This window comes from Larus michahellis, chromosome 5, assembly GCF_964199755.1.
Source record: "Larus michahellis chromosome 5, bLarMic1.1, whole genome shotgun sequence".
NCBI lineage: Eukaryota > Metazoa > Chordata > Aves > Charadriiformes > Laridae > Larus > Larus michahellis.
Window position 1 is genome coordinate 30,401,156 of NC_133900.1, and position 72,089 is coordinate 30,473,244.

At 40.6% G+C, this 72,089-nt stretch overlaps 1 protein-coding gene across 2 annotated transcripts; it reads left to right on the plus strand.

Moving 5' to 3' along the window:
• The first annotated feature begins 9,684 nt into the window (after positions 1 to 9,684).
• Positions 9,685 to 55,406, plus strand: DKK2 (dickkopf WNT signaling pathway inhibitor 2). 2 transcript variants are annotated; one of them, XM_074589404.1, is made up of 5 exons: positions 9,685 to 10,470; positions 49,348 to 49,498; positions 50,127 to 50,276; positions 50,810 to 51,085; positions 52,056 to 55,406. In XM_074589404.1, exons 1-4 carry the CDS (start codon positions 10,213 to 10,215, stop codon positions 51,058 to 51,060), a joined length of 810 nt encoding a protein of 269 aa, XP_074445505.1. In that variant the 5' UTR covers positions 9,685 to 10,212; the 3' UTR covers positions 51,061 to 51,085; positions 52,056 to 55,406. The 2 variants fall into 2 exon arrangements, with proteins under 2 accessions (XP_074445505.1, XP_074445504.1); XM_074589403.1 differs by having other exon boundaries at positions 50,810 to 55,406.
• The last annotated feature ends 16,683 nt before the right edge of the window (positions 55,407 to 72,089 follow it).

A 72,089-nucleotide genomic window follows, 5' to 3' on the forward strand; every position in this document is an offset into this window, starting at 1 on the left:
GAATTACCAGAGGCCACAGTGGGACTGAGTTACCAAACACCATAATGGGAGTAAATTTAGATGCTTCCTGGGGTATTTGTGTTTCAAGCAGTCAAGCAGGCTCCCTTCTCTCTATCACGCTGGCTGCACACCAAAGAGAAGTGGCTCCCCTTTCTTCCCCTTCTGATCATTTTTGTCTTCTCCTTATGCTGAGAGAAAAATGGGGAAACGACTGCAACCAGGGAACAGAGCGTAAACATACATGCACAAGAGGAAAACTGTAACTATTGAGCTTCGTAGTTGCTCTCCCTCACCTGTGCAAGTAGCCAGGAATGCAGCCTGTATAGTCCATTGAATGGCTATCCTAATTTTACCCTCTTCCAGGTTTTTTAGGGGGAAAATAGTCCCATAATTCTGGATTTTGCTGCTACTTTATTTAGCAGCCATATAGGCAGTGTCTTTAGAACAACCCCATACAGTGCTGCAGGCCTGGGGAAGAGTGGCTGGAAAGCTGCCCGGAAAATGGCCTCAAGTTGCGCCAAGGGAGGTTTAGGATGAATATTAGGAAAAATGTCTTCTCTGAAAGGGCTATCAAACATCGGAAGAGGCTGCCCAGGGAAGTGGTGGAGTCACCATCCCTGGAAGTATTTCAAAGACAGGCAGACGTGGTGCTGAGGGACATGGGTTAGTGGTGGTTTTGTCAGCGTTAGGTTGATGGTTGGACTTGATGATTTTAAAGGTCCCTTAACAACCTAAATGATTCTGTGATTCTAATATGGGTGGAACCTCCTTTTTTCTGTCTACTTTCAACAACAGATGGAGCAAAGAGATGGGGTATCTTTGGTGCTAGCTTGAGGTTCTCTTTCTCTGCTATGCAAGAGTGGGATACTAATTTGTTCTTTTCACTTTTTTGAAAATTGCATATGGCATGTTATTTTTCTTCTTTCACAACAAAGGTCATGTCTCCCCACAAAGCACACTTTGTAGGCGGTCAGGAAGCAGTCATTAAGTTGGCGTCTCAATGGAAAAACTGTTTCAATTGAAACAAATCAGAATTTTAAAAAATCCCAGAAATACAATTCATTTGCAAAACAAAATGTTCCAATTTTTTTTCCCAAAAATTATTTTTTATTTAGACATTTACTTTATTTATATATTGCTAATTATTGCAAGCGCATTGGAATGAAAGGACTAAGTTGATCAGGAATGTCATTTGAAGCGTTTTTTCATCAAGAAGAGAAATGAGATGTCCGTTATTTAGGACAATTATTTATAAAGCCCACATTTTTTTTAAATACAACCCAATTGGAGAGGCAGCTCATAAGTGATCAATACCAGATCCTTATTTTATCAAATGCAGTCATATTGGCCTTTTAGTAGGACAGATTTTGACTCTAATGAACTCACCATTCATCATAAATTCTTATTTTGGATAAGGAATTTTTGCCATGTCACATTATCTCCTGATTCTACAGCAATAGACTTGAGATAAGAAAAAAGTGGCATGGGAATTCGTGTTCTAGAAGACTTATTTCTTTATCTTTTGGGTATTTTCTTAAACAAAGACAGAGAGTAAAATTGAGCATCACACAGAGAAGGAAGCAACCTCCCTAACACCCTGTTTTGCAAAGCAGAGACTCTGCTCTTTCTCTGTGAGTGGGATGTTTATTACAGTCTGTAGATGCACCATCCTAGCTCCAAAAGCATTTGTTTAAGGTAAGTTTGCAAGCCAAAGCAAATGACTGAAAATATTTTTACATTTGCTATTTTATACAGTCTTCAGATGTGACTGTGTTTATCAGAAAACACAAGATAGATGTAATAAACATCAATCAGCTTTTTCAGTGCTTATTATAGCTAAGGTTGCACAATGGTTTCCATTCTAACTCCCTTTTCAGCCTCATAATTTTCTGCTGCTTTCATTCCTGAGAAGGGAATTTTCCTTACGGTTATTTTTCTTCGGAAAGTTTGAGTAACTTGGCTCCAATATTGCCAAGAATATTGCAAAGAAAATGGGTGTATGTAGACTTGCTAATTATAAGTGTTTTTATTGTTTAAACAACTCTTCAACATATGCAGATGGGGGAGGGAGGCTGAAATTTCAGCTATTTCCATATCAAGTCAGACGTCTTTCTGGGTTACCGCGAACTCGTGTTTTGGTTTGTGCGTTGTGATCCTCTGGAGAGCTACGTGCTGTGCGTCCCCAGACGTAGCTCACATGCCTCTTCTTGCGGCGCTTCATGCCGGGGAGCGCTCCGGTGGGGCCAGCAGCAGTCCTGCATGTGGACATGGGAGGAGGAAGAGGAGGAGGAGAAAATACTGCCCAACCATTGCTGCTGCTCCTCTCACTCTGCGCTTGTGGTTCGCTCCTGTTAGGGCGACCAGAGGGTTTACCTTGTGGCCTCCGGGGTATGAGACCCACACCTTTGCTGTGTTTTGCTGAAACCTTTCCTCTTGGAAAGTACTTCTTTCTCTGAATGCTGAAATGTGTACCGCTTTGGGAGCGCACAGTCAGGCTGAGTTTGGTTCAGTGACACAGTGAAGATGTGTGGGAGGAAATAATGAAGTGGCTTCAAATAGTTTAAATTGACTGGTTACTACGTTCGGCTTTTGAAGCAGTGTTTGTTGACGGTTATTAATTTTCGTGGGCTGGGAGTGTTCCCTTTCCTTTGTTTGTCCTCCTGAGAAATTGGTGATTCCCACTCTGAAGGGTTAATGGTTGTCAGAGGGGCTGATTAAAATCCTGAACTGTGAGCAACCAAGCCAGTCGCAGCACACTGTGTCGTTAATTAACTGTGACACCATCCTGGACTGTTTTAATCAGGAAAATGAGTTATTTATGAGGAATAACAGTAACATTCAGTACTTGTCTCTTTGAAAAAAAAAATAAAAAATCAACAGGCGAAAAATCAGAAATATGGATTCCAAAACAGTTTTATTGCATCATTTGCCTTCCTGCTCATGAGGAGCATGACATTAGGAATTAGACCCAAAAATACAGAAATCAAAGGATGTGATATTTCTTCTCCTGTTTCCGTGACCGGGGTTGCATGCTGGGAGCCTGCCTCTCTCTGGGCTGTGGTTGTGCCTGCCTGTGGCGGCTCAGCCGGGCCAGGCAGCAATCACTGCAGCGGCTGTGCTTGCTGACAGTTCTGAGGAGATGGGTAACCTTTAGAGGGAGAGGTGAGCTGGGACCTCTTGATGTGGCTGGGCTCGGCGGGCACGACGTCAGTGCGGGGATGCTCGCTCTGCAGCTGGCTTCAAAGCCCTGCCAGGGATTGTTTGTGGCGGCAGCCCAGCGAGCGCAGCGCTGGCTTGGTGGAGTTGCTGGGTATGCCAGCAGTCCCCAGGAGCAACGCTGAGCCTCTGCTGCCAGCACCTCGCTACGCCATCCCTACGCTGTGCTGGCGGTGTGTTCCACAGCACAGAGCCATCAGGGATGAAGGCTGAGGAGGAGGAAGGGCTTTACCCACCTCGCATCTGGTCCCGATGGGTGCAGGAGTGGGTCCCTGGCACTTCTGGGTTGCAGGGGTAGGGCTGCGGCTTTCACATGTCCTCTGTCAAGAGGGAAAGAAGAGGAGGAGCAGGCCAGCTTTTGGGGCAGCGGTCACACCTGTGGACTTCAATGCTGGTAGAAATAAGCTCTAATGGGTAGCTTCCCTGATGCTAATATAGAAATATTGCCTGCGGAGAAGAGTTTTGTGGTGGCCGTAGACTGTGTTAGTATGGATTTCTGGAGCTGACACCCACCTGATATGCTTTTGGCTATTGCACGCCCCAACCTGTCCTCTGGGACCTTTGCTGGGGCCACAGTCCCAGGACATAAAGTGTTTGGTGGAAATACTGGAGTGAGGGGATTGCCTTGCCCTTTGTCCCCATCCTACAACCAGTGCCCTTGTACTCTTGCCCTCGTACTGCCGTGCAAAGCCTTTTCTGTGGTGGTGGTGAGAAATTGGTTGAGGGGGTTTGGGTTGTAAACTGAAAAAAATGGTGAAAAAGGAAAGAAACAAACGCAAAATGTGTCCCCATAGAGAGCTGGAGGACAGAGGGGAGGAAGGAATGCCTTAAATGTGCTTTTTTTTTAAAAGAAAATGTTGTGTTGTTGAGCTGCAGCCATAGTACAACTAGGTATTGCTTGATGGTCCTGATTGAATTTTTTAGTCAGAAATTAAATAAAAGACAGAGTAGGCCCCAGGGGCAGTGCTAGGGGAGATTTGGCCATATTCAAGTTGTGAGAGTTGCTGTAAGGGGCAATGGAAATTCAGTGCAGCTGGGGAACTTAAAAAATAATAACAAAAAACAATACACCTCTATGTTATAGAATGTCTTTCATACAACAAGTATCCCAATATGCTTTATATAGAATTAAAAACAGATTTAATTTGAAGAACAGGTAATTTTGTTTATTTAAGGGAAAGAAAAACATAGGACATTAGACTGAACTAAAGCTGGTATAAATCAAAACCGGTTCAACTGAAGTCAAGTGGCTTACAATATAGATGATGTAAAATACACAGGATTATAATCTGGCCCATAATATTTTGTATTTACAGCGTCTAATTTTGGCCCTTTGGAGGAGGTCAGGTAAAGGATCTCCCCATTTTCAATGTATTTCCTTTTTGTCCTTAAATTGAACATATTCATTTCTTGTTTTCCTTTATTTCTTGCTTTGGTCTAGGTTTCTGCTGGACTCTGGCTTTCCCAAATGCTTTCTCTTTAAAAAAACAGGTGCAGAGACAAAAGGGGAAAAAAATCAAGAGGGGAAAAAAAAGAAAAAAAGGTTACTCTTCCATGCCTTTTCTGCCTCCATAAAATTCCCTCTGCTCCAAGAAAAATGAAAAAAAGGCTCCAATTAATCTAATGGAACTCCCTGGCAAAGAATATAATGAGGGAGTTCATACAGAAAAACAAAGAGATAGTAGAAAAGAAATTGAAATGTTGATATTTTTCAATGAAAATCCTAACAAATTGAAATTTTTATTTCGGCAAGGATAAGTAGTAAAACTGGAAAAATTCTATAAGAACTTTTGTTTGTTTAAGGCCACACTTTTTTTTCCCATTAAATTTATAAACAAGTGTAATTAAAAGAAACACCAAAGCATCTGTAAAACAGAAATATGTGTTTGGAACATTTAAACCTCCAACGTTTATACAGGGTATGAATACCTGATTTAGAAATAAATACAAGCTTTACTGAGTTATGCGTCTTCTCTTTCTGGGTGCAAATAAAACAGAAGAAAAACTACTTTTCTTACAAAAGGCACACTAATTTAGACCCAAAGAGATACAAATGCATATTTCTGTATTGAAAGATAAACATTTCGAACATTAAATGGGAACTGAGTACTTGTGGCTCACTGATGCAGTTCTCAGTGTTGCAGCTGGAGGTCTCACTGGTGTTTAATGAACGTTTGCCCTCTTGACTCTTGAGCTTTGTGTGCATGGGTTGTCACCAGCACAGCCTCTCCTTCTGCCTCCTGGAAATCTGCAGGAGGGATTAGCACTTAAAGCTGAGCATGGGGGTCTTCAAACAATCTGCCTCCCGATTTAGGGCGTAAGTGCCACCTCTGGAGGATCCCAGGATGATTTTTGGTTATGGACACAATGGTCAGGAGCAGGTTGGGTCACTGCATTATGGTACTTGATGAGAAATTTCTAGTGACCATCCCACATGTTACGCAGCATTTGCCACCATTATGCTGTATGCTGCAAAAGGCTGCATTGCTCTGAGGTGTTTGGCTAACCCCATACACACACAGAGAACGTGGGCCTTAGCTTCTCCAAACTGGGCACCCAAACTTAGCGGTGAACTAACTATGTCATTCAAGGACATGAGTTACTGCAACGAGGAGTGCAGGTAATCCACACCTAGGTTTGGAAGTCTGTATTTGATCAGTTTGAAGTACACAAGGTGTGGGCTGAATGCTAGTTAAAAGTGGAAAAACAACCCCAAAATACCAAATAGCTTCTTTCTCTACAGGTACACAGGTTTAGTGTTCTGTCCATTTACTTCTGATTTCTTTGGTTTTGAGCAGCATGTTGGTCTGGCAGCAGTTGCCCGGCAGTGAAACAGGTTGTTGCTTCCTCTGGAGGGAACCATCCATCAGGGTAGCAAAGCAAAACGTGTTTCCGTTTCCTCAGAGATGCTGCAAACTGTCTTGTCTTCAGAGCAGTGAGTTACAAGATAGGTCTTGCCCTGTTGGAAAGATACCCACTTCCATTCCCACTAAATTTAAATTGATGTCTGGAAACTTAGTTGAATCCAGCTGACTGATGAACTTCATACTTAGCTGATTTGAAAAAATGAGTTTGGGCACTCGTTCTTAAATATCTGAAAAGCTTTGAGCATTCCTCCCTGGTTTTCTTCAAATTTCTCAAGGTTATGAATATACGTGGACTTTGTTATTTACATCAGAGGACTTGGAATGTGTCTTGCTTTTTACATTTATTAATTTAAGTAATAATTTTAATAATATAGTCATATTTAATTAATTTGGACAGTCTACTTACACTCTGGTCCTTTAGGTCCTGCATGCCTCTCTTCAGTACCACACATGTCCATTTATTTCAAGAAGAATTGAATGGCACTCGCATGAGGTCATCACATTGTGGTTTTTTATTGTCATGGATTCTCTTTGCGTGTCTCATCAGTTTATTTTGTTCTCTTTGTAATCCTCCCTTATTCAAAGCAACTCTGGTGGAGAATACTCTACCAATAACTTAGAAATTTCTGTTGCTTCCTGTGCAAGAGAAACACAGGTGGATATTTTTTTTCTGTTTCTTTTTTGAAAAAGAGTATCTGTCACAGCCGAATATTAACACAATACACCATCTTATAGCCTTCAGTGAAGCAAAAGACAAGCAGGTAGAGGTATTTCTTGAGTGCACACAAGAGAGAACATCCAAAAAAAGTTATAATTTGAGGGGGGTTGCTATTGCTGTCTCCAAAGTTAACAAAAAAGTCAGTTAATAGATTCAGAGGCCAGTTAAACATAGCATAAATTCTGAATTGTATAAAGCATTTTGGAGAATGGGGGGGGTTTGCAGTGTGTACTAACACAGCCTCCAATATATTTTGATCAATAGTCCTGACCCATCTATAATTATATCAAATGACTTAGGGGTGAGAAAAATTACATTTTGCTTGTCCAGTTTTTGTGGTAATCTTGCAAAACCTGCTGACTTGTTTGGTTTTTTGTTTTTTTTTTTTTTTTCTTTTTCACAAATTCAGTGCCATCCATGAAGCAGGGCTAAGGCTCCGTGGTGGCATATATGGAGAATACCAGGAAGTGGGGTGTGAATTGTAATTTAGGTGATCTGCACAGTGTATTTATCCCCAGCAAGAAAACAAAATGTGACTAGGGCAGCCCATGGTAATAGGAAGAGGAAATGCAGGATTGACTTGTTATTAGAAATCAGGGAGCTGTTGCCAGTTTGTGTTTCTCCATCTCAGCTTGATCCTGCGCGAGGCTGCCTAAGCACGTGTGTATATGCACTGCATAAGTACGTCTGAGCAGATTGCGTGTTTCTCTGTGGCTGTGATTTTACCCGTTGTGTGTGTGTGGTATTTTTATGGCTCTCTGCCAGCTTTCTATGAAACTATCTGTTAGAGCTTTTCCTGTGGCCCTGATAGCTGTTTGCTTTTGGCTTTGGGAGGGGTGAAACACCAGGAGGGCTGGGTGTCCAAAACAACGAAAAAGGACTGGCTTTTATCAGTTTCTTGTGAAATCACAGATTGCTTTCTGATCTTTTAGAAACATTTCCTTACAAATGTCTTCAGGAATTATCAGGGATGAAGAATTTATTTAAGGCTGCGTAAAAATGGAAAAAGGAAATGCTGTGAAGAAGGCAAACATTGGTTTTTTTAGTTTTGGGGTTTTTTTTTCTTAACCTAGTTTTCTGAAATCAAGTGCTAACAAAACTGCTTCCAACTTCAAAACCAGTAAACGTGAGCTCATCTGAAGCCTGAGTCAGAGCAAATGCCGTGCTATGTAGAATAGTTTAAAATCTAGTCTTGGGGGTCGATATGTCATTTCAGCTATTACTCTAAAAAAACCCCCACAGTCTTCCCTGTGAGATGGGATCAAATCCTCACAAGCAATTCTAAGGTATGAGCTGTGTCAATCTACTTTTTACAAGATGCTCTGTGTGGTACAGTACAAGCCCTAACATTAAGACACGCTGCTGGCAGTCCCGTGTCAATAGACAGTATTTAAAAAACATTACCCGAGATGGTGTGGCTCACGGAGTACTGCCCACAGAGAGCTCCTGTGCCCCAGGAGAGCTTCTGCTCACTGGGAGCAAGAGCATCGGGGGCCAAAAGAGTGCCCCACTCCTCCCTGTTATTTCTTGCCTTAGAATTTAGGTAATTTAGAAGAAATGAATTTTCATGTGTGCATTTCTTCACCCCTTCTGCTGTGTAAAGAGCTAGAGTAACCGGAAAGGATTGATAGGTTAGAGGAGGGACCCCTCAGGAGAGGGGAAAACATGAAAATTCTCTGTATCGTTCCCAGCTGAGGTCGTGTTCATACATGAACATGTGGGACAGCGAGGCGGCTGCTCCCCTCACCTTCTTTTGTTCCCCCCACCCCACTTCACATGTCCAGGGGAAGGACAAGGGCTTGTAGCTGCTCCACGGCAGTACACAAGTGCTCCATGGTGATCTCTGCACTAAATCTTTTGCAGGTAACAGGGGAAAGAAAAGAGCTGGGTTTATGCTAGTTCTCCTAATTTTGTGCTCTGTGTCCATTTACCTTCCTTTTCCTGAAACGCGGTGTTTTGGTGCTGCGGCAGGGAGGTGCAAGTGCCTTGGAGCGTGTGGGTGTAGTTAGTAGCACCTGGATGTTTCACAGCAGTTGGATGTGTGCTCATGCCAAGGAAAGTGAGAAGATAAATACAGAATAAGTCTCAGGGTGCTAGTGGCACTGTGGCACTGAGGAGTGTCACGTTTAGGAGTAGTGCAGTGCAGCATTAGCTGGACATGTTCTGTACCCCGTCAGTGGACTTTGCATGCTTGGGCATAAGATTTGGCAGAATTTGTGTGCCAGCCTCACGCTTTCCCAGCACTGCAGGACTAATGTGCTTGGCACTTATACGCATTTTGGGGAGCTGGGGCACCTCAACACAGGCTTCAGCTTGGCAGTGCGCTTTGGGGGAGCCCGTGTGGAAAGCCTTCAGTGAGACTTCACCTCTACCTCCGGGCTGGACACCAGGGTGGTAGTGAGGTGCAGCCAGGAGTGTGGCACTTGTGTCCAGGGTTGTGCGTGGCCGTGAGCCCCGGGCAGAGCCCAGCCAGAGAAGGGGGGAACCCACCAGGCTGGGGAGAGGGCGGCCTCTGGGGAGGTGGGAGCTGGCTGGGGGGATGGAGGGGGCGAGAGTGGCTGCGCTAGGCTGGGGGCGGAGGGAAGGGACACCCGCTGCCAGCGGCTGTAGTAACAAGGGGGAGCAGCGAGAGGCTGCTGTAGACCCCCGAGTGTGAGGGGGAGCCGCACAGGGAGCCCACTGCGGGGTCTGACCCTCTGTCTCCTGGGCTGCCCCCACCCCACCGCCGGGTGCCCAGAGCCCCTCGCCCTGCACTGGCCAGGCTGGAGGAGGAGGAGAAGGAGGAGGAAACCGGGCGCTCTCACTCCTGCTGGCTGCAGAGGCTGAGGCGAAAGACAGAAAAAGGAGGAGGGGAATAAAAAGTAAAGAGAGGGGGAGAGAGAGAGAGTGAAAGAAAACTAAGCCCAGCTTTTGCCGGTGCTGCTTGGATTGGATCTGGTTTGAGTTTCCTCTCTGCTGGCTTGTGCAGCAAGAGAGGAGGAGTGGGGGGAAGTAACTCGCTCACTCACTCTTCCTCTGGAGCTTAAGCAAACGTGCTGGTGACTGCACTGGTGGGGAGCTGCCCTGGGTGCAGTTGCCTCGTAGCTTATTGCTCTCGGTCACTTAAGAATTGCCTGGACTTCTCAAGGACCTGGAGGAAAAAGCCGTCGCTTCACAGACCTGATAGTTGCTCAGTGCCTATAGACTTGACACGTTTTTTTACCTAGGGGATTCTTTTTTTAATTCTTTTTCTCCCGTGTCTCTCAGATCAGCAGTTGCTTGAGTGTGTGGCATTGAAATCCATTGCTTTGTTAACAACTTTGGGAGATATTTTTAAAAACTTTTTTTTCCCTCTCTTTTGTTTTCTTTGCTTAAAAAAAAAAAAAAGAAAAAAGAAAGAAAAAAAAGATAATCCTTTTGGGGGGAGGGGAGATGATCGTGCTGATGTGGAATAAGTGCTCCTGCTGTCTCCTCTTACTAGCCGCGGTCCTGATCGTGGAGAGCTCCCAGCTAGACAGCTCCAGCTCCAAGGTGAACTCCATCAAGTCCACCCTGATGGGGGAGGCTCCAACTCAGGCAACCAACAGATCTGCAGGCATCCACCAGGGACTGACGCTTGCTAGCAGTAAGAAGGGCAAAATGCTAGAGCAGATGGGAAAACCTCCCAAGCATTATCACCGGCAAGGAGAGGTAGGACGTTGCTTCGTTTCTTGAGTGTCTGTCTGTCTGCGTGCTATATGTGAATAATTGCTAGTCCTCCCCTCACATTGTTTTCAAAGCTTTACTGTGTTAAATTAATTAATTTGCTTCATCGGGGTTGTCTGGGACAACATCATCTTATAATTGGTGTTAAGAACTGTGCAAGTGGGAGTTGGAAGGTTTTAAACCTTTCATTTTTCTCTGTAGGATTAATAACTAATAGAAGAAGGAGTAATCTAAAAAAATATATCCTCTTCAGCATTTCTTTGTTTGACTCCTTCAACAGGCTGCTAGAAGGAAAGGAAGAAATTTCTTGTTAACTCTCAGATACTAAATGAATTGAATTTGAATTGAATAAGTGAGGAAAATTTGAGCGTGAAGTGAATCACACCTAGCAACTTGATCTCTGATATCTTTCTCCATCGTGAGAATAAAAAAGCATGCTATCCCAGTGATATTGTTTAGGGCACATTCAATTGCTTAATATGACAGAAAATTAATTCTGTGTTTCTTGTCCAGAATATACTCCAGTGGTTGTGGAAGTTTTGTTTGGTTATGTGCAGTTGAGATAAGCAGGGAGTAACAACCCTGAATATGAAGTTTGAGCGTAAGGGAGAAAGAAAAGGTTATAGAAAGTTTATGAAAAAAAGACCCTGACTTGCTTATGCAGTCTTCTTTCCTCTCTGAGCTGCTTGGAAACTTGGAAGTCTGATAGAAAATTATCTTCATTCAACTATCTCTGTGGTAAACTATAAAGGAGCGTTTTAAGCCATCAGTACTCTACTTCCCTATCAAGTCTCAGCTTGGATGGTATGAATGTTGCGCATTATGGTGTTGAAGGAGGTAGACTCCTTCAGAAAATACAGATTTTGTACTACTGGGTATTATTAGTATCTCCAAATATAGCTGCTTTTCATAAGCAGCAAACAGTGTAGCAACAAGGGAGCTGCCAACATTCAGCACTAAAAAGGCAAAATACTCAATGCCTGAAGGGTTTGTATCTTGCCTACATTTTCCTTAAAGCAGCAGAGTATCTGCAAATTCAAGGAATCCACTGAATTTGCTAAAGTGTTTCACATCAGCTTCCTGATAATCGAATATTATCATTAGGTTTTGTGTGCAGGCATAGTAACAGTAGTGGTAGTTTTAGTTTTTGCGTGTGAGAAATTTGATTTTAAACTCCTCCAAGCTTGCCTTCCCTGGCCACAAAATTGTTTTATAATTTACCCAGGTTGCCTCTCTTTACCTCTGAGCAAAGTTTAGTAACAGATGCTGTGCTGAAGTTTTATATTACTAAAGTACTGTGCTCTTTCCTAGTGCACATTGTAATAATTACTATGTTAAATCACCTTGAGGAAATACAGGAGCATGATATGCTTTCTTAAGTGTTCTCCTTGGGTTTTCTTTTGTTTTCTGTGTATTCACAAAAAGCCAGTATGTAGGATCTATTTTCCCACTGAATGTTATCTCAGTCTCACGAGTTTCAGTGCAAGTACTTGTGAAGCTGCCCCGTACAGCCCCAAACACAATATATAATTTTTGCCTTTTGGGGAAGTCTTGACACCTTTCCCTATGTACAACGTCATTACCACTTCAATGTGTGTTCAGTGCAATGTTGAGAATGATTGATTATAGTTCACCCAGTTCCTGGAAAACAAGTTGAACCGCCCACCAGATGCATTTGCAAGACTTGGCCCTTACTTGCCAACCTGGATTGTGCGCTGGGGACTTCTAGTTACTGGCATGAGCTCCCAAGGTACACTTCAAATCATAGACAACACCGTAAGTATCTGTAGCGGTAGAAGAGGTGGCAGGCATGTTAAGATGTCCTGTGTGTAGCACAAGCAAAGATGCCGGGAGAATCAGTGACTTTGGCCCCCAGGAGCAAAGCCTGACCCCCCCGTCAAGGGCTGTCCGTGCTGATTTCACCCTCTCTCCCTGGGACTCTGTCCCCGGCTCCTGCACGGTCTCACACTGATGTAGTCTATGAAAATGACTCAGATTTGCTACCAATAATTGTAGATGTTACTTTTGGCCATCTGCAGGAAGCAACACAATTAGCACAGAATTGCTGTAAAAAGAAAAAAGAAAAAAAGGTACTTTTGTGATAATGCTTTATCTTTGGCAATACTTCCAGTTGCAGGGTTGGTAAGCCGCTGCGTTTTTTAACAGTGGTGTCACACATCTCAACCTATTAAGACATGGCATTTTCATAATTTTTTTTTTAGTACTCTCTCATTAGTTTAGTGCTTGATTTATTTAGATTATGGGACTTTGTGCTGAAGTTTTGCATGCCATTTACTAAAAGAACAGGCCTATGCTTTTCTTCCTAAAACAATCTGTTGACTTGGTGGAATTTATAATGTGTCAAAAGTAGGAGTAACTTTTATGTGTTGGCAATATTAAATGGCAAGTTGAGTGTCTTGTTTACAACTAGGAAACAGTTTTTGTAAGGACCAACAATATGCAGCTTAAAGGAAAACTGATAGAATTTTGCCGTTGCAGTTGTGACAGCTCTGAGCTGTGTATTCAACTCTCTGCAGATACACATAGTGGAAATCAGAGAACTCTTGCTAAAACTGATGAAAGGACCATCAGCCAGCAACCTATTTACTTATTCAGCTTGGTAGACTAATGCACTTTCAGAACGTTACTTTAGTATGTTAATACAGCATTTTCAATTATGTTAATTCTCAGGACTAGGAGCAACTTGGGAGTCTTTAATCGGCAGTAAATCAACGGATACAATAGTTCATGGCTTATCTGGAGTGTTGATGTATTTCAGCTGGTAGTTAGTGCTTCTGCCCAGAAAGGGAAGATCCAGCGCTCCTTTGTCAGGCAAAGTTCCAGTTCAAATTAATGAAAATACTCACATGAACAAAGCAAGCTGATCCCGCTTGCTGGAGGGACTGGCGGGGCAAATGTGGATTTTAGTAAGACTTACATTTTTATGTCTTTCTGAGGAATATTATTTATTTTCTGTTCTTATTCCCTTTACTGCCTTGGATCAGCAGAGAATGAGAAGCACTGACGTGCTAAATCAGTGAGATTTCACTGTCTTCACTGTTCTTCAGTGTCACTCCTGTTTTCCCCTTTCTGCAAACTGTTAATGTTTTTCCAGTTTCACAGAGAATCGGAAAGTATCTACAGCATTTGCACAAGGGAAAAACATGCGCAGAAATAGGAACATACAGTGCCTGTTGGACTACATTACTTTTTTGGGGGTCAGTACAACACACTGTCTGCCATCAATTTCCTTTCAAAACTTGATTCAGAGAAGTGGCTTCTAGGGACAGTAGCCTCTCTAGCAAATTGTTCTGGACATATCATCTCTCTAAATAAATACAGTACAGTGAATAGAGTCCTAAATGAAAAGGGCCAAATTAGCAACGATGGTGGTTTAATTTTTCTGCATGTTAGATACAGCTTCCACTGTGTTAGGGCAAGCTTTTCTCTGTGACTGCTCTCGCTCAACTATAGGGATTCAACTTGAAAGGGAAAATCCCATGTATCGCAGCTGTGATTGAAAGGCATAGCCATTCCATGGATTCCTTGATGATGGTACTGTAGCCTTTTTAATTCACTTTTTGACTTCTTGTCTCTGGATTGTAGTCTCCGCTCTCTTATGAGGCTTGTCCCTTATGTCAAGTGCTGGGGTTTGCACTCCTTCCCAATTAACTGCCTTTAATAATCTGGTAGGCTGAGACCTACCAAACTTTATTTCCAGGCATTTTCCTTCTTTAATCTGTGGGCGCTATATCTTCTGCCCTTTCCAAGTCCTGGCCACAAGCCATTATTTCAGCACTTTCCCCAGCAAGTCGTGTCTCTCGTTCCCTTTGCTGCTGCGTAGCTGGTTGGGTTTGTGCTTCCCACTGGGACCGTCCCTCCCACTTCCCCCACGCACACGATGGGAGCAGCAGCAACGATGGGAAGAACTGGGACAACCAAGAGGGGGACCCGCACAACTGTGGGGCTGAATAAGAGATAATGAGGTCTGGAAAAGGGAGAGCGGACTGAAAAGCTGGGACAAGTTTTAACACTGCTGAGGCACGATAGACAGATATCAGCTAAGCTTTGTATTCCAAATGTACTCAGCTTAATTTTAAAAATGTAATTTTTTTTTAAAATATCACAGCTTGGGCTAAGAGATTTGAGACCACAGAAGCCGAACCAAAATATCATTAATCCAAATGGCTAAGTTGACACTGATCTCATACCTATCTGTGCATGGACACACATGTGTTTCTTGAGCAGGACATAGTTACCCACAAGGACTTGCTGGAAAATGCTTGGATGATGCTTTGTAGCAAGTAAAACAGCATGAGATGTAGTAATTGACTGCAGTGCCCTGAGAATGTTACAATAAAATGTACCAAAGACACCAAAAATGCAACCACAATATCTTGAATAGCTAGCAACCAAGACAGTATAAATTATTTCTACATGGGATTAAAAATAAATTAATTGCAATACCTACAAATCACATCCAGCAACGGCTTCTTTTTTTTTTTTTTTAATAAAAAAATAAATACAGAATTAGAACTGCTAAATCTGCAGAGGTCACCAGAGAATGTATTCTTTGCGCTTGCTGTTTGCTGTTAGGAATCTGGGAGGCATACTGGTTTACTGGCAGCATTCTTGCTACATAGCTGAACGGCTTGTCTCTTGGTTGCAAAAATGGGATGCAGAGAATTATCTCCTTCCTGGGTCATGCTTGGTGTCCCCTTCAATTTGTTATTATTATTTGACTTCTTAATATAGAGAAAAAGCTCCTATATAGTGGCTTTACTACAACTATTTCCCATTAATGCTTCAACAATGCCTAGAAAATTTCCGGGACGCTGACGTGCTATCGAGTGTGCAAATACTTAGGAAGAGTTAGTTTCTGCCTGGAAAATCTGTCAGAGTCTAAGGACAACACAAGAGATGATGAAGCATGATTACATTTTGCTCTCAGAAAAATGAGTCTGATTAACTCATTATGTTTGATTAACTGATGCTTTGCAGATGCAAATATAGCACAAGTTTAATTTTGATTTTAATTATCTCAACACCGGATGTATCTTGCAAGCACTTCATATCTCATGGTTTGTCAGTTGAGCCTTTGGTCCTTTTACAGTTGTACTTACAAATGCCTCACCCTGGAAATGTCGTTCAGGAGGAATTTAACTCCGCAAAGGAGGAGTCCCATAAAGCTCCTGCTTCTGTTTGCTTTTCAAGCGTTGCTTTCCTCTTTGGGTTTTGTGTATCCGAGAATTTTTCTAAGTGTATCCAAAAAAATTTTATATATATGTAAAAATGTTAATTTGGAGAACAGTTTCAAATCCAGAGACCTTCCCTTCCCACTTGGGCTTGCACAAGTCCCTGCCAAGCTCATGCTACCCCCACATGCACACATTGGTTGTGGCTGGCAAGACCAAGGGTGCAATGGGCCAGACTTGGAGCTGGCAGCCCCCACTTGGCCCATCGTTGGCGGATGGTTTGTCACGACGTCCCGCCACGGTGCTGGGGAACTTTGGGTCGGCCCTGAGGTCATTAGATATTTATGGCAGATCTGAGGACTTGAAGTTTGTATGACACTGCAGAAATGGGGAGAAAAACAGAAGCTGCCTCTCTGCTTTTCCTGGATCGATAAAACTCCGATGTATTTAGATTTTTTTTATTTATTTATTTTAGAGAACTGAAGATAATGCTTTGGAAATCTTTCTCTTTCCGTGCTATGTCCTTGGCTATGTTTCAGGTACCTTTAGGTTGAAACCAGCTTCTATAAGCTTCAGATCCACAGATATGAAAGTTCCACACAAAAGCCAAGAAGATCAGAAGGTTTTTTACTTTTTTAAAATTAATTTTGCCTGCAAAAATATTTATTTTTATTAGAGAACATGGACATTCATCTCTTCTTTTTGATCCAGTCTAGGATGTGCAATGACCATATGTGTCCCCAAACCATCACTTCAGTATAATTTTTCCCTTTTTGATTGAAGGGCAGATTTGTTTTAATGGAAAATTTCATGAACACAAAGCAATTTTCAAACTGCAATGAAATGTGAAAATAGGTGAATTTGTGATACTTCTGAGCTCATTGCAGAATCCTTTGCTCTAGAATGAGCTGCAGAAAGTAGCGTTAGAGAGAGGGAGGTTGTATAAAAGGGTATATATGGTCATAATAAATGAACCAAGCACAGCAGTTTTCAAATAAAATAATGAGTTTTGTTCATCTTAGTTGCAGTTTTCTTGGGATTGTCCCTGAATCCATCTATGATTTATACATTTGTGTTTACACAAACAGAACTTGAGTTATGAATATGAATGTATATAAACACACAGTGGGAATGTGGAGTTCACTCATTAAGCAGCTATTTTGTTCTTACTAAAGGAAAGACTGGGGCAGTGCTACAAAAGGAGAAAAAAAGTTTAAGAGTTGTTGGTTTTTTTCCCCCTCAAAGCACATAAGCACACAGTTCAGCCCCTTGGGACTTTCTTAAAGCTAAGCTTTGATATGATTGAATTTTCATATGCACAGTAATGAATCTTGGAGACATGCATGTTGCACATGTGTAGTGCAAATGGCACTGGTTTCGCATTTTTAGCAGTAAGCGAAGGTGGACTGTTCTGCACATGCTCGGGAATGAGGTGTTGCTTCACTCTGCAAGCCCTCGGCCTCATTCTCTGAGCATCATGTAAGTGTGAACCAGGGTGTGCATGCTTTTAAAAGCATACTTATCGGTCCAGTGAACGAGAGGACAGGGTTCAGTTTTACGTGTTCTGGCAGCTTGCGTTGAGTGAAGCAGTGACTTGCTGTCACTGTGATCTCTTCCCTGCAATGCATAAAGCGGAGGTCTCTTGAAAGGCATTGCAAGTAGAATATGTTTATGTTGCAGAAGAAAACTCTTATTCTTGGAGTCTCATTCTTAACCTGAACAACATCAGGGAAAGTAATGCATCTGATGGGGGGAAAGCTCCTTTGTTTTTCCTTTTGCACAGAGCAGGATAGTTTCCAGAATTGTTCCTTTTGCAACGTGTTTGTACAGAAAATGGGGCACCTAGTCTTGACAGCCTGCAAAGGTACTAAAGCTGGGCATTTTGCTGTAAAACCAGATCGCTGGAAGAGGGGGAGAGACCTGTATGTAAAACCACTGAGAGACATGCCAAATGCTAAGCCCAACTGATCTAGTTGGTGTTAATTTAGTTCATTTCGTTTTCAGATGTATCAGAAAGATTTAGGCTTTGGGGGGGAAAAAAAAAGAAAGAGATACTGACAGATGCGCTACCATCTTGGCTTCAGCCTTTTTGCTTTCATAGGACTTTCTCCCCTCCTTTTAGTATTTTTTTGTTGTTGTTTTACAACAATACTCTAGTGTTTCATGAAGAAGAGCCATGGTACTTTGGATGGCCAATGTCAAATATTCATGTCAACTCAAAAACTGCCATAGAAATCTAGGCCCTGTGTTTAACTGGTGCTTGGGTCTCATCTCAAAGAGCTTATGTTGTTTTCTGAAGTCACTACGGAAAATAGATTTTTGACTTCCCAATCTTGCAAGTTCTAAGGAAGACTCCACCTGCCACCTGCTCTTACGGCCAGATTTACTGGTGTGCCTGAGCGCTTTCCCTTATTTTCTTACCATGGGTATCTCCATGTGGAGTGTGACACAGAGGTACTTCCACTTATATGGTCTCTGTTCAGGGGGAGTTTTTCTAGAGCATGGGTTTAGAAGGAGAAAAGCCTCTGTCCAAGATGACAAAGAGCTGCAAGCAAGAGATGGTGTTAGGGAGCCCTGAGCTTGGCAGACAGTTTGTCTTCGCAGTGTATCTTCAGCAGCAGCTGAGTGAAAAATGGCCAAACGAAGCTTCTGTTGGCTAGATCTGGCAGGGATAGTACAGACTGCAGAATTTGACACATTTCTTTGTTTCTTCTCTTTTGGCTTGAAAACGAGAGAGCAGAGCCTGCCTCCCATCCATTTCATTGTGAATTTCCTGGGAGACTCAGGATCCTGTTTTCTATCTTAAAAAAAAAAAGAAAAGTTTTTGTTTCTCTCTATCTTGTGGGGCATTAGCTTGTTCAGGACATGGAGACTGAGCTGTGAGTCTCCTACTTCTCTTCTTTGGTAGGAGGAGTACTGGGCAGATGCTTACCTTCTTTTTCAAAAATCATCTCCCCTGTCAGTCTTCAGGCGGGAGGGAAGGAGAGAGGAGATGTCAAATGGCCGTTTCCTCTTTTAGAGGTAGACAGAACAATGGCATTCCTTACCAAAGAAAGAGTTACAAATTGTGATTAAATAGTTAACATATAGCTTTCACATAGAGAGAGACCATATGGTGAGTAACATGAAGGGGTAATAATAATGGAAGAAGCAGAAGGGAAGAAAAAGCTGGCTACTATCCTGTGTTTGCATCAGGGAAGAGGGTGACCGTTTGGCAGGCTAGAGAAGGTGGCATGGCTGGTGTGTGATCTGATGATAAATTCATGAGCGTTTATGGAGATAAACAGTGTGGCATCGTTATTCTTCTCTTTGTGGGGGGATTATTTCATTAACTCCCTGGGATGCTGGGAGCCATCACGTAAATGTGAACACTGTTTTGTGTATTTAGCTTAGCCTGAAAGTTTTACCAGACGTGTCATTCTTAAATTTTGTATATCATCCACTCAGGTAGTAATAATGATATCATCTGACCCACATTACCAACCACATGCCATAACGTGTGAGCTGAACACTATAGGGCTGCCCAACGAGACTGGAAGTCGTTCTTCCAGACCCTCTGAGTTCCTCTTACTCCCAACAAATCTAAATTTGCAATGTATGTTATTATTAATAATAAGTAAAGTATATTATTCATAATCACCTCCTGTGGTGGGGAGAGAGAGTGGGTGTGGGTCAGAACTGAAGAATGGAAGTCCTGGGAGCCATGGGAGGACCAGGAAATCAGTAGGTTGCCATCTTCTCTCCATACCTGCTCCAGGGTGGAGCCAAGTGTTGACGCTGCCTCATGTGTCGTCTTAAGAGCAATGAGGAAAACTGCCTATCACAAGTTGGGCTTGAAAGTCTACTTTATATTTTGGTGGAGGGCCTAAACTGCTTAGCTGTATAAAATGTTTTTGTAATTGTTTGAATAAATACAGGGTTTTAAAAATGCTCTTCAGGAATGCTTGTAAACTTCTGTGCTTGGTTTTGTCCCGGTTGCTATCTTCCAGACATCCCACTCCTGGCCAAGGAAATGGCTTTTTAACAAGAAGAATCCTCTGGAAATTACTTTCTGAGGGGGTCCTTGCCACAGCAGCTGCAACAAATTGCAACTGAACTTCAGTCCCAATTGGTTTTTATTGCTAAAAGGATAAGTGACCAAGTGAATACTTGTATTATAGCTTTGCGACAATTTATTAAGTATCAAATTGTAGCGTGTGGTGTTGTCTAACCAGAAGATTAAGGTTTTCTCTGTGGAGGGAAATTTCTCTCAGACTTTGCACCAGTGCTCAAGCTGAAAGAGGCTGGGAAAGACTCGTCGATCCCAAACTGTCTTGTGGTTAGGCCAACTTAGGCTTTTCCTTTCACTGAGACCTCGGCGTCGGGGCCAGGGTCTGGCCTGCGGTGTCAGTGCCAGCAGAGTACAACCAGCACAAGGCAGGCGAAAAGAGAAGTCACGGCATGGCAGCCTAATGCGTGCTGATCCGCTCCCCGCTGTGTAAACAAGTCTCCGGGGGACATTTTCTGAGCAAGTTGTTTTTGAGTAGCAGCATAGCTTTAGCATAGCTCAGATTATGCTAACTGTGAAGCATTTTTGGCATGATTTTCCAAATAAGCAACATGGAGTCCAGGGAGGTCAAGGAAGGATGGAGCAAAAACTTGAGATGGTACAGGCTCTTTCGTTGTGTCTTTGAGCAGGGTTTGCTGGCTGGAAAGGAGTCGCAGGTCTGCTTGCCTTTCCCTCAGCTTCTCTGCTCCACCTTGAGGCCAGCAGGGAGGATAAGGAAAACTCTGTCCCTTCATTTCTCTAGAGGAGTGACTAGAATGGGAAAGAGGATGCACCTTATATTACATGGGAAATAGGAGGTTCTAAGCTTTAGTATTGCACAAATACATAAATCATGCTAGATAGCGCAAAATTTTCTAAGGATTTCAGAGGTAGGAACTCAGGCTTTCTTTGCCTATGTGTTTGTCTATATGCATATTAAAATCTTGCTTTAAGTATTATCTATACAATATAGTGTTAGACATAAATTAAAATGCAATATTATTTTTATTATTGTTATTACTGAAATGCAAGAGCTTTTTTTATCTCTGGATTTCACTGGAAGTGTAGAAGAAACAACTGTTTGGAGCGCTGAATTGTGACGGTTGTTGGGTGGTTGGAAGAATGAATATGAAAGTCAAAGTTTCATGTTTAGCTTTTCCCCACTTGCTTTCCTAATTTGTGAAACTGGGAAGCACATACTTGGCCCTGTGCTTGACAGGGATTTTGGATGGCTTTGTTAAAAGAATTTGTTTCAAAAAAATTTGTTAAACATTTGTTGTTAAAAAAAAATGTTTAAAGACCTTCATGCATGGAGATGCCTGATAGGCAGAAGTTGTTCATTTGAAATGCAATGTCTGTTATTGGTGCACTTCAATGAACTCGGGTTGTGGAGGGTTTAAATACAGGACAGCAAAACTGCAGACACCCCTCAGTCCCTGGGAAAGCAGATTTCTAATGAACTTCATGGGTCAGGTTCCCTCCTTCCCCAGGCACGCTCGCCTTACTGTCACTGCTGTAGGTTTGGGATTTGGATTTGGTTTTGTTCATTGTGATCTCAAGGATGGTGCCTTTTCTTAAACACTGTCCTCTTAAGTTATCAGTGAAGGATAGATAAGAGAGTCTTTATTACAGGCACACATGTGCACCGCAGGTGCGAAGAGAACTCTTAAACTGTTTATGGGCGCACAAAGCCCCACGAACAAAGAGGGCAGAAAAGAATGTTGTCATTTTAAGGAAAAATATGTTTTAAGGCCCTGTTAAAAATAAAGCCAAAAAGGAATAGCAAATGGGCTGCAGATTGTCTGTGTAACGGGGATTAGCACTGTGAAAATCTTTCATTTTTCTAAGCAGGCATGTACCACAGACAGGCCCAGCTAGCCGAGATACCATTCAACACTCAAGGGGGTATCCACTTTTAGGCTCATGCCTCAGTGAGTTACCCACAAAATCGCCCTCCAGTAGGAAAAAACAGATAAAGAGTAGGATAGCGCTGGCTTAACTCTGTTTTAGAGGTTTTAGATTAATAGAAGCCAGTACATAACATTGTACGAACAGGTATGGTGGTGGTGTATGAGTTCCAGGTCTGGGGTGCAGTTGTCACTCTTGAATTTAGTGGGACTGAAGTTTATTTTACAGCTAAAGGGTCAGAACAGTAGGGTCAAGGATGGAGAAAATGAAAGGAAAACCTATTATCTTCTATAACAGCCACATGATGATATCTTCACTTGTTCAGGAACAGCTTTCAGGTCCATCAAGGAATATATCTGTAATAGTGGTGACAATTCAGTACCCAAAGAAATGATGTAACTCACTCCCCTCCAGCACTGTTTCCCAGCAGATGCACCAAAAAAATGTGGCCACAGACATCAGTTCATGCTGCCCAGAAATGCCACGCTTTGGCTCCTTACTCTGCAAAATGTGCTGCCCATCTTACCCAAGGGGTGCCACATGCTTTTGCGCAGAAACCCATCTTGAAGGTTGGGCCCTGTTTATGGACAGAATGAATCTGAAGGGCATTTATGTACCTAACTCCCTGCATGTTTCCAGTGGGAATTAGGTTCTGCATGGCTTTAGGGAGCAGGATCATGGCCTTTTCCATGCAGGAGAGAAATTCAGCTCAGAGGAAATCATCCAGCTGAGACTCCCTCACTGGAAAGCAAGCTCAGGGAGAAGGAGCTCTCTTGTCTTTTATCACCTATGTAAGATAGCCTGAATTTGGTCATCAGAATAATTTATTATAATTATTATTACAGAAAAAGTTAAATCGGAATAATTTATGCTGTTCCCTCAACAGTGAAATAATAATATGACTGGTGACAGATCTGTATCTAATGTACCAGACACAGTTCCTCTGGCCCTTCTCTATGGATTTCAGTCTCCATCCAGAGTAACCCTTTTCTTAAAGCAGGGTAATTTTTTTTTTCAGTGTAAAACTGGACAAAGATGCAGAGATGTTGCAAGCAGAGCTGTAGCGTTTCTCTTTAATGAGCCTCTTCCTGACCCACCCTATGTAAAGCAGTTGACACATCATGTGTTGTGCAGCTGGGATGGCTACCCTGGCACATGTATCTGACACAGGAACATATTGACTTCGGCCTTTTGGAAGCACCGGACCCATGCTGTTCTCCAGAGATGTGTCTAAGTCATTTCCCAGATACCGTGGATATAGCAGCGGTAGGAGCAAAAGCTGAAGTGGAATTCACTAATTAAGATTTAGCTGATTCTGTGAAAACTGATTGCACAACAGAGACTGACACTCAGTTTCTGGATTTTATTTCCTCTCTCTTTCCCTGGTTTGACCTCCAGTGCTCCTTCTGCCTGTTGGTCAGTATTCGGGTCTCAAGTTGTAGAGTTTGTGTGTGTGGGGGGGGTGGTTTGAGGGTTTTGAGGGATTGTTGTTTTGGGGCGGGTTTGGGGTTTTTTTTGTTGTTTTTTTTAAATGCAAGATTTTTGAGAAGTAGCACTTTAAATTTGAGTTTTACCCCTTGACTGAAGGGCAGACCGGTTTCTGTGAGATACCAGCTGGAGGGCTTGAAGCTCTGCTCAGGTGGCGCAGGGCTGAATTTCCACCAGGGTGATCCACGCTGCCAAAACAGCGTGAGCAGACAAGACCAGCCATGAACAGGGTTCATGCGCTGTTGGTAGTACAACACGTGCCTGTGTTACCACGGGAACGGGGAGCTCTGGTGCTGGTAACTTCACCGGGAGTCTTTGTGCGTGTATGCTGGGAAAACTTTGACCACTTGTTAGTAAAATTTCACACTGCTTTTACTTTTGATCCCCTTCTGTCCAAAATGACCCTCTTGGCAGGAAATTAATTTAACCGGTAGCTACTAGGAGACATTTTGTGAACATTTGCTTCTTCTAAAGTTTATTTTCACAGTATGTTTCACCTGAATATTTTCCAGAACAAAAAACCTCAAATGCTCTGCTGTCCTGGTAACACGTGCGAGGCTGAGGCTTCGCTCTTCCTTCCAGCCCGCCTCATAAAACACTCTCCTAATGCTCAGCCTTAATCATGTTTGCATGGATAATAATCAGGTTAATGTTTCAAAGCAGCACTCTCCTACCAAGCTAATGACAGATCAAATGACACCATTTCTTGCAAGTTAATATACCACTGCTCTTTAAATACTTGTGTGAACGGAGCTATAGCTCAAGTACAAAAAGTTTAAAGAAAATGAATTGCCAAGGGATAACCCATTTCATAACCGATTAGAATAACTAATAACTCATCAGTTGACAGGAAAAAGTAAGTCGGACTAAATGGCTAGCTTTCACAATGCAGAGAGGCTATAAGCAAAGTTTCACACCAATCTTTTAGAAACTGATGCTGTTCAACTTATTGGTAAATTGTCCGGAAAATGGGGATTAGTGAGGCACAGAAGTTTTTAATGAAATGTATTCAGAATGCTAAGAACTTAAATGGACCACAAAGAGTTGCAGCAGATTTCAGTATACTGAGCATCTGAGAAATGTAACGCACAGGTAAAATTCCATTCCTATAGGTATAAAGCAACGTACATGGCATAATGTGACAGCAGCTAGGCACATACAGTAGTAACTCCTAAATTAGAGTCACTTTAGCTATCAGTTAATGTTAAAGCAGCAGCAGAGAGTGGAGAAAAAAAAAAGCCAAGCAGAATATCGGGAACCAAGAGCAAACAGAGGGTATTTTTACACTACTTCTAAGTTCATGTTGCTCCTCATCCTGGATAACTGTTAAAAGGATATAAAAGCAGTCAGGATTAAATGGGAGAGGAGGACAGCAGGGATGATCGGAGCAGCAGAACTGCTTTAAGACAGGAGAAATTAAATAGGTCACAAAGCCCCAGTTTGGAAAAGGGAGAAGAGACATAAAATAATGAAGGGTGAGGAAAAGGTGAGTGGGGAGCAATCGCTCAGTATTTGCCCTAGAAGAAGAGCCAAGAGCAGACAGTGTGAAATTATCAGACAGCCAGGAACTAGTTTTTCATATTGTATAGCTCATTGCCACATGACGCTGTGGGAGCCATATGGAACTGCTCAAACGGAGATGAGACAGACGCAGAGACGAGAGATTGCACTGGTAGGTACTAAACAGTGGTAAAACTTCCAGCTTCATATGCATCTAAGCTGTTGTTTGCTGAAGCTGGGAGAATGTATCTGGGAGAAATGAGAAATCCTTCTGTACTTGCCTATTTTCTTACTCCTAGGAGTATTTGCAACTAGCAGGACACTGGCCTGACCACTTTGCTCTGATGCATTATGGCAACTTTTATGTACATATGTAGTTGATCAATAGTTTAGATTTTATTATTATATAATAAATCAATATCAATTTATATTTTATCAGTATCATAAATAACCCAGCTTGTTACCTCAATTTATCATGAAACTTAAGCATATGTGGTTAAATGTAAGCATTTGTGTTGTCTCGTTTACCTTAGTTAGGATGTGCATATATAAGTATTAGGTAGATATTTAAATATTTGGTTGGACTCAGTCTTTGAGTCTATGACAGTGGGTACTGATTTTCATACCCTTTCTAATGCCCGTTAAATCAACGTGAATGCTCCCACAAACTTTAGTGTGAGTTTGTTATCCAGAGCAACTTCTAGGCAAAATGTTAAATATTCCAAAGAGATTGCTGCGGCAAATGGAAAACATGACTACAATGAAAAGGAAATGGAAAAACGAAGAAATAGACAAAGAGGCTTAGGACAGATTTACAAAGTATGTAGCACGCACAAGTCGGGGGAGACTCTCCAAAGGAATTTTGCTACCATTTACTCAGCTATGGAAGTAAATACTTTGAAAAAAGGATCAGATTTTCAAGTCATTCATCACTAAGAATGAAGGTTTTTGGTTTGGGGATGTCTTTTTGCTTTGCGTTGTTACTTCATCAAGCTTTTTTGTGCTTCTGAGTAAATTCTTCTCTCCCGAGTTATCATTATACATAGGACTGAATATCGTCATACTTTATAGAAACTTCATAAATACATCCCGTATTTTTTGTAGTGACCTTCTATGGTACGCTCTGTATAACTCAGTGAATTGACTTAAATTTACCTTTAGAATCCACTTTCTTTTTTCTATCTCATGCAATACCTGATTTTTGATAGATGTGACCACATCCAGTCTGCTCCCTTCTTTAAACCAGAGATGTAAAGTAACTTGCTATCCTGAACTTGACGTTTGGTTAAAATCTCCAATTTTGACACCATTTTGCTGGGAAAAAAATCCCAACTAATGGTATATATTTGTTTATACTGCTGTTTTTGTGCATATAGCACAATAGTTATTTGAGCATGGCATTTTTAATGGGCACATGATACAGTATTTCCAGGGGCCACAAGTGAATATTTGGTTGGTTGGTTTTGGGTTTTTTTCAGGCAAATGTGGGGCTGTCAGGTCCCTTTTACAGTTTTAGATATGTAGCCTGATTTTTCAAAGTGGGCTTCCAGCTTACTTCCAGGTTGCAGATGAAAGGTACTGGGTGATGAGTCATCAGTTACGCTAAACCTTTATGGCATTGATTCCAAAAATTTGTCATTGTATGCCATCTGATTTTCCCCATTATGTGGAAATACTCCTCTCGGAAACAACTATATGATATTTTTAGGAACTCAGAACATTTGGAAGTTGATAACTGAAATCCAAACATTTACACAATGGGAAGTAGAGATGCTCAGAGAAGGAAGACACACATGCAATTAATACAGAATGCATTAAATGTCATAAATTTTAATAGGAAGTACACAGGTTGAAAATGATACTGTTTAAATCAATATTCCTTTAAACAGTAGTTTTTCTAAACTTGCCTTAGAATTATTTGTTTTAAAAAGATGCATACCTGACATATTTTATACTTTTAGAACTCTATTTTTTGACAGAGTGTTCTGGGTCCAGAATTCCTGCAAACATCATTTCCCAGTGAGTGCTTTTAGTACTTAAGAGGAAACAGAAAAAAATGTCATGGAAACTGCAAGATTTCACTGGGACTGCTCCATTTTTCCATAAAAATTCTTGGAATGAAAAGCTTCTATTTTTTCTTTTTAATCCTTAAATGAAAAAAAAATGTGCTGTGTTCACAATTTGTACAGATTCTAAGTGGAAAAAATTCCCAATTTACTGCAGATAGGAAAAGTATTTTCTTGGGGAACCTGGATTTGTTCTTGAATCGTCAGGTTACAGCTGCATTCATATTCCATCCTTCTAGGCTTTCACGCTTACTCTTCCATCTCTCTGTGATATTATACTGTTCAATTTAGTAAACTCTTGAGTGTATAGAAATCTAAGTTCCCAGGACTCTAAATTAGACTGGAACTCAATTCATCTGACAGACTTTTGAAACTGGGGCTGTAATTCCCAGTTCATTTAGATACTTAATGCTCATTTAACCTCCTGTCTGTATTTGTACTTGCTGACTCGTTGCTTTTTAGGCGGTAGAAGTCAGTCAACCTTCAGATCAGAAGCATGTGCTGCCCCTCCAGCAGACAAACATTTTCCACCGACATTTTGAAGAGAATAAAAATCTAAATAAATAACCCCCAAGGTTGAAAAGAGCCTATTCACCAAACATTGGTAGAGTAATTCCACAGGAAAAATAAATGTTCAGCAAAGTGATCTTTCATTTGAAAATTGGATCCAGATTTTACAAACCAAGAAGGGTGAACAACTGTGTAAAACGCAGGGCTACGTAGTTTATCTACAAAGTGTGTTGCCGCAAGATACTAATATTCTGCTTATGGAGAAGTGCAATCTGGGCAAAAAAGTAAACAGTTTATTTATCAGTAAACTGTTGAAATCATTGTACTATGAACGCGTAATATATACAATTAATGTATATGTACTGTCTCTGAGCTAGTTCAGAATGGTACAATTCAGGACAGATTCATCTGGCAACACATCATTTTGAAAATGAAGCCTTCTGTTCTTTGAAGAAAGATGGTAAAATCATTATGTCTGGAAGGCAACAGCAATAGAGCACAAAATGAGACTTTTGGGAAAATCAAGCATTCAGTTCCCTGCTTATCTTTTGTTCTAACATGGTTCTTCCTGGGTTAAATTCATCATTATTGCCTTTATATTCTCCTTTCATGAAGAAAAGAATTCACTTCTACCATGGAGCTAAGTTTAATAGTAGAAGTAGTAGTAGCAGCAGCAGCATGTTATCCAAGCATGGAGAAAAGGAGTGTAGGGACTTAATGGCCGGTTATCCTATTAAAAGGCAGTATTAGAACTCTGCTGCCTCTTCAAGCAGCCATGCCTATTTGAAATCCAAGGTTCATTTTCTGAAAAGAAAAATCACTCTAAGTTCATTCTGCCTGAGTTGCACTGATTTTGTTCCACCTGTCCAAGTCCTCTGAATTGAAAAGAAATTTCAGCAATACAATACTTGTAAGCCTGTGACATTTTTAAGAGCTAAATCCAAAATCTTTGTGCTCCAGGCTAAGGTGAATTTGTGCTGCAGTTGATTTAGTAAGTGATCAGTCAGGCTGAGGAAAAAGATTTTCAGAAAGTAACTAAAGCATTTTTACCTTTAAAATCCTTTCAGGATTTTAGCCAAGGACAGGATTTTAGGGGTGGAATAGTAAGGAGAATGTCTCTAGCTTTCTCGCTGTAATAGCATATCCTAATTTGAACCTGTATATTATTTTTTACATTATACCTTACTTATATATCTGCACATGTATGCATATGTATACTGAGACTGTTTATGGTATGTGGATTAAGCAGGAAAGTTATAATTTATTTTCTATTTTTTACTAATATTCTGATGTTATTAGAACTGCTTTTGTAATCTCTAGTACCAGGAAAAGGGAAAATGTGATAAAAGAACATTTTCTCAAGAAGTTTTGATAGACACAAAACCTTCAGTTGCATTTAGGGGGAAAAACCTCCTAGAAATCAGGTCTCTTCAAAACTAAATTGATCAGAATTCTAGATTTCATCATTCAGTCTTATTCACTGCTCTAAGCAAAGCAGATTTTGTTTTCTAACTATCTTTTGAAGATAAGTTTGAAGTTTGGAATTAAAGTAAAATTGTTGTGAAACAGGTTTCTTTTAAAATGGCATAGTGTGCTGCCATGTGAATTGTTTTCCAACGTTTAAATTTGGTCAGTTCACAAACACGATGAGGATAATTTTGTCTGTTGGAGTGATACCTTTCCTGGGATCAGGCTGTGCACTTTTTCTGTTTTACTCATCACCAGTAATAATAATTCTGTGATTGTCTTTTGCTGAAGAATTTTGCTGGTGATGCACACAGTAGAAGAGAGTTCAGCTGTTTAGCTGGATACAGGTTTGGTAGGAGTGATAAATGGGGGGAAAAATTTATTGTATTAAGAAAATTCATAAACCAGCTGATTCTAGATGGATCTGATGGGACAATTTAACATAATCCCTTACTTCAGCAACCTAATTTCGGGGGCAAGACTAATTAATACTTAGAGTTTTTGTAGCGCAAAACTAGAGTTTCTTAGGTTAAAAAAACTCCTGTGACAACAGTTGCGTTTTTCATCTTGGAAAACAAAGTTTAAAGAGAAAAACTTTGTTGTTAGCACGATGCCAAGAAGAAAACAGAATTTACCATAATACAATAGAATTACCCTAATACTTTTGTCTTTTGCCATGTCTCACATTTTTGTGGGCTGGGCTTGTCTTGCTTCTGTAAGGTGGAGTTCTTTCTGTAGTATCTTCAAAGCAATGGGCACCTTAATTTTCTTCTGTCATAGCCACAGGGCTTCAAGTGGAGAGACACACAGGACTCCTTGGAGAACAGGGCATTCTCTCTGCAGTAAGACTTTGAGGAAAACCAGAAGCAGTAAAAAAATTTCCTGAGCTCTGTTGAATCAGAATGTGATTTCTGTAGAATTGCAGCTCATCGCACTGCCTCCTATTTTAGAGGAAAGCTAACACAGGTGAGACTAAAGATGGCTAAAATATATATACTCTGCCTCAAAGCCTGTTGAAGTTAGCCTAGTGTCAATTGATTTCAACTTGCAGGAGCCACTTTGACTGAAGTCTCCCAAAAGATATAACCATAGTAATAATAAACGTAGCATTGATCTCAAATAGCTATGCAAGAAATCTGGAACGTGAAGTAGAATCTCACTACTTGGTGCAACTTGTCATATTCCTGTGGAAATCGGTGGGAGATTGACAATTTCCACCAACAGAAAATCTGGCCCTGCAAATTACTTTATCTTCTTTTAATTCCTATCATTCTTGAACTACAATGCCACAAACCAAACCTGCATTAACTGTTTCCTCCTGTAAGTGTGTATCTTGGCATATCTGAAATAGAACAGTAGTTAGGGATATCAGCCAGCCTTCCATGTCTGGTTTTATAAAATTGTATGTCAGTTGAAATTGCCGTGCAAATATGGGTTGTCTTTGTCCTACTCTTCAGCTTCAGAGCCAAGCTTTAAAACATGGCTATAATGTATGTTTGCTTGTATAGATCTGGTAGCTGGTGGTGTTCCTCTCTTCATGTTCATCATTAGAACACATTGGGAAATACAGTTGTCAGTTACATAGAATTATTTCTAAACATCTTCCTACTTGGGAAGGTAAGGATGAGATTGATAAAACAAAGAAATGTCCATTTGACATGCGGTGTTGTGACTCACTGGGTAAAACTATTTCTGCGATGTGACATCAATAGGTTTTCAAACTACATCAAGGAAATATTTATCGGCACTTCTGGTTTTGTGGCACTGAGAAAAGAATAAATAACTGTAAAGGATCAGCTTTTTAAAGTTCTAGGAGAATTTAAATCCCATATTTTCCAACAACGTGAATGCGGCTGCATTTGAACGCTAAACCAGAAAGGTTTATGGTGCATATGGTACCTATTTGACTTTTTTAAATGTCTAATTTCTGCTGTGGAAATGGAGGCCAGCTTGAGTTATTTATTGTGGGATGCAGAAGGAAATCACGACCCTTTGCAGGGACACGTTAGAATCTCTGCACCATTCAGCCAGTTTTCTCCTGTCACACCTACTTAAATTTTCAAAAAGACGCTTTAATGTATTGAGTGTGCTCTGGATCATGCTAGTTCCTGAGCGCTTATGACAGCTTTCAGAGATTGCTGGTGGCTCCCAGTAGATTGTAATTCTAGAAACAGGAGCCTGATGCTAAGCATCACCACCTGTTCTCCATTATTTTCCTTCAGAAGAAAACAATGCAGGGATAAGATTACATACTAATGGAACCCATTTTCACTAAATAGGTACATTTGGTCACATGTAATTTGGTGGCCCATAAAAGAAAAAAAGAAAATAGTAAGCTGTTTTCAAAAGGGAGAAGCAAATAAAACTTAAATGAAGAGTTTCCTAACTACGTTAACTAAACCCAATTCTTACATGGCAGGTATACCAATATGCAGTATGTAAGTACATACAGATCCCTTGTTGGAATAGCTGTGTTTTCAATTTGATTTGTTGACATATCCTAAAAGACTTTGGACCTCATTCAGGTCTTTGTAAATCCACTACAGAGCTACATTTGAACCCTTCTGGCATTTACACTGGAATTCCTATTTCTACTTTGCTTAGAACAATGCTGGTCTTGTCTATAACTGAGGTTCCTCTGCTGCCTCTCAGTAGAAAAAAAAATTATACATAACATTGTTATAGCAATACTTGCAAATGATGTAGTTGTTTGTTACATTCTGTTATCATTGCCATATGCCAGAATGGTCCCACGTTGTATCTCCGCTACACATTCATGCGACATACAACTCGATAAGTGAAGGAATTTTAATAATAAAACCATCAATGCATCTCTGTATAAGTTTTAGCATGCGGTATAGGTAGGCAGTACATTTTCCAAGCATGAAAATAAACCTCTGTCTCCTCCTCTTGAAATCCTGAAAATGGTAGAATTCATATAGAATCTGTGATAGCCTGGCTTGTGGTGGTCACTAGTCCTGGTTTTGGATGCAAACCAGTCTCTAAACAGTACCCAAATCTACTTTGTAGCACTTCTTGTTGCGGCTTTTCCTTTTGCCAATATGTTATTCCCAAGGCTGTTATACGAAAAGCACCTTTGCTTTTTGCTTTTTTCTTTTTTTTTTTTTTTTTTTTTTAAGTTTTTTCCTGCTTGTGCTGCTTGATGATTCTCCTCTGAGAGTTCACATTCGACTGTTGGTAGCTTTTCAGTAGTACTGCTTACTGCTTCTTGCAAACTCTTTGGTAAAAAGTAGTGTGTTTTTTGTTTTTTTAAATAATGTTTGTTTTCTGAAGTGTGTTAGTTCCTGAATTTTGAAACTGTGATTGAGAAGTTAATGAAAAGGCAGCAAAGGAAGGGTCACTGTACTTTATCCACACCTGTGCACTTTTGGGGAGATGAGATGTTATTAGAAGTGGTTTTTTGCTGCATGCATGGTTGGGAGGTGCCACCTGCCAGTGCAAGCCCCATGCCTGCAGCCTTGTGCCCTGGCACCCTGCTCTGGCGCAGCTCCAGAGCTCCCTTGGTGGCTGGCACCCTGCTGGGAGACAAGGATAGGTTTAACTCCTCCCAAACAATGGTAAAAATTTTAGTCATTTTAGGCCCCTTATTTCGGGAACAGCCTAGGTAGAATCTGGAGAACTAAAAGGTTTGTAGTCCAGACTTCCTGTGTGATCCATGGGAAGGCATCCAGCTGGGACCTATGGAGGAGCAACACCATGCACCAAAGTTAGAGCTGACAGTAGATAGTAAAGATCCACCACTCTTCTCAGCTGGGGCTTGACCACAAACCTGCGCGTCTTTTCTATTTCACCACAAGCAGCCTGATATTCAAAGTATAGAGCTCCTGTATTCCCTCATTCAGGACAAAACCTTCAACCAGTAATCCCATCAGAATTGATGGGACCATGCACGTACTGGACATTTTGTAGGTACTTACTTCATTTTCTAGAGTAGGTTCGGTGGCTGTATGGAGCAGCCTAAACGTAAGTGCTGTTTTAGCTATAATTACCAATGCAGAAAGGCTTAGGATCAAAAAGTAATCTGGTTTATTCTCTCAGATGTGTTTGTCCTGTAGTATTGAACTGGAGTCTTAACTCTGAAATTGGAACGGGTTTTGCTCAGAGGAAGCAGAAAAAGTAGATTTATGGATGTTCTACAACTGCTTTTTCTGAATGCAGTAATGGTTTTTAAAGTATTTTTAGATTTGCAAATGTGTCGACTTAAATATTTATAGACTTGGTTAGTCTACAAAAGGGGGTTATTTAAGTTTTGAAGGAGTTTCATTTCAGATGTACAAAATGGATTTTTGAGGACATTGTCAGACCATGACAGTGCTCTGTGAGTAGATGAGGGATGTTGTGTTTCAGAAAAACTGACACACACAGTCTTAGCTCTTCTGTGAACAAATCAGACTGTTTGTATGCCTCTTTTCAAGACTTTGTCCAAGTTGTTCTAAAATAACTTAAAGTGAATGCTTCCAACTAACACATAATTTACATTGTGTAATATTTTTATGCTGTCAAGTACTGATGACCTGCTCTTCAGATCTTTGCTCATGTGCTAAGTCTTCAATAAGTAAATCCATCGTGAAGCCCAGCAAAACCATGGGATTATATATCACAGGGAGGACTATTCTCATTAGGAAGAGATTGCAAGATCATGCCTTTTTAGCCCTTTGATTTCCTAAATAAATTAAAACCTTTGTTCTGATTTTGGCTGGGAAAGCCCCTTTGTTGGCCAGCCACAAAATTTCCATTCATTTGCATTGGGTTTTTTTGTTGTTGTTGGGTTGGTTTTTTTTTTCCCCTCACAGAGCAGATAACAGCAGTGCTGGATTGAACATCTAAAAGACAGCACTCTGGCAGAGGGGGAGCCTGCACCCGAGCAGCGAGCACTGTACAAATAGCTTTGCTGTTATTCATGTAGCTTGCTAATGAAAACAATGATCTGTGAGAGTCATGAACAGAGTTCTGCCTAATGGAGTCTCATTAAAACAACAATTTGCTGCTTTTCCTTTGAACTTTTGAAAAGTCTTTCTTGACTTACACCCGATAGGAATGATAAGGGTACTACTGCACGTTCCTCAGCAGATCTGTAACACGCAGAAGTTTTTCCATTCAGATGTGTGTGTGTGTATTTACATGAAAGACGGGCCTAAGACACTCTCATTTCCAAACCAGATGTACTTTGACTTGAAGACTTAAAGATAATTAACTTGAATTTTTTGGTATATGGTAAACAACTGTGGCTTAGCCATGAGCAAAAAGAAGCTGAACGCTGAAAAGAAATGAGGAAAGAAGGTCGGCAAAGGTTTGTATAAATAACTGGAAGAGGTGCTGGGGAAGATCCAGGCATTTTTATTTTGCTCCTAACACGTGGTCCCTACTGGCCATCACTATACAAACAGCTGGGTTTTCTTGGTGTGACAGATTGTAGCAGTGCCTTCAATTTCCCTTCACTGGGTTTTATAATGAGGACTTAAAAATACAGGAAAGAAAGAGGAAGGTCAATGATTGCGAAGGGGTATGTGTAGACAGACTTTGTCCTCTGTTTAAAGAAAAATGGGCTAACTGCGTTAGCATGTGCTTCTTCCTTTATTTTTCCAGATCTTGTGATCAGGCATGATAAATCTGTTAGTCAAGACGAGGAAAAATGAGAAAAGATTTGGAGAGGGATATTTTGGAGCAGAGTGATTATGTTCTCTCAGAACGTGCTAGAAACATTTCAAAATAGCAATGTAGTTGTATTTGCGTGGTCAGTTAATACTCTGAAGTATACAGATGCCTAACCGATGAGCAGTACTTTTATGATACAGCTTACTGAAGGACGTCTCTCAGTATCAAACTGATACCAGGGATCCCAGTGCTCTTTTACACATTCAACCTGTAGGCTTCAGCATGATTGCATTAGTTTAATTGAGGAAAAAAAAAAATCTCTTATATTGACTAAACTTGGATAAAGGTACTTGAATTAGATGAAATCTTTGTAAGTACACTATGTGCTATCTAAAACGTAAAGTAAGTATTAAGTAATTCCTATGCCCTATTGTTGCAGCTCAAAATAGCCTGACACCTTTAAACCAAAAATTTTGATTGATCATCTTAATTATACTGTTTTTCCTTTAGTGACAAAGCTTACCTAATTGTTAACCCTTTAAGGTAGAGCACTGTCTTGCCTTTGGGCCAAGTCCTGAAGTGTCATATTTAAATCAGGTTCTGTTGATTAAAATGCAAACAGTGCACCAAGGGGACCAAGTGTGGGTTTTCAGGAATAAAACTCGTGTTTGCAATGCACCATGCCTATATATGTCAAAAAAAATAAATTAATTTGTAACAGCGTAACTCTAGCATGGCCTCAGAGAGTCCAGGCTTGGAGTGGGCTTTACAGGAGTCTTCAGAGCAGCAGCTTCCCACAGCGGGAACTGGGACCCTGTAGCAGCTCTTCCTTCCTCTGCAAGCATTGAGGATGGAGGGAGTCATTCCTCCTTCCTTTAGACTTCGCATCTGAACTCAGCATGTGCAGCATTAGCACCCATAAAGCAGGCTGCAGTGGAAGCTGATGGCTTCAGTGCAACCGATACCGGGGAAAAGGAGTAGCAATGGCAACAGCATTTCAGTGTTTCCAGGGAGGGGCATTTCTACTCATACTCATCTGGACAGGGGTCAAAATGTGAATTCATAGCAGCAAAGCACTACAGAGGTCTTGCAGTTTCTCCTCTCTTCCCTTCCCATGCGTGTAGAAAAGATGGCAAGAGATTGGCTTATGAAATGATGGCAAAACCTGATGTTTAGCCCCTCTCCACAGTATTCTGGTGACCATTTTGCATCACTCCCAGGAAGCTAAATTCCTGAATTAATGAGGCAGCAAGCAGCTGCAAGGCTGTGTCCCAGCGCCTCAGTTTTGAGATGTCCTCTTAGTAGGCAAAATGCTCTTTGTTCCTATCCCTTATGATCCTTTGAATTTGTTTCAAGGAAATGCACCTAATTTAGGAGACGCTCTTAACATTTTAATACTGATGCTTTGTTAAACTATGCACTCATTTTCCTACTTGGGAGAAACATCTGAAGCCGGTGGGAATTGTGCTTGTTTAGGGACTCTGTGGTCTGTGGGAAAGGGCGCATTTTCTGCCTTTTCTTTTTCTTGTGTGTTTTCACAAAACATGCAAATACTTAGGTGAATTTAGACACTTGGATACGCAAAGAGCTGTCTAGTGGTTTTTGCAGCTCTTTCAGCCGAGTAGGTGCGTAACCACCACTGACGTAACTGTTGATTCGCTGCAGGCGGAGAGAAATCCTCAAGTCTGAGTGCTCTTCAGAGCACAGTGTTCAAGGCATGGTGCAAAGGGCATCTTGCTGGGGAAATGTGATGTCTCACTTGGTTCGAGTGCAAAGTATTCTGTGCAGTCCTGTCTCCTGGAGAATTTGAAGAGCAGGAAAATGAAAAGAAATTGGTTGACTTGGGAAATACCCTTCTCATGACCGTGGAAAGCCATCTAGTGTTACTTCTCTGTGATTGAGTACTTTTCATTTATGTCAGTTTAGTCTGCTTTTCTGCCTCCTTGCAATGTAACTAGGAAAATAATCTGTTGCCTAAGAGGCGAATCATGTTTTGTGTACAGTAAACTATTACAAATATGCTTATGTTCTCACAAGCATAAACATATGAATAACATCAAGCATTTGAACAATTCCACTGCTGCCAGTTGAACTACCCAAGACTTAGTTAAAAATATTTTTAATCTGCCGAATCAAAATTTCCTTTTTTTTTTTTCTTTTTTCTTTTTTTTCTGGAGTGAAATGTGAAGTACAGGGGAAACAATAAATCACATCTCCTTTGCCTCTTCCAGCAAACATTCTAGTAAAAAGGTAAAGACGGAAATTTTCCTTTGCTGTAATCACATAGCCATCATCAATGGCTGGTTTCAGCATGGAGTTTAAGGAGAGCTTTTCACATATCCACGCTCTAAGAATTGTTTGGCAGTTGTTAAATAGGCTGAGTAAGTTCATCTGTAAAACGTGCTTTAGGCAATCAATTTACTTATGTGAAATATGCTTCCACGGGTATGACTAGAAAGTAGGACTGCATTTTTTCATACTTGACTGGTAAATCTGGCCACCTTGATTTGTATCCCTGTATAGAGGAGATAATTATTAAAGACACATTCACTTATATTTAGCACATCTGAAAGGAAGGGTACAACTTCAGAAAAAAGAAAGACTCATACAGTTAAATGGATGAGGATTGAAGACAGTTACTTGTGTACTGTGGACTTCTTATGTGGCCTTGGCATAGCCCACCCATTTAATCTCCACTACCTCGGGTCCATCTGTTTAAAAGAAAAAAGACATTTTTTTTTTTTTTTTTAAAAAAAAAGGCGAACAAAACCAACCAACCAAACCCCTTAAGTTCTTTTCTCCCTTGTTTGGTCTTGCTTATGTAGACTATCTAGCAGTTAAAGAACTGATCATGCAGAATTATAAGAATGCATAGCACCTAGACACTGCCTCTGGGCATGGTTATAATGCAAATAATACCAACAAGAGGAGTTCAGATACGGGTTGACTCTGTGTTTGCACTCTGGGGCACCTAAATGCGAAAAATGCTTGCTAATGAAGCATGCAGTACCCTGGAGTATTCAACTCATGCAGAATAAAAGTTGTCAAGAAGGTGGTGCAATATTACCATAGTTCCTGTTTCTTTGGCTTTCCTAACAAGTATCGGATATACACGGAAGTTTTCATTACAATAAAGTTGCGTGAACTAAAAAGTAGTATCAGGTTGCTGCATCTGGCTTAGCTTTAGAAGTGGAAATATAGTAATGGGATAAACGAAAGGGCCACCCACTATAAAGTGTGGGTGACCAGTATAAGGAAAAAAAAAATCTTTAATGGATATTTATTCCAAAGCCTGTTACAAAGAAACTGCTCTCAGACTGATGTAGTGCCAAACATACAGGATTAAACATTTTAATGACCTTTTGTTGATCAACATCCAAGACATCGAGGAACAAAGAAGAGATTCCGTAACTCCACATAAAGAATATTATTTTCAGACAAGAAGAGACTGCTTGAAAATATAAGTCCCGAAGATATGCTAAAACATAGCAGGGAAGCGGATAAATACAAGTCTCAGCTGCAGAACAGCTTATTTTGAGGGTGGAGAACAGATTTATAGTTAATCAATATTAAATGCCAGAATCCTAGGTAATTGCATGCTGACAAAGACTAGAATAGGCACTGTCCATTTTGGCTTGATTCAGGAATTGCATTATTCCTGTTTCTTTGGACCTTTTTTTTTTTGGTACCTTTATAAAAAATGACTGTCCCCTGTCGGTAGTGGACCTGAGTGGGGATTTTTTTTTTTTTTTACTCTCTTTTTTCTCTCATTTCTGTGACATTAGTTATTTTCTCTATTAATTGGATACTTTTGAAAACCTTGTTGTCCTGTCTCTTCTGTGTTATGGTCCCTAGCACTGATGGAAGTCTTCCTTGAAAATGGAAAGGGGCCCATAAGATTGAGAAGAGGGTGTAGTCGGAGTACAATGTCTGGAATGAAAGATGGTCCCCGAGTGGCTATTGCAGACTGAAACTAAGAGCAGTCCCTCCTGACTCAGGGGCTGCAGACATAAATGTAGTCTCAAGCCACCCTGTTCTTGCCTCCTGGACTGCATGTGCTCAGCTCTGTCTTCTGAGAATTGGGGCCTGGGTTTGTTTGAATTAATAGTGAAGTCATTACACTATGTAAATATGTTAGTATTCATCTGGTTTTACTCACAAGTTATTCTTGCCTTGCTGTGTTGTTCCTGTTTTCTTGTTTGTGCAAAATTAACCAGGAGCATTTTAAAAGAAAAGGGAAGAAAGGGTAAACAGTGTTGAAACCTTGATTGCTATGTTATTTACCACAGGCTGGAGTTGGGTAGGCAGCTCTAACTTAATTGTTTAATAAGAGTACAAAGATTTTTTTAATGATACTGTTAGGGGTCCTTTCCTTGTCTGCTATCTTTGGCCTCCTTTGAGTAAAGTGTGATAATTTGCCTTAATAGCCTAGTATTATATTTTTTTCTTTCACTGAGGAGTCAGCTGAACAGCAATATGAGCCTAACCATTTCACAGAGGTTACCTGTGCCCTCAGGGGGCTGTGATCAAGTCCTTTCCCAGGGCAGCTGCTCTTTTGCAGGTAGTCCCACTGCATGCGCGCTGCTCTCCCCGTACAAGCATAACTGCTCCCAGAATAAGTCAGGATGAGGAGCCACACTCTCGTATTGTAATTCTTCCTGTTGTTATGAAGGGGAAAGCCCCAAGTTACATTATTGACTCGTTGTGTTTCTTAGTCTTCTTTTCCCCTTCCTCTGTCCTTAAAACTCATTAACTTCTGTGGCGACATCTCTGAATTCTGTGATACATGAGACTGGAGAGTGGGAACTGGCATAGGTGCCCCGGTGTTGTTCGTTTGTTCTGATATTAAAGCTGAGCTGACTAATCTTTTGATGTCTGATTTCAATTCTCTGTAGGTGCTTTGGAGTTCAAAGGACTTCATCCCTCTCGGTTCCCCTTGCAATGGATCAGTCACAGCCATCACATTGCAGAGGGGCTCATGTTAGACAGGCTGAAAGAGTTGGGGTTGTTCAGCCTGGAGAAGAGAAGGCTCTGAGGAGACCTTACAGCAGCCTTCCATTACCTAAAGGCGGCCTACAGGAAGGAGGGGGAGGGACTCTTTATCAGGAAGTGTAATGATAGGACACGGAGTAACGGCCTCAAGTTGAGAGAGGGTAGATTTGGATTGGATATCATGAAAAAATTCTTTATTGTAAGGGTGGTGAGGCACTGGAACAGGTTGCCCAGAGAAGTTGTGGATGCCCTATTGCTGGAAGTGTTCAAGGCCAGGCTGGATGGGGCTTTGAGCAGCCTGGTCTAGTGGGAGGTGTCCCTGCCCATGGCAGGAGGGTTGGAACTAGATGATCTTTAAGGTCCCTTCCAACCCAAACCATTCTGTGTGATTCTGTGAAAAGAGCGAAGGTGTTTTGAATATCAGATGACAGTGGTGGTTTCTAATGCGTAGAAAAAAACTGGGGATTGAAAGCGGTGTATGAGCCAGGTGTTCTCACATAAGTGACCATCAGGGAGACAAGCAATAATGCTGACATTCAGTAACAATGTTAGATTGCAGTCAGCGGTCTGCTGAGGTGGAGACTGTGGTTCATCCTTCTCAGATGTAGAGCATCTGGCTGTCTCTAGAGCTGACACGAACTCATGTTTTCAGGGCTGTCCTTTTAAACATGAGGGCCAGAGAAAACTGCATTTTGAAAACTAGTGTCTTAAATGCTTTGTGTTCTGCAATGCAAAGTGTATTCTGCAAGGAATACCTCAGTCTCGTTTCCAGGGTGAGGACTGCAGACGCTGCACAAATGTTTATAACGTGGAAGCATTCCCTCTCCAGGCGCTGTAGCAGACAAAGGGAGTTTTTGCACTGACTTCAATGAGAAAGGGTTTCCCTCTTGCTTTTTCTGGATTTTGTGAATGTTTAAAAGCATAGGGAGTTTACTTCCTTAGTAGCTATACTACAGAAGGTAAAGCTGTCATCTCATTTTTCATGCTGTGAATACATGCTTGCAGAGATGGTTCCCAATAAAAGCTCCACCTTGAAAGTGCGTCATGATTTGGGGATGTTTGGACCCAGGTGTTAGAACAGTAACTTACTGCCAGTTCCCAGCAGTGTTACTCTACTCCCAACAACAATATGTGAGTATCTACCTGTGGTTTAATTCTTGGTGCTTTGTGAGCCATAGGATCTGCTAGCTGTTTCCATCTGGATAGTATTCTTAGATTAATAAAAAATCACATACTTCTAGAGTTAATAGATCCAGAGAGAAAACTGTTTTTGGCAACCCACTGTTCATCCATCACAATAAACATGTTGATCAAAAAGCCAGAAGAATCTTACTCTGGAACAGATGATAAATAGCCAATTAGAGACAAAACTAAAAAGCAAAACCATCAGAAAAGGGGTGGGGAAAAGGCAGAGATAAAAGGGCAAGAACAGTCTGCTGAAAAGGCTGGACATAGAACAAAGTGCATGTTAACAAACCTTTATTCTGCGAGCAGTTTTTGGTGATGCATTCGAAAATGACATAAAATCAAGACCTAGAGGCTTCCTGTCACATTGATTTAGTACTACATTGTTGACTTCAAAGATTACCTAATGTTGTTTTGGTGCTCTCTGTTGTAATGCTGCTGCTGGTAGTTCACCAGACAATATGAATCATAGACATTGAGACAAAGTCCATAAAATTTGGGGTCAAACTGACCCCCAAACTTTTGAACCTTCTTTGATCATGTCTTCTGTAAGGTACCAGTTCTGTGGAGCAGGAAGCCTCCTTCAAAGTCAAGCAGTGTAGGAGGCTCATGGTCTCTCCAAATGTTGAGTGGGATGCACTGCTATTTGATCCTGTGGTCATGATACGTGGTAGGGAGGGAAAACTTGAGCACCTGTGTATGCACAGTGTGCGTAGGGCTGGAAACATGGTATGCTTCCTTTGAAATGGCAGGATTCAGCAGAGTGATGCCAATGTGGATCTGATGTTGATAAGTTGCCTTAAGGGTTTTGATAGAACAGGATGACCCGTAGCTGTGCTGCCTTGGGAACTACAATAGATACACTGCATCTATAAACAACATACATCTGTGCATGTTTTGGGCATTGTGTACCGTCCTTTAAGTAATTTGGAAATGTAACCTTCCAGGTTTTACCTAGATGAGGAATTGAAGGTGAATCAAGTTGAATAAACTTGTAAGGTGGATTACTTTAAATGCTTTAAACCTTTGAGTTTATACTTTCATAACACATGTAAAATGCACTAAATTAAGGCCAGTTTAATTCAAATAGTATCTACCCAGGAATTTAATTGATCCACTTGCAGTCTTTAAGATTACCTTATCTGTATGTCCTCCTGAAGCTAAGGTCAGCTTTAAACTGGCACTACCTCCTCCCAGTAGGACACAAAATACAGGTAGTTCTGTAAGAAAAGGTATTGAATGTTGAGTAATTCAAAGTGAAGCTGTTGAGTAAGAGGTTCTGCTGTAGACCTAAAATGCTCGTTGAAATCCACCGTGTGGGCCAGAAGATCACATGGGTCAGTGTATGAGTGAGATTTCATACGGGAAAAGCCTTTGGAGGTTTTCTGTTTGCACTGGAAGAGGCACCACTTGCGCTGGCTAGTTCTGTGTGCAACAGGACAACATAGCTCCTGTGTTTGTTTTAAAGCTGTTTGACTCTCTCTCCACCGGGTGCAGCTACACGTTCCCTCTAAGCACAGCTCCCTGCACAACTGCCTACCACTGGCAGAATGAGAAGTTGTTTTCCACGATGTTTTTGTTAGGACAAGGGAAGCCTGAGTCAGGACCCAAATGAGTCCTGCAGCCTTGTCAGTTCAGAGGGACCTCAGTGAGATTTGTTTTTTGGTTGTTAAGATCTGAATTTTCTTTGGCTCTAGCAAATCATGAGAGCTGGACTACTGCACGTTTTAGAAATGTTCTTCCCCTGGTGGTCTAGCAGTGGATTGAGTATTACTTTAAAACATGAATATTTATTGTCTTAATAATGCAGGCTTCTGGGGCCATTAGCCACACAGTTTGAAGGAATGATCTTTGGAGGCTGCAGTATACGTATCCACGATGTAGCACTCTGTGAATCAGGCCTCATGAACAGCAGTGTTGTTTTAAGTTGAAGAGTTAAAAATAAATTATGCTAGAACAAAGTGCCTGTGCTTAGTCTAGAGGTGGAAGATGGTGCTTTTCTCTCTGGGCCTGGCAGAGAAGGGGGTCAGAGATGTATTATTTTAACAAGAAGGAGGCTTGGTGAGAAAAATTGAATCGTTAAGCTTGTCATGGCAACTGAACAGAATAAATCTGTTTCATTGCAACTACTGTGAGTTTTGCTTTCAGGAATGGTCTGTGCCACAGCAGTCACTGAGAGTGGAGAGTTTCTGGTGAGATCAGTCTGAGACAGGATTCATGTCTGGAGCTGTCTGAGAGCACAGCATGATTTCCTCCGTGGGATAAATTAACCATGGCTTTCTGCTTGTGCACAGTGAGATCCCTCGCTATCATCTATGCTTGTGTTGAGCTAAGAATAGAAAAAAGCAACATCAGCAGTGCTGTGGGAAAACTGCATTGCTCCAGATGGCTGCTGATAAACTCTTTTCTCATTTGGGATTAAAAACAAAATAGTAGTAAATGACGGTCATTTCCCATCCACATCTTAATTTACATGTTTGCTTAGCATCTAGGAGAAAACTAGGCTGAAGTTGGTCCATTAGACCAACTATATTCAAACTATATTCAGTTTGTCTGAATATACTTGAGAAGCTATCAGAAAGTAGAAAGTTTTCCCCTTGCAGGGAAAAAAAACAACCCACGAAGAGTTTGGAGTTTGTTTGTTTGGTTGGTTTGTTTGTTTGTTAAAAAGCTTTAACTTCCTCCCTTCCCCCCTCCATTTTGCTTTATCACATTTATATGGTTCTGAATGAAGAGCTCTTATTTCCATTGTTACAAAGGTTTGTGTCCTGTGAGATCATGTTAGGCCTTCTCCTAGACTTTCGTAGAAAGGATCTTCCTTCTATCTCCAAAGAAGTGAGTGGGACAAATCCCACATGTGATGTATTCATCTAGCTCTATAGGCCACATGTTGCATGCAACTGTCCCACCAGTGTTGATCTGCTAAAAGCCAAAACAAATTTGAGATCCCAACTCAGAATCAGGCCCAACCAAGGAGCCAAACAATGACTTGCATTCTTTGTAATTAGTCTTGACAGCAGGCTATTTGGTTAAAGCATATGCTTGCATTTCCTAATTTATTGGCATGCTTTTACTTTGGATTAACTAATTCTTCAGAGAGAGAGAGAAACGCAAAAGCAGCCTTGGCACCCTGTGGCTACTTCGTATGTTTGCTCTATGGGGACCAAGTCCTTGCTCAGAAAGATAGCTCTGTCCTGTCCAAAAGCAGGACGGGAAGGAGAGGCTCTCACCATGATTGAGCCAGTTGGTTGCTTCATCGTGCCTGATGGCTGTGGAATATTAAGCAATATGTGCAGTCCCGAGACTAAAGGGCAAACAAGCTCTATTGTTCATCTCTTACGTGGAGGGCGGAAACTCTGTCCTCTTGCCTATAGTTCAGGCCAGTTTTGATCACTTAGTTAGCACACTGGCTGTAGAGAGGTCAGCTTCCACCTACTTTACAGTCATTATTTCAAAATTTATAAAAGTATAATTAATTGAAATAGAGAAAATAACTTTTTTTCCTTAAGTAACAAGTGACACATAGGCTGAGTTGCAGTACCAATTCATTTGCAATACGCTGTCCCACAGGCATGATGTGAATATAAAAGATTATATAGGTGTGATATAAAAGAGAAGTCTTTTGACAGCAGAAAAAGACATTTCTGCTGGATGTGATAGCATAACTTAGTGGCGCAGGTATTTACATAGGGTATTAATAACTAGGGATTCTGTATGCTCAAGACTGTGAGTGGTAGCCTAAATTTGATTTCCAACACACTGGTACCTAGGAAGCAAGACCATTCCTGGGATAACGTATGTGTCTATTTTCTTGAGTCACTTGTGTCACCTTTGCAATAGCTATTGCCTCCTTGCCAGATGAGAGAGTAATGAAGGATTGACACGGGTAGCTCTACAGTGCTCTTACTTTCCAGCTGTACAAGTGGCTGTGGCTTTTCTCCTGTTCTTCAGCTCAGTCCCCAGTACCATCACAGGATGATTGTATGAGACAGAAGCTGGCCGCGTATCCAGTACAGTAACCGCAGTGATATTGTCATTTATGTGGTACATGAAATGTTAGTTCTCTTCTTGAGCGCTGCTCAGCATCCACAGTAAAAGGGTAATGAATAACCTCCATGCTGTTTCTTCTGCTGGGAGTGGTAGTAGCCATGATCTCCTGCCAGGACCGACTCTGCACTTGGACTTTATGATGTGTTTAAAAAAAAAAGAGCGAACTGCTTCTGGGGGACTCACTACTGATATCAGTTCCACCAAATCACTTATTTAGGCACAGCTCCTCTCAGTGTTGAAGGTGGGTCTGAAGCCAGCAGTGTCTAGGACTCCTTGTGCTGGATAAGTGATGACACAGCCTAGGTAAAATATGCCAGTGGCTCTTCCAGCCTTTCTCTGACATAGCTAGCTAGTACAGTGTGGAGTAGCTTCAGCGTAAAAACAAACACGACATCATAATATGAGCAAATGAGAGCCTGGTGACTAAGACACTGGCTGAGAATATTGTCTTCAAATATTTGCTGGAGGCCATGCTGAAATTCAAGCCCTTATCTCCCAAAGCTCAATAAAGTATGTCTGCCATCAGTCTGCTCACTCACCCTTCAGCACATTACAGCATCTGTCTTTCTTACTCTCCCCTGGAGTGCTTCTCCATTACGTTTTATAGTGCCAGACAGAGAGACTCAGACTGACTGCCTCCATAACACAACTTAGTATTGCTCCAGCTTGCGGTGAAACTGTGTGGTTCAAGATGACCATATAAAATATGTGGGATAGTAAATGACTCCAGCAAAAAGCCCAAAAAAACACCATTGCACCAAGTAAAGGTACTAAGTTAGATGTCCTCTGCCAAAAAGGGGAAGACAAAGGTAGAAATAAACCTCACTCCTGCACGCTCCTCAAATCAAGGGAATGGCATTAGCCACTTAGTCACAAAAGTTAGATAGTCAGTCCCTTCCTCTGCCTCACTCTGAAGTTAATACAAAAAGAAGAGCCTCAGTAATACCCCTGGAAGAACTTGTTCGACTATAAAACCCCCCAACTTTTCTCCCCTATCAATCATCTGCATCATTTTCCTTGAGTATTTCTATCATGCGCTCGGAAACACGGGGATGGAGATTCATAGTCTCTCTCCCAAAAAGGAACGTTTATGCGTTGCTATGACCTGGCTGTCAAAGGTTAGTCTTGGTGGACTGATGCAGGGCACATCCTGGCACAGCATGAGCTGGAGCCGTTTAAATATCTAGCCTGAATCCTCTGACATTGCAAAAAATCCAGTACATCTTTGCTGTACGTTTTTGGACATGCATTATAGAAGGATACAAAAGTAATTGGAATGACTGAGGAGAAAACATCTCAGCAAGCAATGCTCTTAATCAGACAACACGTTCTGAAAATGTGACTCATTATCACAGGCAAATCGAGTTTATGTCATGCTACGGGTGACTTGATTGCCTGTAATCTGGGCTAAAAAAATTAAATAAGATTGTTTAAATGCAGCTTCAGGGAGCGCTACATATTTTATCTCGGTTTCATCTGGTTTCCCATAATATCAAAGCTGTGTTTAGTGCATAGAGATTTATGACCAGAAAATTATATGCATAGCTGAAGAATGTGAAGGGACGATGTGCCTTGTAGAATTAGTTATCATTGCTGGGGAAGTAGAGCTGGTTTACAGCTTGCATTTTCCCTCTCCATCTGGGACTGATTTGTGTCTTTGTGTTGTATATAGGAAATGTTCTCTGCAATTCTCTGAACATAAAGACTGTGTTTCAGGCACTGCGGTGTAGGAGATTTTGAAAACCTTGACTCAAGCATAGACAATTGTTAGCATGTACATTTTTACAAGTATGTTTTCTTTATCTTGTATTTTAAAAAAATATATACATATTTATACATAGATTGGCTCAGCTACTGACAACAATGGGACAATTATGAACACATTTTCCCTTCTGCTAGCCAAGGCAGTGTACGCACAGTATTATTTTGTTTTATTTTTGTGTTTTAATACTGAATGCTGCACAGTGATAGAACTTACTTTGCTGAGAGCAGGAGTTATTCCAATGAATATCTAGTGAGTAGGAGACAGACACAAGGCTATGTAGACATTTTTGTTTCCAACTTTTTGTGATTGATAGCTAGGGTATCAAATGGATGGTGGTTTTGGAAGAAAGATCAAGGCAACTGATGGCATCAGGCATTTGCAAGAGGGTTTTTTCATATAGCTGGCTGGCAGCTGGTCTTTTGGGGTTTTGAATGGACTTGTCAGTTGTTGTCTGAGCTCCATGCAACACAAATTATTTTTTGATGTGCTGCTGTCATTTGCCTTGGGTAAGTGAATGTTTTGGCTAATTTTTTAATTTCCGAAGTGTTATCTTTATTTAGGATGGGACTCTAGAGTGAGACTAAAGGCTGAGTTATGTCACGTTTGTTGTCAGTCTTTAATGTTGAAATTGTCTTTGGTTACTTTTACCATTCTTAAAGACAGAGATGAGAGTTTGCAATTAGATGTCTATCTTAAAATATCTTTTACATGCCACAGCCTAACAGCCAAAAGTAAAACAGACACGAGATATGGTATGTGAGAGCATTCATTAGCACTATTCATGATCAGGGAACTCTTTTTTTTTTTTTTTTTTTAAAGATATTTGAGGAACCAAAAGAAAACTGCAAGTAGGCTTCTTGCTGACAAGTTGCAGGTGTATACCACATGCCCACATTGGAAAAAAGATGCAGTTATGAAGGTCTTGATGACAGACAAGGGTCTAAAATGCCTTCATCTCCAGGTTTTAGCTAGTTCATATGTTTTTTATTTGCATTTCCCCCAGATAGCATTGTTAGTATTTTCCAAACTGAGTATAACCATGCACAGGTCTCTATAAAATCATTTTTCTGCGTTTAGTAAGGTCTCATTTAAGACAGGGAAGTCTTACTTTTATGGTAACTATATCATAAATTGTAAATCAGTGTTAATGATTTCTTGCTGGAAAAATGAGGGAAAGGAGCGATGAGACAGATTGAGGGGACAGCGCTTTAGTTCTACTTTGCTAGAATAGGTAGAATCCACTAGTACCAAACAGGTGAGTGCTCACTACTCCTAGATAAAAGATGTGGCCGCCTTTGATGTTCTTGAGGATGAACTCAAGAGGAAATGTCTACTCTTAAGGGAGAAAGACTTACACATACGTCAGGTTACTCCAAACAGCTGCACTCTGGAATCATTCTTTAAAGACACACACTCAGAGGGCAGAAGTAATGGGGCAGCAGCACTTGTGAAATATCCAGCCAGCACTTTTGGTACTGTGAAGTAAATTTTGACAAGAAAACAACTAATGAAATCACATGGGAAATGGAATTGTTCCCCCTCCCACTAACGGCACTAGAGAAACTTGCTTTATTATCAGACCTCTTGTTTCTTCTGCAATTCTCAACAGAATGGCACAAAGACAGAGAAACAAGAAGTTCTCCATCTAAAAGAACAATTTTCAGAGCAAATTCTCAACAGCCTCCAAGTTTTTCTTTTCTGATAACAACATAATCAAGCCTTGATTCAAAATATTATTAGAAAAGTAACCAGCCTATTTTGAAAATTAGTCAGTTGAGCTTTTTGTTTGTGGTGATTGATTAATTGCAAGAGTCATTTTGAAAACAGCAAAAGCAACGCACTTTGATTTATTTAAAGTGCTGGATAAAATTAGTTGAGGAAGTGTAAACATCATTTTCCAGAAAGTGCCCCAAATTTATTCTCATCCTTTTATCTAAACAAATTCCTCAAGTATAATTTTGCAGAATGAAAAAAATCTAGGATTAATTTAATAGGCAGTAAAATTAGATGCAGACAGAAAGCATAGTTGTAGCTGTGTGGGAGTCAGCAGAAAGGATCCTGGAATGTGTCAGTGTGTGTTGTTACGTCTCCTTAAAGCATCATGTCTTTTCCTTTTGTAGGAATAAACCTTTCTTTCTCTTTATGGGAGAATACAGAGCTTTCACACCCTTTTTTAAAAAGTCAGTTTTCCTGTAAGATAATGCTGGTTTTGATGAATATAGGAGAATTCTATATGTGCGTCTCTGCTTGTGCAAGACAGTTTGTGCTCTATAATATATTCCATGCTGGATACCGTAGGGTGGTGTTTAGCATGTGGCAAGTCTAAGGCATATACTAAGCCCATAAGTGAAGTAAAAGTTATGAAAGTGAAATGCTGACCAAGGATGTTTGTTCACTTCCAAGGAGTGCAATTGGTGTGGGCCAGTGGGGAGTGGTGCAATTGCAAAGGAGCTTGTACCAATGTGGTGTAGATGTTCACTGTGAGAACAGTGAACTTACCCATCAATGCGTTTGACAACTATCATCAAAGGAAAAATGCCTCCTTGGAGTTTAAATTAAAATGTTACCTATTGCAGGGTGTGTTTCAGGATTTTTACTAACCGAGAGGAGTTTTATGGCTCCATTTATTCTTCACTGTGGAGTTTTAAGCTCTTGTCTTTGAGTCAGAGTCCTGAACCCACAAAAATATGAGTTCTCTTGTGCCAATATATGTTTGAGGCAAGAAAAGATGAAACCACCAGGGAGCTGGTTGTATCTCCCTGATTCTTTAAGCAGACACATCTTCACCAGCAGCATGAACTTAAACATTGCTACATGGCTGCAGTGAAGCAGCTCTGCCTCTATCTCCTGTCCTGGCCCCTGTGAATGGTCTCTCATGTGTTGGTTTCTTTGTTTGTTTGAGGGTTTTGGTGGTGGTGTTTTGTTGTTGTGGGTTTGGGTGGTTTTTTTTGTTTTCTTTTGGGTTGTTTTGCGTGTGTTTTTTGTTTTGGGTTTGTTTTCTTGGTTTTTTGTTTTGTTTTGTTTTTTTTATTAGGTTGCATACACACCCTGTACAAAGGAGTGCTTACTGTAAACCTTTCTTTTACCCATCAGGCCTATCCCTGTACCAATGATAAGGAATGCGAAGTTGGGCGATACTGTCACAGTCCTCATCAAGCAACGTCTGCGTGCATGATGTGCCGGAGGAAGAAGAAGCGTTGCCACAGAGACGGCATGTGCTGCCCTGGGAACCGTTGCAACAATGGTACGTCAGTCATTTCTTGGTTTTCCTCCATAAAATCAGCATTTTGATAGCATCTGTTTCTCTGTGTGTTCCCAGCAGCAGTATTTTTTCCTGGGTGACTGTGCTTGTTTTTCTAAACCAAGAAAACTTCATTTTCTCCTTCATTCCACTCCATTTCATTTTCTTTAATAGTATTTCTATGTTTAAGGCTTGTATACTACCAGACTTTTTCTCATTTTGGGGTGGGGAAACCCAAAAATGCTAATGCTGCTGACTGGAATCACAGCAATACATTCACTGTGGTTCGATTCACTGGAAGACTGCACAGAACCCATATTTTTAAGGAAGCAAAAGACTTAATGACTCCTTGATCTACTCTCCCTGGAGAGGGTTATAACCATAGTGTTTGCGTTCCCATACTGTCCTCTGGAGAGAGATGTTCTCCAGGTGCTCAGACCATAAAGACAGAGTGACAATGAGACTGTCTGACACTGAGCGAAGCAGAGCTGCAGTGAAGTTAGGTGCCAGGGATCAGGATTACAGCTGAGCATCACTGAGGACAAGCCTCAGCACTTTCATGGTCCTGGTCTGTGTATGTCTCTTACTGCTTTTCCTCTTGTTCAAATCTTTGACTGTCTTTTCATCACAGGTATTTGCATACCAGTAACTGAAAGCATCCTTACACCTCACATCCCTGCTCTAGAAGGGCCACGCAACAAGAAGAACGGTCATTATGCTAGCAAGGATTTGGGATGGCAAAACCTAGGGAGGCCGCGCTCCAAGCTGTCACACATAAAAGGTAAGATCACATTTGCACTACACTGCTTTGTTCCTCATGTTATGAATCATGTTATTGCTGTTAAGGTACAGCAATGCAAACCAGAAATAGGCAGTAATTTCACAGCAGGACCCAAAAAGTGATGTAACGTCAACCGACAGTTCCTGTGAAATAGCATCTGCTTTCTTCTCTATGTCAGAGGTGGATTGACAATCCATTTTTCAGTTGTGCAAGACTGCATACATCCTCCTCTTGTAACAGTCATGTAATTTAGCACTTGTAATTCTGCTTATGATCCTGTAGCTGAATTTCTCTTTACTAAGGCTTATGGCAGGTTTCATTAATTATCCCCTTGAACCTTTCTGTCTTCATAGATAGAACCTTCTATAGATAGATATAGAACCTTCATATCTTCCCTTGTGTTCAAATCCTTCAAATAGCCACAGATGGAAATATCATCTCTCCTTTTTCTGAGCTTCGTTTGCATCAGTCTGCACTGCACCTGTACTTTCACATTTTCCCATGAGGTAAAATAGTTTGGTTGCTCTTTTTAGGACACGAAGGCGATCCCTGCCTACGGTCATCAGACTGTATTGAGGGACACTGCTGTGCTCGCCATTTCTGGACCAAAATTTGCAAGCCTGTGTTGCATCAGGGGGAGGTGTGCACCAAACAGCGCAAGAAAGGTTCCCATGGACTGGAGATTTTCCAACGATGTGACTGTGCCAAGGGGCTGTCTTGCAAAGTATGGAAAGATGCGACCTCCTCTTCTAAATCAAGACTTCACGTGTGCCAGAAAATCTGAATGAGGATTGGCAAGACAGTATTAAGTAACTGTGGCTTTATGTATTTAATGCATTATGGCATGGTGGGAAATGAGGACTGCAAATGAAAGCGGAATGGCTAATGTAACAGTTAGGGTAGGAGTAGAAGTCGCACCAAATGCATTTCTTTTTGAGCTGGTGGTAAACACAAGTGCAGCTGGAGTTCTCCTACTGTGCAGCTCTTTTGTAAATAACTTCTACAGTTTGTGGGAAATGCTAGTATGCAAACAAGTACAGTGGAAATTAATGTCACTTACCTTGCTGTGTTGTCCCATGATGTTTTAGGGGTTCAGTGTTAGGGCTACAGTGGGTTTCCAGCGTGGTAATGACTGCTAAATAAATTGTATACCTTGTACTCCTATAGGAAGCAGTGCATACCAGGAAGACTCATCTGTCAACACATTATCGGTCACATTGCAGGTGTGAGAAATGGAAAAAAAGTTACTGTGAATGTCCACACGCCCTTGTCACGCAGGGCTGACCCTTCAGCAAAGAAAGCACTCCTGCAGGACAAGAGTGCTATGTTTTGCAGGCCCTCATGAAAGAAGTGAAAACTTGCCATCTCACAATTTCAAGAGAGCAGCAGTTTCTCTAAGAGGAGGCATTTAAACAGGGTTTTGTTTCTGATGTGTAGGTAAATTGAAATGCTTTATATAGCTCAATGTCATAGTATGGCACTTAATCGCTTGTATTTGCCTCGATTACTGCTAGTATACATTGGGTTGAAGAGATGAAGCAAATATGTGCATGCTGAATCCGGAATTATATACAGGCAGTTGCTCATTAGTCCCAAATATACTTTCTTTGCCTAAGCATACTTGCATTATAGACATTTCCAAAAGAAATAGCAGAGTGTTGAAGTGCCTAACACGAAGAGCTATGAAGTTCTGTTGCTGTTATAACAGGTGCTGTAGACATTTGTTGAGCTGTTTAGAGCATACTGCTACAAACTCAGATTTTTACGTTTTATTCGTAGCAACGGGATACTGATGGCACTCTGCAGAAGTATAATGGATTTGTTTCTTAGAAGCAGCAAAGAAAAAGGAGTTGGCTCTTGTGAGCACCTCCTCTCCTGCAGAAAAGGATGTAAGAAGATGGTACGACTGCAACTGACTTGTCAAACATCATGCAATGTCACAGCATACCAGCCTCCAGCACGTGTTCAGCCTGGACTCGATGTCCTCTCAGTCTGGACTCTTCTGCCAGGAATGATGGAAGTACATGGACTGTGGAAACAGCTGACAACTCTACATTGTTTGTGTGCTGGTTAAAAAAAGGACAGTCTCTATCCCTTGACTTGTCTCCCTGGTCTTTTCAAACTTTTTTCATTTTATTTGCAAGTATTCCTTTGTATAAACATTGGTAAAGAGACTGATATTTCTTAAAAGAAGTCTGATTCTGTAACTGACCTACTGCTAAATTGTAATTACCCATTTATAATTACCCGTTTTCTTGTTTTGTAATACAAGGGACTTTTCTGTTTAATCAGTTCTGAACAAGGCGGGTAGACCAGTATGTAGTTGAACTTTGATGACCATGTCACCCATACCTAAGACGCCTTTTCCCACTGACATGTCTCCACCAGTGGCCGTGTAATAGCTGTAGCTTAGCTGCACCACCCGACTCACACTTTCTAATTAGAACACAGACCTCAGCTATGTTGCCTTTATCTTTCATAAGAGTCTAAGAAGAGCATTTCACACACACCTCTCCCTACTGCAGTTAGTTTTTATTGACCTAGAGGGACTGCTCAGAGACAGGGTCTTCTGGTTTTTAATAGTCTCCGTCAGAGTTTTGTCTTGCAGTCCTATCATTGTAACTGATTATTTCAGAGTTTTTCCAGTGTAAGTGAAACAGGACTAAGGCTCAGAAATAGCATAATTTCAAGATATTAAAAAAGTACAGGAACCAATTTTGCAAGTGTTATTTACACTGACACCACACACACTCAGCAGAGGAACTCTCTTGCGCTCATTCTGACTACAGATAGAAGAAAATGATACCCAGCGTGAGCAGGGGGTTGCAGAAATGGGCTCTCAGCATTTTTTAGCTCTTTTTATCATTGGCCTAACCCCTTTTCCTCTTGCAAAACATAGTTATTTGGGATAATTTATTTACAGGAAATGTTTAATGAGATGTATTTTCTTATAAAGATATTTCTTACACAAAGCTTTGTAGCAGAATATATTTGCAGCCTGTTGACTTTAATGTAGAAAAATGTATAATAAGATTAAATATATTAAATGTTGTTTCCCATTCCTCCCCCAATATTTCACCCATATTCTTTTCCTTACCTGCTGCTTAAGAGTAGTTCTTTCTGGAAAGATATGGAAATCTATTGAAAAAAAAATACATATGTTTTAGCTGTACAAGAAAAAGCATCTGATTGTACTTGTGTCTCAAAGCATTATGTAGGTCTAGTTTTGGTAAAACAGGTGAAGATCATGTTAAAATCCCCATGCATAATTTCCAAAAAACTGGTTTAAGTGGCAACTATCTATATGCTGCCTTTTTTTTTTTTTTTTTTTTTTTTTTTTTTACACACTGGACGTTTTACACCTAAGCGTTCAAGAATAAGTTTTGAAAATAATGTGCCTGGATGTATAATTTTCAATCAACCGGGTTAAATAGGAAAGGTGCACAGACACGTTCCGTTCCCTGAACAGTGCTACTTGTCAGAGAGACTCACGGTGGATAAAGCTGCCATTCAAATTACACGGCACTTTGCTATAGGTTACGGCATACAAATGCACTCCCGCAAGATCTATAACTAGCAATTCTGAAATGGCAGATAACAGCATCCAGCTCTAATAACGTGAAACAATCCATATGACACAACTGAAAATATTGCTACTAAAACCAGCCAAGTTCTGATCCCAGGAATCCCCCCCGCAGAGCTCAATAAATATTGCAAAATAATGGCTGTGGTTATTGAGCAATGATCTCAATATCCTTGTTACTTGTTTCTGGTAAGCCTTTGCTCAAACAGATGTACATTTGGAGGATGGAATGGTCTCCAAGTTGCACTAGTGTTTGTACAAAATGAAAAGGTTTTGCTACTGTTATTTGCAATATTTGGTGGGTAGGCCTTTGAAAATTCTAACACTTTTAACAACAACATAATGAAGTTGTGAGCATCTTCAGAGCCCTATGACTTCAACAGAGCTTGAGGCTGCCAATGCCCTCAGAGGTTTAATCTGGGAACAAAAACAATAGGCACAGGCGATTCGTTGCACACCACAAATACTGAGCAACATAGCTGAACTGAATAGCATGCACGCAGTTTTGCAAGACTGAAGTTTGATTGTTTAGAAGCCATTCAGTTAATATTTTGGGGAAATAATATACATCAGTTTGAGAATAAAAGAACAGCTATATTTGGGGATAATTGCTCTCACTCACTATGTCACTCATCAAGAAAATTAGGAGTGACTCTGGCTCAGTAACATTACAGAAATCTGCTGTCATGACACAAATACTGAAGAGATTATTGCTGAACCATTCAAATACTCTTCTTGTTAGCCTAGAATAGCCTCAACAATGCAACATCTCTTTGGAAATACTTATTAACTTTTCTAACAAATAATGGATTTCTACTCTGTAACAGCGTGTATTTGATTTACAGTATAAATGTGGGTATGTATCTATTACTGTACTATTTGCTTTGTCTTATGTTGTTTGCGAGCTATAGTATTTATGATTTTAAACATTTTTTAATGAAAGCAATTAAAACAGATTTATGCACTTACTTGTATAACAACACTTTCAACAGCATACGTACAGCACCTGACACCTAAAGCACAACTCACCAGAATTCAAGCCATCGTCTGCATATTCTGACTTTCCTGTTCGTGGCTCAACAACAGCAAAAAAAAAACCAAACCAACAAACCCCTTCCCAACACCATAAACTGTCTTGGGCAGAGGCTAAGAAGAGACGGTCCTAAACTGTTCCTTGGTACCAACCCAGCAGCCCTCTCTGCTTTCGCTTCAGAGCCCTGCATCATCACCTCCAATAGGAAAGGTAAATGCTGTCAAAGAAAATTTATATTTTTTCCATCCCTTCAAGTTTCCTTTCCTTCTAGGAAAACCATTTACAAAAAGTTATCCTGAAGGTCAAAGCCAGCAGAAACTCATATAGTAGATCCTCTAAGCCAAGGCTTTTAGGAGTCTTGAGACCTAGCTTCTAACTTACAAAAACTTCATTGCTAAGAGAGTTATGTAGACCTCATTTACAAAAAAATAAAGAAACATAATGCTTTGGATTGTCAGTCAAGTGTTCTGAAAATAAATGTCTGTGGTGGGAACAACACCACACAATGGGCAAAACCACCACCCACCACCCCCAAAACACCTTCACCTGCAGTCCCTGACAAAGGGAATGCAGTTATTTTTTTGTACTAGGCACAGTTTCACTCCACACAAAGCCATCATTAATTTTGTTTTTAAAACACACTAATAATAAAGTTATGCTTTCTCTCCTAGCTCGCCAGTGTGATGTATGGCATCTTTCTGGTGCTGCATTAGACAGGAGTGACGAACAGCCTTAGTCTAGAGGTCTGCTTTCCCTCATTTAATCCTAATGTTTCACTGAGATGAACAGAAACTTCCTGCTCAAGTGCCTTATTATCCCATACAGCTTTTAACACGCCTACCGCTACCAACGAGTGCTTACAGTTCAACACAGACCCTACACCCATTCTTACTTTATGTTTTACCTTCAACTTTATGACCGCTGTCAGGTGCTAAAATGTGGTAAATGCCTGCTGTGGCCCTCTCTTACCTTACTGCTCTGCCAGCTTTTTACAGACCTGCTTAAGGCACAAGGCAGGAGGTAAGAAGAAAGCACAGAGAATGGCGGTGGTGGTGGGGAGGATGGACTGGAGAGAGACAGCCAGAAGCCTGAAATGGCAGGGAGAGGGGGAAATCTACCTCAAAATTTCATTAGAAGCTATTGCAAAAAACCATGAGTGCTCATCGTATCCCACACAATTATTAAACACAGAGGAAGGGCAAACATGCTCTGTGTGTGTTCCTGAGCCCCACAGCACTGACCCAAAGCCGGGGGGAGGCCTGACTGGGTGATCTGGGTCCCTCAAAAGCTGCAGTGTTGAGCCTATGTCCCCCTGGCAGCAGCATGCCGCTCACCTTGGCCCTCTACGTATCCAAATCCCAGTAATTCCAGAGGCTTTGGATTTGTCACCAACCCTCAGACGCATTGTTCAGACAACATTGCTATAGCTCGCAGCCTGCCCATGCCTAGGGAGCCCACTGGAAGACTGTGGGGAAGGAAGGAAGAGACAAAAGCAGGAGACGGCTGCCGCGTTGCAGAACTCCAGCTGGTCCCAGAGTTATTATTTTGACCACCACTGATGGGCCTGACCCTGATGGATATACAGCATTGGATGGAGCTCATTGAAAACTTGTTTATTCTGGCAGCTCCCTGTTTTTTTTGGAATTGCTTATTGTTATAGCATGAGTGTCAATTACTTATTTACAGATGTCTGGTACCAATAAACTCTTTGTTTTTTTTACAGTACCGGCTTGCAGCTTGATTTAGAAGTGGTTTGCTGCATGCCAACTTCCTGAAGCAGAGGAAATAATCTTTTAGTGGAAATTAACATTTTAAGAAGCACAAGGTTTTTGGGCTTTATTTTTTTTGTTCTTTTTGTTTTGTTTTGTTTTCTTTTTAGGAAAACCCTATTTAGAAAAAGAGGAGGAAAAATACGTAACTAACACAAAAAGATTTCCTGACACAAATCTTAGTCTTTGAGTCCTTGGCAAAACTCATACTGTAATTCTCCACTTCTATTATCAAAGGTGACCAAAGAGCAGTCAACAAACCAGAAATGTATACCTGTGTGACTGCTATGGCATGTATATTCCTGTTTTCTATACCTTATAAGCTATTCTTTGTTTTTGAGAGTATGTTATTCATCAATGTTCACTCGATAGGCTTGCAAACTTCTTTTAAAATTCAACTATTAATCACACATTCAATAATTCAGTACAATTGTAAGCATAGGACTCACAGATATTGTTCTTTCCTTAATGACAGTAATTTTTAATGGACCCATCAAAGTATATAGATACATACAAAGTAATGAATGACATGGTTCTGGAATAAATTTGCCAGGAATTTTGGAATGCATCACATTAATGAATCCAATGACCACCCAAAGCTTTAGAAAAATCCACCTCAAAATTATTTGGGCAATGTCTTTGTCTCACTATCTGAGCAGTTATGGATATTGTAGCAATGCTTCTTTAGCACAATGGATGATAAAAGAAAATCCTCATGTATGTGCTCGCAAAGAACAGTTAACTCTTCTGTTTCAAATAACATTTAACTCTTCTATTGAGTTAAGTTCAGAAGAGGGTGATACTGCCTTTCCCAATGCAGCACACTGATAACTGGCAATATTGTGTTAAGTTTGGAGAACTACTGGATTAAGTTATTAGAACGTGTTAATTACTTCAAAGCTGGTGCACTTTATCCTGGAGCTTCCTTCTAACCTGTGTGGAGATCAATGTTTTGGGGAGGAACAGTCTGCAAGTCATTAGAAATTAATCAAGATGACCGTAAATAACTGTAAAGCAAGAGGCCTTCCGTCTGCTACCATGGCATCTGGTGAGACCTCAAAATGTATCAAAACCTATGAATTTATCAGATTAATTTTCATTTTTCTGCATCTCTGGATTTTTAGTTCTGTCCAAAATACAATTCTTATAGTATCTCCAGCCTGACAAAAACTAGAGTCTCAAATTAATGATTTCGATTGCAGAGCCTGTTTTCATGAGATTTGCAGCTCAAAATATATATTCAAAAGGTTCAGAAGCTTTGAAGCAGAATCCAGAATTCTTTATGTTTATTCAAGTACCAACTTTCAAACATTCTGAGATTCACTTATTAAAAGCTCTTGTAGAATAGTATGGTTATACAATTGCAATTACATACCATATTGTGCAATGCACAGACTAAATACATCTTCAAATAGAAGAAATCAAATGAAGAAATTTTCTGTCTAAGGTTTAATGCTGAAGACTAAAAGTCACACACAACAGAGTGCAATCATTTAGCACTCGTATTGTACAGGGACTATCTTAATGATTCAAACTAAAAATACCTAAGTGCTTTAGTACAACTCACCTCAACACTTGAGCGACACCAAGATTATAATATTGTCATCAGGGTACACACTGCACTGCTGTATACCTTTCAGCATTTACAGCAATAGGATTTCACCCCGGGTGCGTTGTGATAATTACTGAAAAAAAAAAGTGGATATAAACAGGCAATTCCCACCGTAGTGCCATAAATCTGGCCATATAATTTATGTATTGACGGTCGTTATCACCACTGGTGACACACCCTCTCTGAATAAGGAAACAGGAAGATATTAATATGAAGAAATCTTGCTTTGCATGCAAACATTTTAACAAAAGATGGAATTACTTAAGTTGCGTCTTACCTTTAATAAGGTCAGCTTCCCTAGTGTTGTCTTTCCCATCTGGATGAAGAGGTTCATTTGTGCGTGACCAAACACGTATTTAATCAGTTCCTCAGATGTGTTATCAGAGTAATTTTTCGTGTCCTAGAAACAACACAGGAACTTAGTTTTCACCCAAGAGTTCAAATTAATTTTATTTTTGGTTATTAATGCACATTTCTGCCGTTTTAAAAAAACAGACTGCTAGAATTTGCAGACTCTTTCAGGAATATTCCACCTCTATCTGCCCAATTGCAGAATTTAAATGAAAATAATTGCATGAAATGTAGAAGACAACAAAACTAAACAGTTTTTTTCTAATATCTACTGAGCACTAACAAAAGTGAGAAGACAAACTGTCAAGGAAACGTGAGATGAACTCAGCAACAGCTTGAAATAAATGTTAAAATTTCCTAAAATTCCTAAGTATTAAAATTTTCCTAAAAGTATTTCCTAAAATACATCTCTGAAACATAAATGCTTTGAGTATAATAGAGGCTGATTTACCGATGATCCAATAGGCAGAAAGCCCTATAGAAGGCAGCGGCCGTAGCTGAGGTGCTGCACTTCAGTAATGTTTTCAAATATCCTGGTGTCACCATGTGGCACAGCTCATCTTTCCTGAAAAATCAAAGCAAAACCAGAAAACACTCAAAGCAGAACTGAAAAGACTTCACAGATCAGCAGTAACCACATCGCAGGAATGGAAAACAGTTGCAGGAAAAGCTTCTTGGAGGAGAATAAGGATTGGTTCAGGGGTCGAGGGTTTATTGACTATTTTAGAAAGAAAAATTACTGCGAAGACGATGATGAAGTGCTATAAAGTAATGAGAGGCTGAGAGAAGGTAACCTGATGCAACAATTTAAAATTCTTCATGTCAGAAAGAAACAGTAGGTCATCATAGTACTCCTGCGCATCATAACCTACTGTATTTTACCCACTTAGCCCTTTTAAACAGTCATGGACATTTTCCTAAAGCACAATTTGCACAGGATGCCAAGTAATATTTCCCTCAAAGTCACCTCAATTTGAAGTCACCGAGAGAGGAGGTGGCTTGTTCCGTATTTAAATACATCTCGCTTATCCCTGTTTGGTTTTGTCTGGATTTTTTTTTTTCCTTTTGGATGAAGGAGACATCTAGTCCCTACTAATTTCTCCACATCAAGGTACTTCTACATTGAAAGCCACTCACATTTCAGTCTGCTTATCAGCCTTTGTATCATGGTCCTTTTTGCTGAAAGCACGTGTTAGCATTACAGAATAGCCCAAGAGAGGTAGCAGGAGGTTTTTGACAGCTGCACTGGGGACACCTGAGGCTTTTGCATCTAGGGAAATTGGTGAGACTGTTTGGGATTTTGTGACAAGCACTGTAACTGCTAAAGTGATCAGCAGTTAAATGCTCATGTCAGCTTTGTTGACATTTAAATTAGTACCTGTGGAGACACTAAAATGCCATAGTTTAAAGCTCATCAGAACTAGAGCTGGTGGGAAAACCTGTGGAAAAGACTTTTTTATTATTTTCTTTTACTGCTTCCATTTGGGGGTAGAAAACATTTTTAATTGTGAATTATATGTTTGTTCAGCTCTAGATAAAAATGTATTTTATACTAACAAAGTATTCGTTATCACTGATGCATCTTTTTTGCAAAAAATAATACTGCAGCCTTGATATTTAAAAATTTTCCTCAAGTCGTAGGAAGAACCGTAGACTCCAGCCTTCCCTGTCTAAGCTCCCAACTCAGTTCTTAGGAGGGTAACACTAGCAATGAACTCTAACTTTTCCTCTCTTCTGTACAAGGGTCAGAAAATACATTATCTCTAGAAAGAGTATTTTGAGGGTCCCTGGGAACTTGAAGTTTACTACATTTTTAAAGTTGTTATTTTTAATGCTTAAAAAATCTATAGGTACTTAATAAGGGATTTAGTCAAAGAGGAGACCTGGCACAGGATTCCTTTCAGGTAATTTTAACTGTCTGAAGGTTAGGTGTCATGACAAGATTAGTCATAGAGACATGAGACACTGAGAAATAATTCACCCGCCCCATGTTAGAGACTGCTTCTGCAGACAACTGTCCGCTGCCTGCCTCTGTTTCTCCACTGAGTAAAGGTAGATCTTCGACGCTGCGTTCATACCAGACCTATAGCTTTCAGATGGGTAAGGAGAGAGAAGATGAATTGTTGTACCCTTGGTGCACAGAAGGGAGGGGTTTAAGCAGCGTACAGACCGCAGGAAGAGAAGAGTGGGTCAAATACTGCCTAAGATCAGTATTTGAAGATCTATCACTATCCATAATTTAAGCTTCCCATAGCTAACCCTAATGGTGCAGGTTTTTGTACCCCTCTAATCAACACTTCACACACTGCCTCTCATCGCATCTCCTTCTTGTTCTCCCTCCAGCACCCTGCCTGATGATGCCCCCTTCATTGACTGCTCATTAAATTTTCAACCAGAGTTTTCACTCTCATTAACCCTTTGTTTCTGGAAGATACTCCCTGTAAACAACCACGACACCCAACCCACAAGCATCTTTGACAGCATCTGAAACACCAGCGTGGCCCAATTTTTTTGTTTTACCCATTCCTCCACCTTGGTCTGCAGCCATCTGTCCATACTTGAAGTCTAAACTCTTTGGTGCTGGGACTGACTTTTTTTTCTGTATTTGTGCGGCACTCAGCACAACAGCATCCTAGTTCACAGCTAAAGGTCTATTATCTTACTATTTTTACTACCACAAATAATTGGAAACACAAACATCAGTTGGGATTGTTCTGCTAATGATTCCTAAAGCAAAATGAAAACACAGCACTGTCCTGCCTCATGCTACAACAGTTTACAACTTCTGGTCCATGAAACCCCCATGTTCAGAGAGCTTAAACTAGGAAGCACACCTGTTCTCAGTAAGTTGGAAAAAAATTAAGAGTTTGCAAATCAAGAAGAGGCTAGAAAAATACAGTACTAAATCAAGAGCTAAACCACTCAAACTCTGCATACAGGCTCTGGGAAGTTACTCCATCTTAGCTGCAAGAATGTGAATCAAGCTGCAAATGCAAGCAAGCTGATGGCAGTACTTCAGTGTCTTCTCCCAGACAGGTGCAGCTGCTGTGTCTGTATGTTTCCATCTATGACAACAATACTTTAAAGCGTATTTGCCATCACACTTGCTATCATGCTAACTGCAGAAACTCTTATTATCTGCTGTTCCCATCCCATGAAAAAACATATGACTTCGCTATATTGGGATTACAAACTGCGCCTAAAGCGATGTGGTAATTTAAATTCCATTTCCCAGATGGGCAGGGCAAACAAGCAGTAGATGGACCTTCCAGTTAGCCTGTTTGGTTTCTGATTTTTTTTTTAAATAAATGATGCGTGACAGGCATATGCTAAACTCATTTGTCAATCTTATTTTTTTATCTGTTGCCTGGAAAATGCTCCAACGTAACCCTGGAGTGATGGAAGGGAGACTCTGGGGCTGTGAATTAAAACCAGCATGCTATGGGGAGTGAGGACAGGTGCAAGCTCTGGCCAGCTACGGAGGTGGAGGAGTTGATTGTGAGAAGGGTCTAGACAGGACCATTAATTAGGAAGGAGGGGAAGAACAGGGCACTTTGTCAAGCCAACTTTAAAACCCGTGACTTTTCACCTGAAGCACCCTGGTCCAAGTCCAGCCATGACCAAGGGGACTCCAGCTTGTCCTGATGATGTGATGGTAAAATGCTCTGCACGCACAGTAGTTGGTGGTCTTGGACCTATTCCCAGAGAAGCAGAGTTCGCAGCTCAGTTCAACTTTGGTCCAACTGGCAATTCTTGTTTTCTTATAATGAGGCCCGAGGTGGAAATAAGCTGGAGAGACACGTTCTTTTTTCCTCCTGACAGGTGCTTCTCCAAGGAGCTGCTCGCACACTGGCGTGGCCACGTGAGTTGGGTCATAGACATCAGCTCGAGCTGCACCATGCTGAGCATGGTGACCCAGCCTGGCCAGCGCATGGCCCACGAGGAGGGGTCTCCTTGGAAAAGGAAGAGGCTGTGCGCACCTGTGGTTTTACAAAAAACCCCAACCAGGCCCCCAGGAGCACGGTGCATCCCATGGGGAAAGGAGGAGTGATTCCATTCATAGCCAATGCAAGGAAGCCCTCAAGGAGACATGATGGATAAGCTGAGTGGTGCAGTCCAGCCGAGCTGTTCATTTCTCCTGGGGGGAGAAGAGCAAGCACCTGCCACATTTAGAAGAGGTTATGGACATGTCTCTCCCTGCTCAGACAAAAGGACAACTCTGACACTGACAGATCCATATGGGTGGGATTCTGCACGAGCCCATGAAAGCCAGGCACATCGGGCCCTGTTGACCAATGCCATGACACCCATTTGGTGCCTTGCATTCCAGACCGATTTGTGTGGTTATTGAGAGCCATTCATCTACCAACTCAGGAAAAGGAATTAAGTCAAAATAAGCTTTGTAACACAGGAACTCATTACATTATATGAAATATAAAGAGATCTAAAGGAAACCAATACTTGCCACCCATAAATTAAGTGAAAACTATATATCTGTCGACCATAAAAGGATGTCAGCCTTCACAAAGGTGAGTTAGACGTGGAAACATCTTTTGTATATGACTGTCATGCTTCTTTTTTCTAAGTAGAAGAGCTTCCCTCCTCCTTCCCTCCCTTCTTCCTAATGGTATCAGTCTTTCCTCTACTGGCCAATACTAAACAATTAAAACCAGAGAAGTCTCACTGAACTATCACATCAATCCTTCCCCTGAAGGGGCAAGATTTCTGCTCAAGGTAAGTTTCTTGTATCTTTTTCCTTGAAATTGCTTAATTTTTAGGTTTATGGAAATTTGCTTTGCCTCAGGACAGTTTTTTCCCCTGCTGTTTGATTGATTTTGCAGTGGAAAGGAAAGGAGTGTTTAGACTCATGAACTGGGAAGATTGATACTGCGGTTGAAGGGCCTTTTCAGGTATTTTCTAGGAAGCCAGACTGCATCTGCCCACCAGGTTTTGTTTGCTGGTGTTTACTGACCAAATCTAGAGCTCTGGAACAAACGCTGGACCCAGTTATTTTTAGGCGGTAACAGGAGACTGAGCTTTTACATATTTTCCTTTGCCTATTCCTGAGTTTACAAAACTTCCCCTTTTTAAGGGCGCTTAGCAGAAGTCTATCAGAGAAACATGAAGTCAATGACTCCTAACAGAGTTTATCTAGATGCATCCGTTACTCTTTGCAACCAAGCTGTATGTCTATTACCTTCATGGTCTTCAAAACAATCCTAAAAGCACTAGAGATACACAGAGGGACAAAATCTACAGTTCATTTCAAATCCTAAGGTAATTCACCCAGTTCTCAAGATAAAAATATCATGTCAGAAATAACATTTTTTTTTTTATCAGATGTACCATCATATATCTGTTTACATCAGTCTTTTCACTGAAAAACCTAAAAACCACTTTCCCTTTTTTATTTGCTTCTGTTAACAAGCCCATTTCCCTCAAAAAAACTTTTTAAGAACCATGCTTCTATGTAATTTAAACAATTTTTGACTGCTTTTGAAAATTTTCAAACACTGAACTCACATTTCTAAGAAGAAAGTCTAGTTCTACTTTTATTAGTTTTGTCCCTTAGAGCCTTTTCATTGTTTTACAAACACATCTAAGCTAGGAAAACCAAGAACAAATTTCAAAAATCTGTATTTAGTGACACAAATTGTGAAACAGTATTTTGGAATGGGTTTTGATCAGTGAAGGGAGTGGACGGAAAGACAGACACATTAACATAACGTATAAAATATATAAAAAAGTTTTTGGAGTATACTAGACAATGCACAGGATGAAGAAAGATCTTTACGCTAGTTAGCTGTTCTCAAACAGGGCATGTTCTTAGCCAGAATCAAAAAATACAAATACAACAATCTAATATCCATATTTTGAACTTAATGAAAAATCTTAAGCATTTAAATGAATTTAACCTTATATGTCAGATGTCAAGGGCTAGATTTCTACTGTATTTTTTCCTGTGTATGCAGTAAGTTGAACTAATCTTCTCGCCTCTCAATGAGATCACATTAAAATGGCTGTAATGATTTAACTGAATTTACAATGCTAGGAAAACAAACAAATTTCCCAGTATTCTTTTTTACATGATAAGTGCTTGGCAGAGACAAAACACTTAATTTAGGAATATGTATTCAGAAGCCCTAAGCTGCCAGTTCTGAAATGGGGGACACTTTTGATTTGTCATTTGACTGAGATGTCCAATAAGGGCAAATCAAGTGACATTTTCAGAGTTGCTGACTTTTTAGCAGTTTTCCTGGCTTTTGAGTTGAACTTTTCAACAATTTTCATTAAACAAATTCTTCTTATGAGTGCTGTAATTGTTACATTGCTGCTGTGACACTTGTACCTGTCATATCGTTAGCAGACATACTTTCAGAATCGCAATTTGAATTTAAATCCTATCGATAAACTTCTAAGGCACTGGGTATAAGAAGAGACCGTTTACTTTTGTAACATTTATAAATCCTGCATGCCGTGCCAAACTTTTTACTCAAGTGGAAGATACTTTCTGTACACTTAAAAGCCTCGAGCTTTCTCACTCCAGCTGGGAGAACAGCTTCCCGAGGTTCAGCCTGCAGGAAAGGAGAAGGTGGGAGTCCTGGCTGCCGCACACTGTTCCCCTGCCCCACGGCGTGCCACCCCAGGGGCTTGGATGACCCCCTGTCAAAGGCAATGTCTGTCCCACAGAGGTGTCCTCCTCTGACTCGACCCACAGCGAGCTTGGAGGCAACAACCAGGCACTGAAGGCAGCAGAGCAGCAGTAGAAAAAGCTAAAGCAGGGACTGCTGATACCGAAAAATACGTTCTTGATTCTGACTGGACTTAAACTGCCCTTGACAACTGGTTGCTCAATCCAAGCTTGTTCCACTCTCATCTCAGTCCCTTCACCTCTGCTGTGCTCCACAGCTGCCCTTTTTGTCTTCCTCTCCTTCCCTATTGTTTCCCACAAATCTCCTCTTCTCCTTGTCTTTCTAATCCCTGAATAATATTCCCCTGCCAAAAAGGGAGAATTAACATGTCATTTATCATCACAACTTTGATAGCTATGTACTTCTCTCTTCCCTTCACATTTTGTCTATTTATATACTATCTCTTCAAGGCAGGGAGATTGTCTCTTGCCCTTCCATTTGTACAATGTCCAGCAAGCTGCGCCTGGCTTTAGCTGGTCTCATAAATAACACAATCGGGGAAACCTCCACAAGAAGAAAAGCAAGAAAACTTCCTCTCTGAGGACTTTTGACAGCGATTAGATATTTTCTCAAGGTGAACTCTGACAGAAAGTATCATGGTCTCCCAATGTAGAAAATTCATACCATTAGTCATTTCACTTAAATGGAAGAGCTGTCTATACTCCTAGCACAGGCTATAGTGCCTGCCATTTCTGATGTTTACTACCTTTTCTCTTTGAATTTCTTCATACTACTTAGATAGTACAGCTACAATACTTGGTTTCTTACAAACCTAAAAAATACAACCCAGGCTTCCATTTGTCCCAAACTCCTGCATGTTGTTGCTCAACAGTGTTTTTAAAACTGAATAATTACTCCAAGATCCAGATAATCTTTGTAATGTAATTATAGCAACACCTCAGATGATCTTAGCTGTGACAGGGATATGCTTATCAGCATATACTTCTACTACAGAAACTTAAAAATAACTTACTTTTTAAGATATGTGGGATAAAGCCAATGATCAATAGAATGCTACAGAATTTTTGCCCCAAAGTCACCAGAGTTTGCCAGATTGTTGGACGAATCTCTGGTTTATGTTCAGTTTATAAGTTAAGAAAAGAAAGATGTATAATGAAAAATTAGACAGTATGAGAAGAGCACAGCATTCTGAAAACCCAGGAAGCTTCCTTCAATAAAGCTATAAAACAAATTCCCAGCAGTGGTTGCTAGGTTTTGTAATGTTCTTACCCATTAGCTTTTTGAACAGGCACTTATGGCTTTTCAGGGCTTCCATCTGCACCGACCATCATTCTTCTGCATGGTCCTATGCAGCAACGACCGAGGTGCCTGTAGCGGCCAGTCTCAGTGCAGATCCATCACTCAGTCCCCGTGTCTTCCCTAAGCCATGACCGAAATGTGCAGCAAACCCTCTCATGCCAGACCTCTCTATTTTCCTTCTCAGTCTTCTGGTTTCTTGGCTTGCCCTCCCCTGAACCGTCTCTTTTACCCTCCTATGGACACCGTCCCTTTGTTATTACCTGCAATAGCCAAAAGCCCTGTGGGTTTTATGCTCTTGGCCAGGTTTCAAGTTTCAGCGCTTCCCTTGCTTTTCACCCTCCATGCACTAATCATGGGTTCCCTAGTGGGGTCCAGGATCTAGATGCCTGTTTAACTTCTGTCCTCAACATTTCAAAACCATTAGTCAGGGCCTGGACTGTGGCCATCAGAATACGAGCATTGTAAGGTAAACAGTAACTCCCATATTTTCTTCACCCCCTGCATCTGGAAGACAAATAATGAGTCCCACAGTGTATCGTTTATTCTCATCCCATATTAATTTTAGTTATAATGATAATCTAATAACTGCTTCCTGGGTATTAGATGGAGCACAGCGAGGTACAACAAAGCATGAAGATGAGTATGCTGAGATGGGAGGATGGCAGACCTGTGCCTTCACGCACTTCACCATATTCCAAACTTTCTCTCCAATTGGCAAGCCTGGTCATTGTCACTCTAAAGAGTTACCACCTGTGACAGTCCGTATTACCTGCAAGACAAATACTTGATGCAGATCAACCTATTGTCAGTGCAAACTTCTATGAGTAAAAACCCATTAAATTCCCAGGTGATCGTGCCTCTAGCTGCGATGCTATAAATACATGTCTATGCTGTTACGTAGCCCAACTGTTAAACTCATCTGCAAGTACCGTGCCTTCAGCTCATCACTGTTAATTCATTCAGGCTCCCCTCTTCATTTTAGATAATCTCAGGTTGCTTCTCCCTTGAGTGAGATAATACTTTGTTTACTAAGTCCCAAACTGTGGGAAGGACAGAAGACAACAAGAACTTGCTTTCAAGAACAAGACAAAGACAGAGAAAACGTGAACGCAATCTGCAGCTCTCCTGTCAGTCCTGAGATACTAGGGTCCATTGGTTTGCTTGAATTTTCTTTTGGCAGCAGCAGTTTCCTAAGGTGTCCTTCATATTCTTGGATCATTGATCATATCACTTCACTTTTATACGTGCAAATCATAACATTCTCCTTCATTTTAACTTGCCCCTTTGCTTACCACCATTAAATTTTATTGCAGACCCTGCTTTTTGCTCTGTATTGTACTCACATTTAGACTGTATAAATTACATAAAAAATACTATAGTTTAACAAACTACGTTAAATTATAGACTGTTCAAACTACATGAATTTTAATAAATAGCCAACAAAGTTTTAGGCTTTCCTGTATTCATAACTGTTTACGTAGAAAACTCATACAACTTTTTTATCACAAAACCAAAACCTGGTCCTCAAGAAGTGCCAGTAAGACTTAGATGCATGTAAATTGGTTGTATTTCATCTGTAATACCTAACCAAGTTCTGGTGCACATTGATTGTGATCTTCCTCATAAAAAATAAAAATTATCAGTGAACATGTGAAAATGGAAACAGATGCTTTTCTAATAACCGTAATTGAGAAGACCAATTTACAGACTAGAAATATTTGTTTGCATGATCTACAATGACGTAACAGATCATGTACCTTCCACCATATGTTACAAACAAATGCCTCCTTTTTTGCTTTATGATAAAGGATAAGGATCTAACCCAAATGGGTCGAGGAAAGACCAGTGAAGGAATTATGCAGAAGCAGGAAAGAGAAGGTATCGCAGCACACAGAAAACTACGAGGGGAGAGCAAGATAAGAGTAATTTTATGTGAAAAGAAAGACAAGACAGAAGTAAAGAAATCTTGCCAGAAAGTACTTCTCTAAGGCAAAAAGGGATGTGCCTGCATAGTCTTCCTACACACATACATTACATTGTCTGGCTCAGGAGTGGGCTTTTGGATCAGTTCCCATTTGAGAACAACTTGGACTTCTTTGGGATGCAACTAAGGTGGCAGATGTACTCCAGCAGCTAATGGGCACTCAGTCTGTAGAAGCAAATTAGAGCTTATCCAAAATAACTCCTCAAACCCTAAAATGTGGCCATCAGATCCTCAGCACCATTTTGTTCTACAAGTCTCTCCTACTGGACACAGTGTTTGGCAGCATGGAAAGAAACAGAGATGAGAAAAACCTTGCAAGGTACTAAAATAACAGTTCACTTAAAATCAGATAGTTAGGAGGCACTGTTCATTTTCACTACTTCAAGGACTACTGTATATCTACAAAGGAAGCACATCTTTTCATGAAGCCAAAGAAAATACGAGCATGCACTTACATATGATATAGACATACAGTAATTTCAGCGAACAAAATATGGGGACCAAATTTCTCTGACCCAAACCTCCTCAGCAGCATATCAAAACTATGTCTTATGTTTTGGTTATCCATTGAAAAGACACTTTTTTTTTTCAGCATTATGCTTATATTTTTTCGATGGTATAGGCTTTGTCATCTACTTGAAAAGAAAACCAAAAGCAAAATGTTGAAGAGGATAAAATCCTAACCCTATTGAAGTAAGTGGGAGTTTTGCCAGATGAGAAAAGCCAGAGTGTTTGTACTAAATGACTTTGAAATAAAGGGGCAGAAATTTTATGTGCTACCTTATGAAGTGTTTGGTTGAAACAATTACAACAGTAGTATTGACCACTGAAAGAAACACTAATTGTCCTGTTGGGACAGTTAACGTTATTTCAAGAAGTACTGAGAATAAGAGAAGAAAAATTTATACACAAATGGAAATTATATAAAGTAATCAAATGGTAATTCCATGGTCATTGACAATTTCCCCATTTTTAATAATCATTGGAGAATCAGTTTGCTGAAACAAATTTATCGAGGAAGAAAGGAAATCTTATTGATGCACTGCAATGACAAGACTAACCAGTAGCTTGCGTTGCACAAAAACTAACCTGAAGCATTGACATTTGAAAAAAGACAATATTACAATATTGCTTATTTAAAGAAATAGGCAACACCTGTAAGGACAATTCAATTTTTTTTCTATAACCTGTTTCTAGAGTTTCTTCAGTCTACATTTAAATAGCGTAGGGTGTTTTTACCCTTTTCTACAATTGTATCAATGAATTCTTCTCTAAGGCAGTTTACCCAATATGTTTTACTTTTTAGCTTTCCTTCCTTTTTCTTGTTTACACTCTTCTGTTCTACATCACCTCAAAATCTGTGGGCTATAGGCATATTACCTTTTCATCATCACTGAATCCTTATCTATTTTAATCTCACCTCATTATTAGGGACTAAATTTCTTTTTCCTTCCTCTCATGCTTTTGGGGTCTTTGTTCTTGAGCTTGTTTTCGTTGGTCAATATTTTTTACCAGTCAAGTGTCTCAAAAAAGAGCACAGTGCAAAGAGAGCTGTCATACATAGGATTAGGCCCTATCATGTGAAACAGTATTTTTGACACCATCTATGACTATTAGGAAGGTTATATATCACAAAAATCTTTGGATCTTGGTTTGTGCCCATACACCATACTAAAGATTTCCTTTGATTGCAATGAAAACCGATCCTTTCTTATGATAATATTTCTTTATATATTATGCGTTCATTTTCATCATGATTCAACACTGGGGATTGCTTTTATGGAAAATCAAATAAACAAGAAATAAAAGGAGTAGAAAAATGTAACTATATCTAATATTTCACCAAGATGCAAGATAAAGACATGATTCAAGATGCTAAAATCTAAATTACTGTCACATCTTACTCACTAGATAAACATGCAAAAACTCCAAAGAGGTAGGAGCATCATACCACAGATGAAAACAGTTTTTGCACAGTTTTGCACAGAAGAAAGCTGTTTCAACAAGTGGTTTGAGTGACACAAAAAGAGTTCCCTGCTGCTTGATAAATTGAAAGTGCTAGGTAGCCTGTGGGATGGCACGATAGACAAGTTAAGTTATGAAACAGAGAAAACAAATCGGAAAGAAGTTACTGAGGAAGGTCAGCAGGGAAGAACAAACAAATACTCTCTAGGGATGCGTGTCCCCAAACCCCGTGAAGTTAACAGGTGATTAAATTAATCTCTGTGTAACTGAAGCATATACTGAAGCCCAATAATTTTGCCTTTAGCTCCTGTGCTGTCAGGATTTCTTCTTACGTCTATGAATCATAAGCCCAACAATAAATTTAGCCTTGGTGGTAAACTGCTCAGTCCACACTAGGAAAAGTCATCCAGAATCAAACCTGATACTGAGCTACGCTGATTTATGACACATGTAGACCCACCAGTTTCAGACACAAACCTTCAAGTCGGAAATACCAGAGGAATCCATGCTTCCTACAAAGCATCTAAACCAAGTGCTTACATTGGGAAGCCGGGCTCCTGACAGTCCTTGGCGGGTGAAGCTAAGCCCTTTATTCAGGTGGTCTGAATCATCCCCTGGCAGGTCCCTCCACTCTGCAGGAAGCACCATCACTGAGGCACGGCAGCCCCTCCACCGTGCCCTTGGAACGCCCTTTGCACAGCCACGGAGGTAGCACAGCATCGCACAGATCCTCAGGGTTTACTGAGTGCCTTCGCTTTCCCTCTGAAGATTACTTTCTCGCTCTCACACCATAAAATTAAAACGCATTATTGAAGAAACCTATATAAATTAATTTAATATGGAAAAGAACTGCAGTCAGCTCTCAATTATATGGTTCGAGCGTTACGTAGCTTGCGCACTGAGCACAGAACAACTCTGGCACAAGTGTTTCATTGGATTTCCTCCCCTAAGGAGCAGATTCATTCTCTCTCTACTCCCCCCAAACGGATGTAGTAATGAAATAAACTATCCCAGGCCAGAAAATGCAGATGTGCTGCTCTGCATGCTATTGACACCCAATGCCGCGTCCACCGAGAACGAAGCCAGAAATGTTCACCACACCCAAGCCATCTCTGAAGAATTAGACAACGGTGCCCTTCCTCCACCAGATAAAGCATGTAAGAATTACAGGTTTTATTCATTGCTTTCTCTGTTTTCTTCTTTCTTCCCTATCAGCCTGTTTACCTGAATGAAGGCCCCCCCAAACATCGTTTCTAATGAAAAATATTTCTTCCCAGAGACACTTAACATTTTTTCAAGGATTGCACTTGGACTACTGCATAGTCCGTCCTCTGTTTCACACATGGCTCATCTTAGAGTGAGCAAGGAACAACAATGGTTGTGGAGAAAGGAATGCTAGAACAATAACAAGGGAAGATGTGACTTCCAGAAAGAAAAAGAAACCATTTCTTGAAGTACAAGTCCAGCTGCACATCTTTGCTCCCTCTTTCTCTCTGCCTGCTTCTATCTCAGACACACACATACACCGTGCTTTGGGTAAATTGCAAAGCTTTGCACAGAGTAA

Coding starts and splice junctions, on each gene's coding strand:
- DKK2 (XM_074589403.1), top strand. CDS start 10,213: ATGATCGTGCTGATGTGGAATAAGTGCTCCTGCTGTCTCCTCTTACTA. Junction 10,471..49,347: donor ATTATCACCGGCAAGGAGAG/GTAGGACGTTGC, acceptor TTTACCCATCAG/GCCTATCCCTGTACCAATGA. Junction 49,499..50,126: donor TGGGAACCGTTGCAACAATG/GTACGTCAGTCA, acceptor TTTTCATCACAG/GTATTTGCATACCAGTAACT.